The sequence below is a fragment of the Canis aureus genome, chromosome 29, assembly GCF_053574225.1.
Source record: "Canis aureus isolate CA01 chromosome 29, VMU_Caureus_v.1.0, whole genome shotgun sequence".
Taxonomy (NCBI): Eukaryota; Metazoa; Chordata; class Mammalia; order Carnivora; family Canidae; genus Canis; species Canis aureus.
The window spans coordinates 12,668,484-12,740,572 of NC_135639.1; the positions used below are offsets into that span (position 1 = coordinate 12,668,484).

A 72,089-nucleotide genomic window follows, 5' to 3' on the forward strand; every position below is an offset into this window, starting at 1 on the left:
GGATTTCATGTCCTCTGTCTAACAAGGTAAGCTCATCAGTGTTGCAGGCCAGAGTCTGAAAGCCGCAAGTTACCATAAATGTCACAAGTTACCATTAATGTCACACCGACCTCCCCACTTTATAGATGGAGACACTGAGGACCAGAGAAGGGTAGCAGTCTAGGGACTATGCATGGGCCCCAGATCCAGGACTGGAATGGGCTTTGGATCCACTAAGTCCAGGGCTCTTCCTAGACCCTAAATGTCACATGCTTAATGTCCCAGCTAAGTCAGGAGGGACTGAGGATGCCAGCATTATTTTTTAACACGTTGACATTTGCATCTCCTCCATTCATTTGTTTTCTTATTTAGAATGCTAGTGAAAATCCTTAGTCAAACACGGAGGGCAACCTGAAAAAGCATTAAGCACTCAACACATTCAGAATTGAAATACAGGTTGGATATTACTTTTTCCAGAACTCATATTCTCACCTGCTCTTTAATTTCATAATTCCTTTATACTCCTAGTTTAGTTCTGAAGTTACTTTCCATGTGTATGTTACCTCCTCTTGGGTATAAAATACACTTTCACAAAGATGTCTCTCAATCTTAGCCAAGGGGTTGGTGCTTCTCCTCCATTTATTGGAATATTTGAATATCTGGTATTGAAAATTGAAAATTCAGCACACAGAAGCATTTGTCTATAAGGAAGACAATAATATAATTGTGGATACTTCTTATTATACTTGGAGCTGTGAATCTGAAAACACTATGCTTTTTACTGTTGGTATGCATTGTTTGGTGAGACATATTTTCTGGTGGCCAGTCAAATAAATGGCCGGGAATTGGATCCTATTTTAGCTGTCAGGATTCTATGGACATTTTGGCTTCCAGAGACCAAGCTCCAGACATGTGGAGAGAAACCTTCCCTGCAGTGATCCGTTTCAGAACACTCCAGCATTTTATGTACACTCCCACCATTGTGCCCTCCGGAACCGGATGTCTAGTCTAGAGGCTCACTTATTTTACAGTTTCTATTTTTATTACATTTTAAAGCTTGAAATAATCTTACATATATGGACAAGTTACAAAAATAGGACAAAGAGTTCCCTATATCCTTCATCCAGATTGCCAAAATGTCCACATTTACCACAGTTGCTTTATTGTTCGATGGATGGATGGATAGATAGATGATAGAGATATATTTATTTTTTTCCTGAACCATTTGAGAATAAAATGTAGGCACGATGTCCCTTTACTCCTAAATACTTCAGTGTTTATTTCCCCTGTGTAAAAATATTCTTTGACTTGGCCACCGTACCATAATCAAAATCAGGAACTTACCATTGATACAGTACAGTATTATTATCTAATCTACAGACCCTATTCAAATTTCTTCAACTGTTCCATGAATTTGGTCTATAATACTGTCAATATTTCACATCGTTTTCTGCATGCTTTGCTCTGCTCTACATATGGTCAGTTCTATAAACCAGAGGCTCCTGAAAGAATTAGTTTATCATCTATTTAAAATCAATTAGTTGTAATAAATTGTTTAAAGGAATACTCATTTAAGTGTGTACTCTAGGCCTGCTGAGCACATTCTAGCAATTTGATGAGAATCATATGATCTGGTCTCGAAAGTGTGTTTCGTGCTGCAATTGTGAACTTGACTGAGCACTTGTGCTTTGCAGGAACAGGTTCCTGAAACAGAGAAAGTTAACCACACATCCGCCACTAAGTGCCTAGAAATACTGCCGGCTGCACTCTTGAAGGCAGCTTCTCCACTATGTGACGCTATGTGTACTTGGGCAGGTTACTCTTAGAGCTTTGATTTTTCTCTTCTGGTCAATGGGACACATGAGATCTTCTTTCCATCTTCATTATGTGAGTTACATGAGATAAATAATGCATTAGGACCATGCTGGACCATTAGGAGACCAGTCACTGATACACATAATTGATTTGAGTATTAAATTAAAATTAACAGGGGAAAAATTAACAGGGAAATCCACTTTGTTTTGCATGAAATAGGAAATAACTAATATCCAATTCAATTTGAAAATTCAAAGTAATTGGCACATTCAATTCCCACAACTTTTCTCATCAGGCTGAAGGAATTTGGGGTCTCCTCTTGTCTTAGAACTTTTTAAGTTAAGTGAATATATTAAACTAAGAGCACAGAGCAGGGGTAGGGGCTATTTCTTTACTGCAGTGGATACTTGACCAATAACATGTTAAACAATACACCTCTATGCTTTCTAAGTGATGGCCAAATCATATTTCCATTCTTTGTCTACAAGGTCTTAAAATAAAACCATTTGTTGGAGAAACTAAAGAAAATTAGGAGTCTTTCTTTCCTTCCTTCCTTCTTTCTTTCCTGAAGGAACAAAGAAGGGATACATCTAGCTTGGGAATGTGATCCCAAGCTGATTAGCCAGGCAAATAAATAAATACAGTAGAATACACAAATAAAGGTCGCCACACCTGCAGGCATGCGAGTGGGGTGAGACAGCCTTGGTCCTGGGAGGACCACACTGGCCCCCTTTCCACCACGATTGACCATCCCTTAAGTGCAGCTGTGACACCACTTGGCCTCCAGCAAGGTCAGAGCACAGGGAACAGGAACAGAGGCGGCATTGTCTCCACGTTCACACGGAACACCATCAAATGTGCTCTGATCTGCAGCTGCAACATGGCCTCCCTCACGGCGTCTGCGCCAGGGTCTCCCTGGAAAGTCATCTGCCATCACCCATTAGCCACCTTTCCTCCACGAACTTGCCTTCCATACACCGCCTTATCTTGGCTTTTAAAACACATTTCAATCTTTGGGTGAATGTGAGAATTCTAACCTTTCCTGTTTGTACCAATTGCCTTTAAATGAGAAGTTATTTGGCTTGTGGTGGGCAATGTCACCTGAAGCCAAAAGCTCAATGAAAGCTATGATTAATGAATTATAAAGCCAATTCATTGAGCCATGACATTAGTACAGCTCTGTCGTAAACAGGAACTAATTATATATGGAAATAATCATTCAACCTGAGAAAGGCATTTCCTATCTATTAGAAAATACTATGAAGAGATAATACTTCAAAAAAAAAAAAAAAAAAGCTTCCTATACTACTGGCCAAAGGAAAGGATTATTCCATTCTTTACAATGAATTTGTTGAGAAACCTTAATTCTGAATATTGGCTTAGTTATAGGTTTTGCTTTTTTCGGTAAGAGAAGTGCTACTTGATTACTTGATTATCAGCAATTTAGTACATGACTGATTCTTAAAAAAATAAATATATGTCTTTAAATTAAAAATTCTCAATTTGTATTTCATTACTGAACGGCTCCATGGAGGGGGAGGGGAAATGTTTTAAAGACTATAATACAAGTTTAGGGAAAAATTTTGGTCATTACTGTTTATTTATTTTCCTTATTGAGCTAATTTAATTATCATAGAGACACAAACATTAGCTCCAGTACTGGGCTTCTCACATCTGTTAGTAAAGATTTGATTAGGGCTACACAAATGTGCTAGATTAAACTATCTAGTTGGTGAAATTCAAGCCACCTGGATATTTTAGCAACATCAATAAGAATAATTCTCTTTTTCAAAATCAGTAAATCCAAGCTATATTAAAAAGAATTAATTAATGAGTGCCAGATAGGCAAAACAAACATTTGACAATGAATCATATTATCAAAGGTTTTGAGGGAGATCCCTCTCAGCTTATGTTTAGATGTCAAATTATATTACCAAAACTAAACAATCTGTTAAAATGATGTCTTAATGCAGTAAGTCTCCTGTGCCATACGGGTTTTTTTTTTTTTTTTTTAACTTCTTCAACATTTTTAGCAGAAAAAGAGATATGCTCTATTTACCAATGATAATCAAATCATAAGACATTTGCCCCAAAATATTGCCTTGGTTATTTCCAAGAGTTGTTAATATAATTTAAATCCTATTATAAAAAGAAACTATAACAAAGTTTGGTTAATGTATTATACATATCTTTTGAAGCATCACAGGGCATACTTCATAGGAGAAACTCAGTAAATATATGGGGATTGAAAGGATTAATATATAAGAATTAGATGTTTTAGAGAAATACATAAAGAATTCCAGGCTTGGAAAAGATCCAAAAAATGTCTAGTCCAGAGCTGGCAAACTTATTCTGTTAATGGGCAGATAGTAAATATTTTAGGTTTTGTCCACCAGCTAGTCTCTATCGCCACTGCTCAACTCTGTCCTTTCAGCCACGGATCATAGTAAACTAATGAGCATGGCTGTGTTTCAATAAAACTTTATTTATAAAAGCAGGCAGCAGACTAGATTTGGCCCAGGGGTAGTATTCTGGTGAACTCCTACTGAGCTCCGCTTCATATTTTAAAGATCAGACATCTTGGACCTTCTGTGAGAAAGTAACTTACCCAAAGTTAAACAACAGGTTGCACCAGTGGCAGAGCTAGAGCTGAAATAGGCCTCTCCAGCTTCTAGGCAAGTGCTCACACTGGGCTGAATTAATTGTAATGACATGTGGATGGGTGGCCATGTCTAAATAGAAGGTCTGCCTCCCTGTTAAAGCGCATCCAAATGCTTCATGCATTTGAAGTCTATAGAATTGTGATGTGTGGATGATTCCTGAAGTCTCCAGAGAATAAGTTGCTTTTCAGAGACCTAAGCAGAGTCACAAAGAATATTTTTTGGGAAAGGAACATGAACGTACTGACAGTTAGCCAAGCATGAAAATGCTTGACTGAAAAGCCACACATGGCTTGCTTCATTAAAGACCATTTCAGTCCTGGAAAACTGCATTTCTATTGAATATTTATAACAAATATGATTGAATAAGAAGAATTTAAAGTGGAAAAAACCCTGTGTGTTGTGATTCCAAATTAAATCTTATTTTCATGGTTGACAGTGTTTTGTATTCCTGACATTTGCATTGTATAAAAAAAACCATCTTATTACAATGCCCTTGTCCAGCACCAAATAAGAAGAATTTCTAGATTAACACTTGAGTCCCCAACATCCATTTCCCAGTGGGGTTTCCACCATTCACAAAATTCGCTCTTTCTTTTTGGAGGGAAGTGGGTCCCTAGGAAATCTTAAATGGAGAAGTGGAACTGGGTCACTCTCCGAGAATGTCTGTGGGTGTCTGCGTAGAAAGAGTTGGTAGTCATCGCTCTGAAACTGACAGTCTAGAAAGACATGATTGATGAAAGGGAGTAGGATGTTTGAGACAAAATGGACCGTCATTAACTAACTGAACCAAGTAAATGAAATGGAGTTTCCAAGGGGCAGTGGGGCACATTCTTCTGGAAAACATGGGCCCAGTGTTCAGAATGTGTTTCACCGAAGGGGGTGGGGGAGTGGAGGGAGCCATTACTTAATGGCTCCCAGCTTGCAAAGGTGAAATAACCCACACTATATTTTTTTTTTTCCTTCAGCAGTTCTGTATTGATACTGATTTGCACATTTCTCACCGAACAGATGAAGGTGCATCTTCTCATGTGTCATGCATGTTCTGGGCCTGAAATCACAAACTAATAAACGCAAACAAAATTCTGCTACTGTAATTGTTTTCTAGCTCAGGCAGTTTAAGCCAGGTTAGAAGTAAATTAAGCTGTATGATTTGCAACTTTAGCTTATGGAGGCAAATGAAATTATATACATGCATAAAATACAATCATGCATTTGTGTGTAATCCTATTTATTTATTTATTTATTTATGTTTTTTTTGTAATCCTACTTTTAATATAAATCCCTTTTGATCAAAATGACAGATTTTTATAAATTTTATTTATGTTTACCATACTTCATGTTAGAACTTAGAAGTAATATGCAGTTGTCTAATATAATAAAATCTATATAGTTATCGAGATATTGAAGCATATGTGTTTTTTTTTGTTTTTTTTTTTTACATTTTCAAATATGAAGTTGACTCCCCTCCCCCGCCCACTGAAAAAAAATTTACCAGATTTCTTTAGGTCAAGGATAACAAAAGCATGAATGATTCAGATGAACACCTTTTGAACTTTCCTCAGGAAGACTTGAGTGGTGGGATAACTTAAAGTCTTAACCAGAATGTGTGCAGGTGGCCGTTTCTTGGCTTGAAACATCTTGAAACAGTTTCCGTGCCTAGCAAGGAGGCTTCTTGTGTCAGAGTGTGGCTTGTTCAAGAGAGAGGGAATGAGAGTATGCAAATGAGTGCATGTGTATTAGTTCAAGAGCAAGACTGGGCACCTGAAAGGTTAGGAGCTCAGAATCTCATTAGCCTCCTCTCAGAAGCTGGCTGGAGTACATAAAATGACCAAAAACGAATTTTCCATTATGTTTCATTAACCGAAGGAATTTCTGTTTTGGTTTCTACAATAGACTATTAAGGAACACAGAATACCCTGCAATATATTATTTTGCAAGAATAAACAAACAATTAGCAAACTACTGAATTGGAGTGGATTTACTATGGTGGCTGTTTAAACATGAGTCTGTGCATTAATTTTCATTGGCTGATCTAGATGAGCTCTTCCTGCAAATAAAATGGAACCTGAGGCAAGTGTATAAGGCTTCGTTGCACATGTTTTTGTATAAGCTTTGTTCCTTGCTCCATGTTATGTTCTTATTTTGTTTCTCTCTGAATTTATGCTATTTTGAAGTATTTCATGTACCTTTAGAAATACGTTAGGTCTTTTTTTAGAAATAGAAAGTTATACATGTAGTGTGAGTTTTAGACAATAATAGAAATTTGTGGATATAATAATTCATTGATAGGCTCAAATTATTATAAGAAAAGCTGAAGTCATTAGTCCAAATAAAGGATTAGAGTTAACAATGGAATTGAACCTAGAGTATAATTAATGAATTCTCTAATTGTTCTTCCTGTGTTAGTTCATTAAGCCTGACTACTGAGTGGATATTTGGGCATCTGTTTCCAACATCTGTCATCTCACTGATTCCCTGGGTTGACTCCATCAATGCCTGAGAAGAAGGGTATGCTTTCCTTCCTTTACTCTTTCCTGTGTTTTCTCCAAAACCTGAGACTGCTGTAAAAACAATAACCATTCTTTAATATGAAAGTATGACAACCATCTTGAGGGAGGTTCAACTAATGTAAGACTTACATGAAAAGATTGGAGATGATGTGAAATAGTATCTTACAGTATAGTTCACTAAACGAAAAGTATATGATTTTCCCAAGAAACCTGTTTTGTATTCGCATTAGCTGAATTCAGTGACAATCAAAAGCACATATTAAGCACCTGCTTTGCACAAAATGTCCTTGGTTAATGACAGCTCTCATTAGTTAGGGACTTATCTTGTGCCAGACGTGGTGCCATGTACCTTACATACTTTATCAAGTTTAATTTACTCCTGCTCTGAGGACAAGAATCGTTATTTCCATATAGAGATTAAGTAGACTGAGGTTCAGAGAAATTACATGGCTTGCCCAGTTTTAACCGGTAAATGATAAAGTGAATCTCCCAACTTATATAGGCATGTTTCCTGTACTGAACTTTTTATCCAATACTCTGGGCATGAAATCTTCCCCTCTGGAAAGCTGTTTGCAGAATGTCTTAGTCTGTTCAGGCTGCTATAACAAAAACACCACAGGCCAGGTGGCTTAAACAATAAAGGTTCTCTTATCACAGTTCCAGTGGATGGGAAGTTCAAGATCAAGGTGCCAGCACATTCAGAGTCTGATGGGGGCTGCTTTCTTGTTCATAAATGTCTTTTTATTCCATCTTCTCACTCTGTCCTCACCTAGTGGAAGGGGTGAGAAAGATCTCTGCTTTTTTTTTTTTTTAAGATTTTATTTATTTATTCATAAGAAACACAGAAAGAGATTGAGAGAGGCAGAGACACAGGCGGAGGGAGAAGCAGGCTCCATGCAGGGAGCCTGACATGGGACTCAATCCCGGGACTCCAGGATCACTCCCTGAGACGAAGGCAGGCGCTTTATCCGCTGAGCCACCAAGGGTCCCTGGAGTTTCTTCTATAAGGGCACTAATCCCCTTCATGAAGGCTCTGCCTTCATGACCTAATCACGCCTTAAAGGTTATGCCTTCTAATACCATCACCTTGCGGGTTAGAATTTCAACATATGAGTTGGGAGGAATCACAAACATTTAGTCCACAGAAGAACTGCAGAATTATCTTCTCTCTTTAATGGTCCAGGAATAAAAATATGAATAAGGAGTTGGGATATCAAAGCTAAGAAACAAAAATCTATCACTTGCTACTGATGGTCTGGGAGGGAAAAAGACAATTCTAGAGATGTGTCCAATTTATTAGGCTCATTTCAACCTTTGCTTATGCAGGTTGTACATTGTTCACAAAGTGGCAGCCCCTGGCTATGCCTCATCTTTAGGCTCAGAGCTTTACTCATGATGAGATAGTAGATGGGAACATGTCTGCTCAGACAATGACTGTTCCCACTGCCGTGGACTCATTTTTCAGGAACAAGAAGTTCATGGCCAGTGTGTGGGCTGGGCCACATGACCTCTCCCAGCAGGAAGCCTCAAAATTGTCTAGCCATACTCGGAGACCAACAGTGTAGAGAAGAAGTAAGCCTATCTTGTTCTTGTTTTGTGATGACCTCTATTGGACTGGTGCTCTAGATAACATACTCATTAAGAATTGGAGGAGCAGAAAGACCTAGAAGAAAGCAGAGGCAGAGAAAGAAGCAAAAGCTGTCTCTATCATTTAATCGGCTTGTTAAGTTCCAGGACTTTACATTAAAAAAAGAATAGTTGCTTAGGCTATTATTAAAAAGGAACAATAAAACTTTAGCTGAAGAATGGTTGGTTAGCAAAAGCAATTCCAGGATAAAAGTTGGGGACAGCATGCTGGGTTAAAATACTTTCCCTGCAAATAAAGTTCACTGACACTTTTCAAAGAGTTTGGCTTCAGCTTGCACCTGCAGCTGGTTATATGTATAAATTTTTGCTCATGGTCATTACTATTATTAATGTATAGCATTTTGGATGTTTCAGAGTTCCAGTTGCATGGATTTATTAGGGTATGCTCTCCTGTACGGAAGGTGTGCGTTGCTACAGATCTTCCCTTTTGCAGAAAAGAAAGTCCAGCAAACCAGTGGCACTGATACAACCAGAAATTGTTTATGGTGCTTCTTTTCCCCAGGATACATTTCAAATTGGTCTAGGAGTAGGGGCAGCATGGAAGTTGGGGGATGGAAAGAGCACAAGATATAAAGTCAGGAGGTTTTGTTTCTAGTCTAAGTTCTGTTACCAAATAGCATGGTGACCTCAACAAGTCTTATCCCTGCTTCATCTCTGTAGAAAAAAAGGGATGAACTCATTGATTTCTGAAGTTCCCTTCCAATTCTGACTTAGGACATTTTGTCCTTTTCCCCTCTGGAGAAAAGAAACTTATTTCACATGGTGGTGGACCCAGGAAATCACTCTCAGTGAGTAAATTACCCTCTACTCCCTGCTGTGGGAATCACAACCTCACAACAATTAAAGCTGATAGTGTTTTTGCATGATAAAACTACCAACATAAACAGAACACTTACCAAGAGCTAATGGCATGATCAATCAACACAGAAGATCTCATTTTATCATCCTATTTGTGAAAGATTCATTCTTTCATTCATTCACTCATTGATTCATTCATGTAACAAATAATGATTAAGTACCCACCGTGGTCCTGCCACAACGAAGGGAATAAAACAAAGACAGGGCAGAGTAGTCCCTGCCATCCTAGAGCATACAACTGAATGGAGGACATAGATTTTTTTATTTTTTATTTTATTTTTTTTTTTTCAAAATTTGAATTAACTTTATTTCCCCTACAGTCAATAACTTCTCTGCAATTTTTTAAAAAGAAATCAGTACAATTAAGCAGAAGAAACAAATATGGTAAGGAGCTTTAGGAAGCTGTGGGAATATTTGTCAAGGGAAGTCCAATCAAATCTAAGGGTTAGGAAAGGTGCTCCTGTGGAAGCAGGTATTTAAGCAGAGCCCTGAAGGATGGAGCATAGCTAGTGAGCTGAAGGGATGTGTGGTGGGAGCACAGAGGGTGAAAGTCATTTATCCAAGTGTGTAAATCACCCGAGAGGTAGAGGCATCTGCCACAAGTAACAGGATCTTAACGGGCAGTTCAAAGGGAAGAAGGAGAACATTTGAAACAGGAAAAGATGGAAAGTCTGATTCTGCCCTTTGGAGAGACTGATGGATTCAAACAGGATGTATCAGACAAGTTCTTAGTTGCTAAGCAATGGATCTTGACTCCAGAGGATATATAGAACAAAGCATACTTATTTAAAAAGATATTGGGCAGGGATCCTCTTTTGTAGTCAAAATGGAATGAGGGAGACTGAATTCATTCTCCTGAAGCAACTAAAAAACTAACAAAATATATTAAACAACAGTTTTTAAAACACTGAATATCAGGCAATGAAGGACAGTGATCCCTGGGAGACAAAGGAGCCCTATGATTGCCCCAACTTACTGCCTGGAGAGAGTTTCCAGGCTGTGGCACAGGGAAAGACAAACTGTTAGAGACCTGTGGATTCCTGAGTTGAAGAGATGGATTTGAAAATCTGTGGAGACTGAAGAAACTAGCATTCATTGGATAGAATGCCAGAGAACAGAGAGCCTTCCAGAAGAATTCCAGAAACCAACACTGGGTCCCTTGCAAATATTGAGCTGATTAGTGATCATTGTATGTGTATGAATTTACTATTCAAATCCTCCCCTCCCCCTGCTAAACAAAATCCGACTGAAAAAATTAAAGATGACATACCCAGTATACATTTAGGGTTGGGAAAAGTGTCCATTAGACTGGAAAACATTTTGCTTTACAGGGCCTTGGATGGAATGCACTAAAGTGTCTTACATCAGTTCTGGAAAATAAATATCTCTGGATTATGTACATCTCTGGCCCCACATGACAAATGTTAACAGCAAGATCCAAGAGGATCAAACTATTTTGAGGTAACTTAACTGTATCACAAAACAAAGCTCAAGAATATTTACAGAAATATAAAAATATCAAATAGCCATGAAGGTGAAATGTGTAGTGTCTGGCATTCAAGCAGAAATAACCAGGCATGCAAAGAAACAGGAAAATATAACCTGAAATGAATCAGCAATCGATCAAAACCAACTCAGGGTTGACACAGATGTTAGAATTAGGAGATAAGAATATCAAAAGAGTTATTATATGCATTCCATATTTAAAAAATTAAGTAAGGATGTACATGGGAGTTTAAAAATGACTCAAATTGAACTCCAAAAAGGAAAACTAGTGTGAGATGAAAAAATACTTTGGATGAGATTAGATGTTGGAGAAGAAAGGATTAGTGAACTTGAAGATATCAATAGAAATTTTCAAAGTGAAGCACTGAAGGAAAAATTATTTTTTTCTTAAATGAAGAAAATATTTGTGAGCAGTGGGAAAACTTTAGAGACTGAATATAACAGAAATAAGAATCCCCAAAAGAGAGGAAAAGTGGGGAAAAGAGAAACATATTAAAGAAATGATGTCTGCAAATTTTCCTAATTTCATGATAAGTGATAAATCCAGAGAGCCAAGAAGCTCAACAAAAACCAAGCACACAGAGACTAAAGAAAACCACACCAAAGCATATCATAATCAGATTGCTCAAAAGTTAAAAAAGGGTTTTTTATTGAGTAAAAAAAATCTTAAAAGTGGCTAGAGAAAAGCGTCACATTTTCTATAGAGCACGAAAGGTATGAATCATCACAGATTTTTTGTCAGAAGCCATGTAAGTGACAAGGGAGTAGAACAACATCTTTATAGAGCTGAAAGAAAAAAGAAATCTGTCAACCTAGAGTTCTATGCCATAAAGAATGTCTTTCCCGAACAAAGGTGAAATCTGAAAATGTCAGATATACAAATGCAAAAAGAATTCATCATCAGCAGACATTCACTACAAAAAAGATTTAAAATAAGTTCTTTGGGCAGAAAGAAAGATACCAGATGAAAATGTGGATCTTGACAAAGGAATGAAGATCTTGGAAAATTATAAGTAGGTGGGGCTTTCCCCCGCCATGGAATTTAAATGTTTTTAAACAGTAATTTGACTATTTAAACCAAACAATAACAATTTAGTATGAGGCTTGTGGCATGTGTGAAAGTAAAATGTATGACAGCCAACGTCTGGGAAGGAAGAAGTAAAAGCATACTATTGAAAAAAATCTTGTAACATAAATGGAATAGTATAATATCACTTGAAGGAAAATTGCAGTGAATTAAAGATGAATGCTATGAACTCTAAGCCACTAAAATAATAGCAAGGAGTTAGGACTAATAAACCAAGAAAAGAGGGTCACCTTGATGACTCAGTTGGTTAAGCATCTTGCCTTCGGCACAGGTCATGGTCTCCCTCTCCCTGTGCTGCTCCCCCTGCTAACGTGCTCTCACTCTGTCAAATAAATATATAAAATCTTAATAAATTTTTTTAAGAAAAGAGATAAAGTGAAATAACAAAAACAGTTCGTCTAAAAATGAGGACAGAAAAGTAGAGGAAACGGGGGAGCAAGGAATAGAAAACACATAATAAGAAAGATGATGGACTCAAATCTAACCACATCGTTAAGTACATTAAATGTAAATGATATAAACACCCCAATTAAAAGCAAGCATTGACAGATTGGATATCCTGCCTACAAGAAACATATTTTATATATAAATACACAAAGGGGTTGAAGGTGAAAGGGTGGAAGAGATGTACTATGCCGACACCAATGGGAAGAAAGTTGGAATGGCTACATCACTATTGGACAAAGCAGATTTCAGAGCAAAGAGTACTATAAGAAATAAAGGTTGACAAACATTATATGTTCTCATTCATTTGGGGAATATAAATTATAGTGAAAGGGAATAGAAGAGAAGGGAGAAGAAATGGGTAGGAAATATCAGAAAGGGAGATAGAACATGAAGACTCCTAACTCTAGGAAATGAACTAGGGGTGGTGGAAGGGGAGGAGGGCGAGGGGTGGGGTTGAATGGGTGACGGGCACTGAGGGGGGCACTTGACAGGATGAGCACTGGGTGTTATTCTGTATGTTGGCAAATTGAACACCAATAAAAAATAAATTTATTATTAAAAAAGAAATAAAGGTCATTTCCTAATGAAAAAAATGGCCATTTCATTAAAGGACATAATGATCCTAGCTGTCCAGGTATCTAATAATAGAACTTTGAATTGTATGAGCAGAACTGATGGAACTGCAAGGAGAGCTGAGAAATCCACACTGAGAGAGATTTGAGTACCCTTCTGTCAACAACTGATTGAAGCAGTAAACAGAAAATCACGAAGGATAGGGAAGATCTAAATAATACTGTTCACTAACTGGATCTTATTGACGTTTAGGGGAGACACTGCCCAACAACAGAATGCGTATTATTTTTTAAGGACCCATAGTACATTTTCTAGGAACCATATTCTGGGCCATAGGAAATTCTCAATAAATTTAAATGGATTCAAGTCACACAAAGTATGTTCTTTGACCAAAAGGGAATTAAATTAGAAAAAAAAAAAAGACAGGATGGTATCTGGAGAATCACCAAATATTTAGAAACTAAATAACAGACTTCTCTATGAAGTAATGATTAAAAAGAAATCAAAAGGAAAATGTTCCAAGTGAACAAAAATACAAATGCAGCCCATCAAATTTAATAATATGCCATTAAACAGCACTTAGAGATGAATGTATGGCACTGAACACCTATATTGGAGAAGAAGGAAGGTCTCCAGCAAAAGACCTCATCTTTTGAAAACCAACAAAAAAGAGTAAATAAAACCCATTATAAGAAAAAGAAAGGAAGTGTATGGAATGATGTCAGCAAGATAGCAGAATAAGAGATTCTGGTCCTCACTCCCTCGCCCTAATCACCCCCACCTCCAGCCCAGGAAAAACACTAATTTTGGCAACCACCACGCGGTGAGAATGCTTTTGTGGGGGATTCTGGAGTTTAGCTGAGATTCCAGCACCCTGTTGGTGCTAAAAATCTCAGTGGACCCAATGAAGAGTTTAAGAACAAAGAACAACTTCACCCATGTCAACCCTCCCCAAAGTACACATCTTGGTGCCAAAAGAGGCCTCCTCAGCCTGTGATTTCTCCCATAGGGGAAGATGAGAGCAAAGTGAGCACCTGGTCTCCCCAGCCTTGCAGGATGATGCCCAGGAGGCCCATTTCAGCCCTGCCCCATGCAGAACACGGAGGGGGTGAGCACGGCTGCATCAGCTGGGGGCAGTCAGGAACAGTCAGGAGCAGAGAGAAAGGGTTGCGAATCACAGCAGCCAGCCTGTGGATCTCAGCAGCTGGCCCAAATCCTCCCAACTGACTTTGCAGACTTTAAGAGGCTTGCCCCTGAATCCCTCAGGATAACTTGCCTCTGGACCTCCCAGCCAGCCAGGGCGTACCCCCAGCACCCTGCAAGCCCCAGTACACGGCACTCTGATGTCTCTGCAGATGTTGCTAGTGAGCCCCCAAAGCCTGTAGATCTCACTCTGATAGGTTCTTAGCAGCTAAATGCACTCAGCTGGCCTGGCCTGGGACAAGGTGCAACTTTGAATATCTCAGGGCTCTGCCCTAGGACAAGTAACCAGTGGGTCCTCAGCACCCACCTGGCTTTGTGGGAACAGGAGAAGGGACACAATCCTGAGATGTTTTCCTATAAGGGGAGACAAGGGGAGTAGAGCTGGCTCGTCCATGGAGGAGATCTGAGAACTGGTGGCTTTCCATGAGGGCAAGGGGCTGGTGTCTGAACGAACAAGCAGACAGTGGTCTCACTGCAAGGTGAGAAAAGCCCTCAAATCGACAGATAAAGATGCACATTTCTCCCAGGGGCATATCCATCTCTAAGCCAGAAGGACAAATAAGGTCAGAGAAAAAAATAGAAAGATCAGACCCAGATAAAAATGTAACCTTTCTTTGAGCCCAGGTGATGCTTACCATCAGCTCAGAGGCCTTCAAGGGGTGCGCTCTGGGTGCTGTGAACTTATGATGTGTTTATAACCAAGTTTAATTGAACGGAAGCCTGAGGGTTTTAGGAGAACTCCGAAGAAGGCCGTCCCGAACGGGTCCCAGGTTTCCTCTCATGGGAAGATTACGTTGCTCCAACAAACATTTTGACCCCAGAGCACATTCCCCCTACCTCTTGATATCCAGCCTGTCTTTTCTCCATCCAGACTTTTTTAGGTTGATGACTCCAGAGAGAGCCCACTGCTTCAGACATTCCTCGGGAAAAACATGCCAGCTGCCTTTAGCTCAGATCAACATTACGCTTCTGATTTAAGCCTGAAAAAGAGAGTCTATTTTGACTTTTTTTTCCCCCCTGTAAGTAAAAAGCGATCATTTGATGATGGTTCCTCGTGCAATTCAAAAAGAAAATTATTAGACGTATGTAGGCAAGTCCCAGCTTGTAATGCCAGTTTCTGCGAAGATGTAGAATGTATCAAAGAAATATATTGCTAGGAATTTTCTGTTTGTTTTTAGTATCTAATGTGTACTGGGTTTGCGGGAGGTGAGGGTGTCTATACGTGTGTTTCCATGTAGAGGAGAAAGTGCAAAGTTATTAACATTTTCATCTGCAGCAACTGATTGAAATTGCGTTCATTGACTCACTTCCAGGGCGCTGGTTGGCAACGTCTTTGGAAAAGCACATCGTGAATACGAAGTTGTCTTGCTGGGGTGGCGGGGCAGTGGTGGGCCCACTTCTGGGACAAGGGTTTCGAGGGGTGCTTTTAAAGGGGGCTTGGCTTGGATTGGAGGGCCCTCCAGGCTCTGGCGAAGGGTTTGACAACAGTTAATAGGTCACACTCTGGCTTGTCACATCCTCAGGAAAAGCTGCTCTGTTTTCTAAGTCCACGAGTGACAGGATTATTGTGTAAGTGCTTCTGAAATGCTTTCATCTTGACTGTTTTTGTCTGAAGCTGTTGGAAGGGGCTTTGCCAAGAAAAGCAAAGAATAAAATCGAAACATGCCCTGTGCTAATGTCGCTAATGTCCTCGTTTTCATGAACGCAGCGCCGGGGACTTCAGCTCTAACCCGGGTGACCTGGAGGGGCTGGGGGGCTGGGGCCGAAGCGCCCACAGCTGAAGGGGACAGAGGACACTAACCACTCACCACCCGCGCAGAGCCGCCCCGCCTGGAGGTTTTCCACTCCAGCCAGGAGGGTCCTAACCTCTGCGGTGCCAGACTCGTCCCCAGGGCTCATGCTGGGCCAGCGCAGCCACCCAGTTTTTAGTATGCCCCGTGGGATGCGTGCATTTTGTCCACCATCCCTCCTCTTCAGAGGCTCGATGCTCTCTGGGTGTTCCTCTCTCCATCCCAACACGGACCCCGAGGGTTTCCTACGTGTGGCCCTGGACCCCTTGCACCAACATCAACAGGCACAGGCATAGAAAGGGAAGATTCTGGGTGCAGGGGATCCAGTTTTCTTAAGCACACTGAGGTTTGAGGACCCCCAAGAAGACTGAGAGGTCTGCTTTGGTTTCTTTTTCCAATCCTGCCATGTGTGCTTCTCCCCCGGTCCCCAAACTGGAAACTGGGACACCGGGGGCCCAGAACATAGGCCCCTTCACATCTAACCATCTCCTGGGGCTCGGAGGAAGCATTTTGATGAACATCTTTGGTAATCAGGACTGGCCTCCTCATCGTCTGTCCTGTCCTTTGTCTGTCCCCAACACTGACCTGGGATGGGCTTATATAATCCTGTTCCACTTCCGCCTGCCTGCCTTCCACAGTGGGACCAGGGGTACCCCTCTTTGGTTGTGAACTTTTGTCTTTGATGTTTTTTTTATTTCTCTTTTTTTTCCTTTTTTTTTTAAGCTCTATTTACTCATTTTAGAGAGTGAGCATGAGTAGGGGGAGGGCCAGAGGGAGAGGGAGAGAAGCTGACTCTCTGCTGAGTGAGGACCCTGATGTGGGGCCCAATTCCATGACCATGGAATCTCAACCCAAGCTGAAATCGAAAGTCGGAAGCCCAATAGACTGAGCCACCCAGTGGCCCCTGGACATTTCTCCTTCTTTCCTTGTTATAGCTTCTATTCCAGCCAGGAATGTCAGAGTCTCTGTAGTGACAAATCCATCCAGAAAGTACATTCTGGCCGGGGCCCACTGATGGTGAGATACGTGAAGTGGGATGTGTCTTCGGCATCTCTCTACCTCCTCTCTGACGCTTGTCCTGCATCCTCACAATCATTGCTGTGACAGACCAGTGCACTTGGAACACTCGCCTCTCTCCTTCCCCTTCCCCTCTTAAAGCTTACACATCCCGGGTGCCAGTCCCTCCGGGCTCTCTCAGGAGCGAAGCTTAAAGTAGAACAGCTTAGAAACCATTTGTGTCCTACCTTCTCCCCAGACACTTGAGAATGTCAACGGGGGCTCTCAGTGCTTTGAGTTAAAGGCTGGGAGCAATGTTGGCCTTTTAGGTTCCTAGGAGACCAGGAGGAGAAAGAATTTGGAACCCTGGAAGGAATATAAGGGCTGCTGTCCAGTGTCTTTTACATCACGCTTTGAGGTGGCTGTCCAGGAAACTACTGCCTTGAGAAAACTGCAGTAAGTCCAGTACACTTGGCACGATTTCTAAGAAAACCGTGCAGCTTTTAGAATGCTCAAGAATTAGCCTCAGCCCCAAAGTGTGTGTGCGTGTGTGTGTGTGTGTGTGGTGTCACTGTGCACAGTTGTGCAAGTTGCAAACTGCAGAAGGGCTCTGTGTAAGGAGGCACATTCACGGGGCAAGCATTGATGCATATATTTATTGTCACAATCTGCCAGCAGATGTGTCTGATTCTTCCAGAGTCAGTAGATTCCGATAATGCGTTAAAGATGGAAGTGAAGTGTCTTTGAGGCAGAGGCTGATGTTTAATATGGAGATGAGAGAGGCCAGTGCAGGTTTCAATGAGAGACAGAGACAGCTTCCAACTTGTTCCTTTGGACTCTTTCCAACTTTGTGTCGGTCATTCGTTCCTGATCTCCTGCCCTGGACCCTCAGACTTGGCTGATGTGGAAACAGCCATCTCCAGTCTGTTTCACCAGCTCATGGGCTGCCTGGCTCTCCCCCACCCCTCCTGAGGTCCTGCTTGTCTGCTGGAAGCCCCCCACCTGGGCTGGCCCCGCGGCCCCCGGTCTCCCCATGCCAGACCCTCCAGCCCTGTTTCAATTCCTGGGAAATGCCCTCTGCTCCCTCTGCATCCTGCCACCAACATCGGTGATGGTCCTTGCTAACCACCTGGGAATGCCCCCCTGGTATCCCCATCCTGCTCTTCTTTCTTTCTTACTTTAAATGTATGTATGTATGTATGTATGTATGTATGTATGTATGTATGTATTTATTTATTTGAAAGTGGGATAGGGAGGGGCAGAGGGAGAGAGAATCTCAAGCAGACTCCCCGCCGAGCACAGAGCCCAGCATAGGGCTCCATTCAATGACCCCGAGATCACGACCTGATCTGAAATCAAGAGTTAGTCTCTTAACCAACTGAGACGTCCAGGTGCCCCTGTCCTGCCTTTTCTTTTCTTTGCTCTTCTTTCTTTTTTCTTTTTTCCTTTTCTTTTTAAAGATGAGTCTATTTACTCATGAGAGACACAGAAAGAAAGACAGAGACATAGGCAGAGGGAGAAGCAGGCTCCTCGCAGGGATTCCAGTCGATTCCAGGACCCCGGGATCATGACCTGAGCCAAAGGCAGATGCTCACCCCTGAGCCACTCAGTCACCCCTGTCCTGCTTTTCCTCTATTTCTAAATTCCACCCAACTTTTCAAGACCCTGTATACATAACCCATCTTCCATCAAGTCTTCCTAGAAGACTTGATGTCCTCTTTCCCTCATCCCATCCATAAAGAATAATCTTCCTGTATCTGCTGTTCCATAGCCCTTTGTCTATTTTTTTCTTACATCATGGATCAGTGGGTACCTTGGGTTGGTTCTGAACCTGAACCAACTCTCCAGTTCCTCAGAACAGGGATAAGGGCCATGTTATATTTGTGGCTCCCAAGGGGCCGTGCACAGTGTCTTATACCCAGCAGGTTCTTAGCAAGGACTTGGCAGGTGAATACTGGATTAGCTGGGGTAGTTGGGAATAGATTATGTTCTCTCTGACTCCTTGACTAACTGTGATCATGTGGTTATATTTTCTTTTTTCCTTTGCCATGAAGAAACTGAGGCATTCTCTACAGGTTAGAAACCCAAGAGAACTCTGCCCAGTAATATCACACAGGCCTACTTATATCTTGTAGCCAGATAAAAGCATGATGGTTGTATTAGTGTGGGTTCTCCAGAGAAACAGAGCCCATGGGATAGATACAGATAGAAAGACTTTATTTATTTATTTATTTATTTATTTATTTATTTATTTATTTATGTATTTAATTTTAAAGATTTATTTATTTATTTAATTTTTAAAGATTTTATTCACTTGTTTGAGAGAGAGAGAGAGAATGAACACGATCAAAGAGGGGGAGAAGCAGACTCCCCATTGAGCCGGGAGCATGACTCGGGATTCCATCTCAGGACCCTGAGATCATAACCTGAGCCAAAGGCAGATGCTTAACTGACCGAGCCACCCAGGCACCCCAAAAGACATTTATTATGAGGGATTGGCTCACACAATTCTAGAGGCTGGGAAATCTCACTGCCTGCTGTCTGCTAGCTGGAGGCCTGGGAAAGTTTGTGGCGTAGATCCCCAAGGCCAGAGAACCAAGTGACCTAATGGTGTCAAGTCCTGGTCTGACTTCGAAGGCCCGAGAATGAGGTGTGCTGATGTTTGTGGACAGAAGATTGATGTCCCAGCTCAAGCAGAGAACAAATTGCCCTTCCTCTGCCTTTTTCGCTTGATCCAGGCCCTCAACAGAAGTGAAGATGCCCAGCGACATGGAGGAGGGCCATCCTCTTTACTCTGTGTATCGATCCAAATCCTAATCTCTTCCAGAAATACCATCACAGGCACACCCAGAAATAATCTTTTACCACCTATCTGGGCATGTCTTAGACCAGGCGAGCTGACACTTAAAGGCAACCATAACAGTGACTTTAAGGGATAAAAATAAGCCGAAGGCACAGAAATGTTATGTGGCTCAATTACATTCTTTAGCATGATGAAATTTGGATACATCTGAGTTCTAGTTAGTGATGCCAATCCACTCGAGGCGTCTGTTTTCAGGATGACACACTGGTGAAGGCTCAGAGCCCCACAGCTCCACTTGCTGTGTCTCTGCAACACCGAGCAGGATAAAGCAGCATAAACATAGTGATGCTCCTGGGTGGCCACCCAGCTTTGTGGAGCTGGAGAAAGAAGAGGGCAATCGAGAAAGTACATTGGGAAGAATCCTGCATGAGAGAAGCCTTTCAGGTTTCAGATCGAGATGAGTTGTTAAGGGAAAGTGAGCAAGCATCAGGGTGGATTTTGGTCCGGATCCTTAAAATTCTTACAGGAATATTACAAGAGACATGAAAAATTCAAAGCATGCCACGCCTCAATGAATGGAACCATGTCAGCTGATTTAAGAGCTGCAGAGTTATTGATCATTTTCTTTCTAGCTCATGAAATTAGTTGGCTTTGGATTATGTCTTTGTTAAGGTGAAGTGGAATGTTTTAGTTATCTGGGGAGAGGCCAGAAAAATCACCCTGCTTAGGCCACGTCCTCTCACCTTGCATCGTGCCTCAATTGTCACAGAATGTTCTATCTGGAAAGAAACCTAAAAATTCTCTTCTGTGTTGGTAACTATTTTAGTAGGCAAATGGCTTTTTTTTTTTTTTTTTTTTTTCAAATTGTAAACCTCATTTCCTTTCAAGGGCATTCCAGCTTGGAGTTAACATTGCTCACTCATGTGTGTAGTGCTAGGAGAACACCTTGGAATTGGTAGCAAATCAGTGGGATGTACAATTGCCCAACTTTTCACAACACATTAGAGAAGTTGTTGCAGCACAGAGAAGCTTAGGTCCTCGATAATTTCTGGGAAGAATATCCCAGGGTCTTTACAAAAGCTTTAAGAATAGCGTGTCTTCAAGATTACCTATGTTACATCATCTGTTTGGGGTGCTAAACTGAGCCTTTAATGAGAGCTCATATCATTGATGGGTCTGATTAGAAAGTTCTCCTGTAGAACTTTAGGACCAGGAGGGACCCTCCAGATCACCTTTTCTCCCTTCTGTCACTTTCAAATCTGCTCATCTTCCAGCATCTCTAGCTCAGGAAATAACTTGCTTTCACCCTGTTGCACTCAACTCTCCCTCAACAAGTATCCGATCAAACACCAAGTCCCATTACATCCTGCATCTACTTCTCCCTCTACACATTCATCCTCATAGTCTGAGCACCACCATCACCACCATCTGCATCCTCAGCTCTAGCCACAGCCTCCCAGGTGCTCTCTCTGTTTCTGCTTATCTTCTCCTTGCTCCCCATCCATTCTCCATGTGGCAGCAAGGATAACAATGCAAGACACCAACTTAAATGTATTTTACCCCGGCTTAAAGCCCTTCAGTGGGTTCTTCTGTGACACTTTAGCATGGCCTCCAAGACCCAATACTGTGTGGCCCCACACCTACTCTGACTGTATCACTTATCAAGCACCCCACCCTCACTATATCTAAGCCACGGAGACTTTCATTCTGTTCCCCAAATGGCTCAAGACCTCCATTCATACTGTCCTTTCTACCCAGGACTACATAGAGCCTCTAACTTTGTCTCAGCCCTTACACTCTTCTCTACGACTTGCCAGATCAGCCCATTTTCAATCTTTAGTTTCATTTTAAATGTTGGTTCCTCAGAAAGACCTCTCTGATCCCCGAGATTAGAGTCCTTCTGTTAGATGTACTGAGAGCTAGAGCAACACATTTTTTTCTCTAGAGGTTCAGAGAATATATTTTTGGCTTTGCTGACCATATGATCTCTCTAGGAATTACTCAACCCTGCAATTGTAGAAGAAATCAGCCATAGACATGTGAAAAATAAGCATGATTGTATTTCAATAAAATTTTATTTACAAAACAGACAGAGGGCCTAGATTGGGTTCACAGGCCATAACTGGCCATCCCATGCCTTAGAGCATCCTATCCTTTTGTTTCATAGGATTTGTGATAACATGTAATAAAGGCCTTATATCTGAGTGATAATGGGTTCATGTCTATCATTGTTTTTTGGAATTCTTTTCAATAAGGTCAGAGATCAAACCTGCTCTTTAGCATGCAGAGGGGACAGCAGGCACTCAAATAAAATGTGTGACTCAAGCCAAGCTCATTTGTCCAATCAGACTGTATCCCAAATCTTTAGTTTGAGCAATAAGAAAGAGACCTGTGGAGGACTACAACCTGAGTGTAGATACAAACTGGAACTTTGGCAACTTTGTTGGTATCATGCAGAGCCTGAGAATGGAGTCAGCACTAGGGGAGTAGGTCTGAAAAATGGAGAGAAAAAATTATATTGTGACTACATCATTTAGCCCTGGATCAAGCCTTACCTGACTTCGTCTGTTTAGCTTTGACTATGAAGTTACATGAACCAATGTATTCCCATTTTTTACTAAACACAACTAAATTAAACTTTTTATCATATGCAATGGAAAATAATTACATAAGGCCTGATATTTTCGCACCTGTAAAATGAGGAAAATAAAACATACCATGAAGGGCTATCACAAGCATTAAATATATATATTAAAATATCTGAGTATTGCACATGACATTCAGTCATGTTTGTTAAATAAATGAGTACAGGTTTCCCCTGCTATCCGAAAATAGTGTTTCTATGAAAACTTTTTAAATAACTTTTTAAAAAGATTTTATTATTTATTTATTCATGAGAAAGAGAGAGAGAGAGAGAGAGAGAGAGAGAGAGAGGCAAGGACATAGGCAGAGACATAGAGGGAGAAGTAGGCTTCCCGCAAGGAGCCTGACGTGGGACTCGATACCAGGACCCCGGAATCATGACCTGAGCCAAAGGCAGACACTCAACCACTGAGCCACCCAGGTGCCCCTCTATGAAACCTTTTATAAAGCTTAAATTCAGGCTTAAAGCAAAGAAGTAATTGCCATTAATTTATATGAAAGATTTTTTGAGCATTCCTAGACCTGATACCTTAGCACACATTTTATTAATAAATTACTAATAAATACACAAAACAAATCTAGATAAAGCACAGTTCAATGCTCTGGCAGCTTTATGCTGAGATGCTGAGTGTCATTCCCAGGGGAAGGATCTTGGGGGTGCCACTCTTGCTTCTTAGGGGTACACAGCCTCTTTAATGGTGGTTGGCTGCAAAACAAATGCTGAACGCTATTTTCACGGTTTGCCTTATCTCATAAAAGCAAAAATCCTGTTTGGCTTTCTTCTGGTTAGTAGAAGCAGATACTAATGTAGGCCTTCCATAAAAGGGAAGTAGCATAATGTGAACATTTGAAAAGTGGAGGATACCTCTGATTATTCTTGCTAACAAACACATATAATTCTATAAAGGGTTATGTATAATAATATATCTTTACTATACCCCTCCTCCCATTTAAAATTTTGATTATAAAAAATCTTGTCATTATCGCCAGTTGATAAGCAATCAAAATGGAGCTCTCACTTTTTAAAAGACTTTATATATTTGAGAGAAAAAGAGCACAAGGGGCGGAGGTGGGGGGGCAGAGGGAGAGGAAGAAGCAGGCTTCTGGCTGATCAGGGAGCCTGATAGGAAGCTCCATCCCAGGACCCTCCAAGGACCCAGAGATCACAATCTGAGCCGAAGGCAGACACTTAAATGACAGAGCCACCCAGGCACCCGGGAGCTATCATCTTAATATATAATACAAGTCACCACAAGAAGGGGATGCAAATTACAACTTGTTTTACCCACAATTTCAGGAATAGATCTCTCATGTAAAAAAGAGGGCTTGCCAACATGTCACCAAAGAAGATATGCAGATGGAAAATAAGCATATGAAAAGATGTTCAACATCCTATGTCATCAGGAAAACGCAAATTAAAACAACATAACACATATCCATTAGAATAGCCCAAATCCAAAACACTGACAACACCGGATGCTGACAAGGATGTTGAGCAATAGGAACTCTCATTTACTGCTGGTGGGAATGCAAATGGTGTGGCCACTTTGGACAACACTTCAGCAGGTTTTTTTGTTTGTTTGTTTGTTTGTTTTACAAAACTCTTGCCATGTGATCCAGCAGTCGTGATCCTTGGCATTTACACAAAATATCTGAAAACATATCCACAGGGACGCCTGGGTGGCTGAACGGTTGAGCATCTGCTTTTGGCTCAGGTCGTGATCCTGGGATCCGGGATCGAGTTCCACATCAGGCTCCCCACAGGGAGCCTGCTTCTCCCTTTGCCTACGTCTCTGCCTCTTTCTCTGAGTCTCTCATGAATAAATAAAATCTTTTAAAAAAATAAAGAAAAAAGAAAACATATCCACACAAAAACTGACACTGGGATGTTGACAGTAGCTTCACCCATAGTTACTAAAACTTGAAAGCAACCTAGATACCCTTCCTTAGGTGAATGCATAAATAAGCTGTGCTTCGTCCAGACAATGAAATAGTAGTCAGCACTAAAAAGCAATGGGCTATCAGGGCATGAAAAGACATAGAGGAAACTTAAATGCATATAACCAAGTGAAGGAAGCCAATCTGACATGACTATGTACTATATGATTCCAACTCTATGACATTCTGGAAAAGGCAAAACTGTGGAGATAGTGAAAAGATTAGTGGCTGCCAAGGGCTGGGGGAGGGAGAGATGAGTGGGCAGAGCACAGAGGATTTTTAGGGCAATGAAAGGGATCCATATGATACTACAGTGGTGGATGCTTGTCATACATTTATCCAAACCCATAGAATGTGTAGGACCAAGAGTAAGAGTGAACCCCAATGTGAACTGCTGACTTTGGGTGATGATGTGTCAGTATAAGTTAATCAGTTGTAACAAATGCACCATTGTGGTTCAGGATGCCCATAGAGGGGGAGGTTGTGTGTATGGGGGGTAGGGGGTCTGTACAGGGGTTATATGGGAAATCTCTGTATTTTCCACTCAGTTTTGCTGTGGTTCTAAAATTCCTCTAAAATAAGTTTATTAATTAAAAAATAAGTCTATTTTTAAAAAGGAGCTTACTCATATAATGGTTGAAATAAAATTCATTCAAAAATCAGAATTCTCCTTAACATCCCCCCCAAATTCTTCCTCCAAGGCAGTATTTCTGAAAAAAAAAAGGGGGGGGGGCGGGAGAAAAAAGAAAACAACTGACCAAATCTCCAAACATACCTGAGGTTGAGTGCATTATGTCTGGCACCAGCTTTTCAATCTTCATCATGAGTATGAAGAGAACAGAATTTGTTTCCTTTGTCTCGTGACCCAGGAACGTGAATAGCTGTTGACAGATGCTTGCCAAGACATGAAAATAGTGGGAATGCATCTGACTCAAGGAGCAAATGATACAAAACTGAGAATAGAAGATGACAATACCTAAAATCTCTACTGGAGCCAATTTCTTCCTATGCTGCACCATCCACTGGCTCTTCACGCTTAGAATCAAACCCCCAGTCCTTCCCAGTAGTGAGAAGGCCCTGCATGAAGCTTTCTCCAAGCTACCTCTTCAACCTCATTTCCCACCACTCCCTCCCTTCCAGCCTGGCTTCCTTGCTTCTGCCTGAGGGCCTTTGCACATGCTGCCTTTGGTGCCTGGAAAACCCTTTTGCACTTGTATAACTTCCTGTCACTTTGTTCTATTGTCTGATCAAAATGTATTTCTGCAGAGAGGCCACTCTTGCCCACAAGACTTAAAATATCAACCTCCCTGCAACCTCTCTATTTCTCTTCCCTACTTGGTGTCTCTGCATAGCATGACCCATATATGCTACATATTGCTTTGTTTATTGGTTCCACGTCTGTCTTCCCCACCTGAATGTGAGCTCCTGGGGACAGAGTTCTCTGTCGTCTGGTTCCTTTATCCTCACTTCAATATCTTTAACAGTATCTGACACACAGCGACAACTCAATAAATATTTATTGATTAAATTTGTCACGACCAATTTCTATATGTCAACTTGACAATCACATTAAATTCACTGTTTGGTTTTCTGACAATAAAAAGAAGTTTCAGTAACTACAAAGCTCTTTGGAACAGCTCACCTGTCTCCAATGACTCGGGCACAGGTGACCAAGAGTGCAATCTGTTTCATTTATTCCAGATCAAACTCAAACACTCATAATGTAAGGAATATCACATGCTTCCTCATGGAACTGCAGACATACTTTTCAAGAGGATTAGCTTATAAGAGTCAGATAATCCTCCTGGGTTGAATAAATAGATCTCATAGAAATTCCTGGGGCACCCTCTACATAAGGCCTTTCACTAAAATTAAATTAGCAACAAAATGAGCTTTTCTTGGGGTAAATTAAAGTGGGTTTTCTTTCACAAGCTGTTTTAAACGATCATGATCCAGGAGGCAGGGTCCTCCCTAAAATACACATAGTGTTTTAAATGTCTCATTTGGAACCATGTGTCCCCAAGCCCAGGGGAAGTGGGAAGGAAAAGAAGGCTGGAACTCCAAAGGGGCAGTAGTTTACAAAGAGAGGCAGATTGAGGACATATAAAAAAAGAACCTGAGAATTCCAGAGATTTAGGAAAACTGTGTGCCTCAATTGGCGTCTGTGACAACGTGAAACACACCAACCAGACGTGATGAATAAAATATGGGTATCTGTTGGCTGTCTCCTGAGCCCCCAACAAACAAACTGAGATTTTGATTATGTCACAGTCTAGCCGTGTTTGTCAATAGCTGTCACTTGGGCAGTGCCCTACCCCAGGGCACGTCCACAGAGCACACACGACGCTGAGGTTTGCTTCTTTCCTACAAAAATGTTGGTCCTGGTGAGGCCAGCTGAGCAGCCTCCTCTTGGGTGCAACGCTGTCTGCTCCCGACTGAATCACACACTGTGCAAATATTTTACTTTCATACATCATCTGTAGCAAGTGTAATACTGAGATTTAAAGGTAAATAGCTGGAGAAATTGCAGTTGAATTATCAGACTGACATTCCTACCGTGGCAAATCAAATCCCGCCGTGTGCAGCCCAAAGCAAATAGTGGTTTTAGTCAAAACCCTTCTTGCGGACTCCTTCAGACCGTATATACAAGGCTGAGATGTGGGTCAACAAACAATTAAATAAAAACATATTTTGTAGGGGTTACTCCCAGTTAAGAAACGGCACTCTATTTTAGCATGATCCATATTCTTCTCACCACAAGGAATCAGAACTAAATTGGGGAGAATTAATGTACTTGGTAGGATTTAGAACAAGAAGGATAAACATGAATTGTAATGTCAGAGCACGTGTGGCTCAGACCTCAAGTTGCCTCTTTGCTATGACAATGAGCAATAGATGAAACGTGGGTGCCCAGACATGAAGGCGAAAATCAAGACGGAAAGCCATTCATTCGTTCATTCGATCCATCAGTCATGAGGTCATCCTGGTGCCAAGTTCTGTGCTGGGATTGGGAGATGTGAAGCAGCCCCTCTGCCCAGTTACTTACCTAAGTATTGGGACAAATGACACAAAGGAATCTAAGACTATGATGTGAAGCTGATTACTTATGCAGTAAACAGCAGAAGGATTCCCCAAGGAGAAAGGCTCCCAAGTGAATAAAAGCAAAGTCAGTTGGAGGCTTTGAGGGCGTAGCTGGGCTGGGGGTCCCCCAGCATGGGTTAGCGGTTGCTCTACTGGAAACGTCCATAAGCACAGAGGTGAGCATCTCTTACTCCCATGGGGCCACAGAGATGAAAGGTGTGTTGGTGTGTGGGGGTGGCTAGGTAGGGAGGGCACCCCATGAGGGCTGTCAGTGGCCAAACTCCACAATGAAGTCAGCAGATTTATCACACAGGCCCAACCCGGAGCAGTCTGTGACATGGTGTCTGACTGGCATAGGCCTGGGTCACAGGTTTTATACTGATCCTCTGATCGAGACACCGGAAATCCACGAGCCGAGAGTGAGGGCAGGCTGGCTACCCAGAGAGGTCAGGCTGTGGTCCCCAGGAGAAAGCTGAATAGGAACTGGGCATAGAAACGTCAGATCTGTGCTGGGTCTGGGACAGCTGATTCAAGGTCACGTAGATGATCAGGACAGAGTAGGATTTGACACTTGGTCATCTGTCTGTGCTATCCTTCTTTTCTCTGTGTATTTGCTCTGCCTAATTCAGCTTATCATCCTAATAATAAACGTCTATTTGTCCAAGAAGAGCTGGAAGTGTTATGTGTTGAGTATCTTATGCTCTGGCAACGAAGAAGTACATAAGGACGAAAACTTCCAGTGTTCTTTCAATCTCTTTTTATATCCCAGTACAGATAAATAAGACTTGGTCGTTACCCAATTCAAGTGTAGATCCAGGAAATAGCCAGATCTCCCAGCCTGGAAAAGGATTTAGAAGGCCCCCAGCACTTCTAAAGGAGCGAGGAGAGGGAGGGACACAGATACCTATAATGTCATCCAGTTCAGTTCTGTTCATTCCATAAGGAGTGACTGAGTACCTGCCTGGTTCCTAGCAGAATGGAGGCTGCAAAGAGTAAGGCATAGCCTCTGCCTCCTGGCAGAGTGAAGAAGACACATCAATAAGAAATCAGGGAAACAGCATAAGAGTGTTGGTGCAAGACTCCTCCCAGGGCGGAAAGGGAAAAGACCAGACACTCAGTTTCCCAGCCTCTCTTGAAACTGGGCTGAGGCATGTTGACCTAGACCCCAACAATTTTCTCTATAAGCCTTTGTAATCTGCCCACCCTCAAAATTTCTCTATAACCCTTTGTAATCTGCCCACCCCAAAATCTCCTATCCCAAATGATCTGCTTTCTGACACTAAGGGTTAGGTTGCACTTACTAAAGTTTTATATAAATTTAATCACAGTATTTCTCTTTGTCTTCTACTCACCATATTTTGAGGTTCAGCCTCTAAATTTCTTTTACTCACCATATTTTGAGGTTTATCCATAGAGTTGAGTGTAACAGTAGTTCATTCTCTTTTATTCTTGAGTAGGATTCCTTTATATGGCTTATATACCACAGTTCGTTCACCCACTCATCTGTTGATAGACATTTGGGTTATTTCCAGTTTGGGGCTATTATAAATAATGCTTCTGTGAATATTCATGTGTTCTTCTTTCTAGGGATATGTTTTCATTTCTCTCCGGGAAACATCTAGGAATGGAGTGGCTGGATCATACACTGCGGTGTATGCTTCATGTTTTCAGGGATTGGCAACATTTTCCACATTAGTTATATCATTTTACCTTCCTGCCAGCCATGTATGATTACCCTGAGTTCATGTTTCCTTGAGGGCTATTAATGTTGAGAACTTTTTCATGTGCTTATTTGTCATTTATATGTCTTCTTGTGTAAAATGCCTGTCCACATTTCTTGCCCTTTTTATTGGGTTGTTTACTTCTCATTACAGAGTTTTGAGAAATCTTCATATATCCATTGATTTTCTCTATCGTGTTCTTTTTTTTTAAGATATATTTATTTATTTTAGAGAGTGACAGAAACAGAAGGGGCAGAGGGAGAGGGAGAGAGAGAATCTTCATGCAGATTCCCCACTGAGCAGGGAACCTGACACGGGGCTCAATCCCAGGGCCCTGGGATCACGACCTGAAATGAGATCAACAGTTGGCTGCCTAACCACCTAAGCCACCCAGACACCCCTATCATGTTCTGTTTTTTACTCCTTTGATTTCCATTCTGATCTTTATTTCTTTTTTTCTTACTGTGGGTTTAATTTACTCTTCTTTTTCCAGTTTCTGAAGATAGAAAGTGAGGTCATTGATTTGAGACTTTTCTTCTTTCATAATGTAAGTATTTCCACTATGAATTTCCCACTAAATACTGCTTTAGTGCATCCCTCAACTCCCAGAGTCCCTTGGGCTCTGCCTTAGTTTGTCCTTTATGCACTGCAGCCTAGAAACTCTCAAGGCAGCAACCCAGGGCAACATAGGGCTCATCTCATTTGCCTCACTTCTCTCAAGGATCACTGTCTAGTTTTGCTTAATGTACAGGATCTCACAAATTGTTTTTACTGGTATTTTTTGTCTCCTTATTTTTAGTTCTTTCAAGTGAGAAGATAAATCTGCTCTATGGTTCTTCTACTTATTCAGAAGTAGAAGTCCTTCTGTTTGATTTTTAATTTGTATGTTCTAACAATTTTTATTTAGTTAAATATATTGATCTGGTTATTTATATTTTCTCCATCTCTTCAGTCATTAAGAGCTCTACCCTTCTCTACAAGTCTGAATCACATACTTTTCTTCTGATTTTTCTTCATTAACAAATTCATCCAGATTTTAGTGTACAGTGTGAGATGATGTTCAACATTATTTCCGATGTTCCTTCCTCCTCTATGCAAATAGCTGTTAATTGTCCCAATATCATTTGTTAAAATGCTTCCCTCTTTCAGTAGTTTGGAATATATTCTTTGTCATTATATTATACTTTTATAGAGAATATATCCATTTGGGGGATATCCATCATGTTACACTGATCTCTCCTTTTTTCTTTCCTTTTCTATCTTTTTCTTTCTATCTCTCTCTTTTTCGTAATAGTATGCTTTTAAAATTATTGTTTTACAATATTTTTGGTATTCTTTTACAATATTGTTTTAATGTGCTTCAGTCAGTGATGTGCTAGAGCTGTCTTTTACCAGCTCACAAAAGTCAATTTTGCACATCTTTTTCCAGCACCATATCCGATGATGTCATGTCGGTAGTTTGAAATTGACCCATCATGGGAGTACTTACACCACAGAAATTGACAACACTATATTTCATAGCACTCACGCACTCTCTCTTTTCCTCTGAAAGTCCATTTACCAGCACACAATTAGGGTTAGTTCTTCCTCATACATCTTTTCTTAAATAATTATTTGCAATTCACAACTGTTATAGCACAACTTTTGAGCACTTTTATTTATGATTTTTATTGCTATCATATTTAAATTCATTTTACTTTGGAAATAATTGACATCTTCCAACTTATGACATTCAGTCTTATCATTCTGATAAAAGACCCAATACTCCATTTTTTTCTTAAACAAATATCTTCCAAAATGATCAGTAGTTTTCTTGGTGGGGGTCATATAATTTTTATGGGATGCACAGCTGACAGTATTCTAGGCTAAGATTATGATAACGCTGTGGGATTCTTGGTCAAAAGAATTAAGAATGAGAAGAAACATACATAGATGTTGCTGAGAAAGTTGAGTTTCAGACTCACCTAGTGCTAACCACATTCTGTCCCTTCTCTGACTCCAGAGAAGAAAAAGAGATACAATGCCTGGGGTGGTCACTCCCAAAAAGCAGACCAAGGAACAGAAAATGGGTCCTATCAGGCAAAGCCAAAGAGTGGAAGTTTTATTCTAGAGAAAGAAAGGTTAATGTATAATTTGATAAAGAATACAAAGATTTCTTCTGAAAAATACACTCAGGAGGTTAACCAAGAATGAGCACTCCCTAGAAACAGTGAAGAGGAAGTTCATGCAGTCATTAGAGTTTGTTGAATGGAACTCTTAGGTACCTTCACCTCCATAGGCTAAGATTTAAATTCTCCCTGACTATAGTGAACAAACAAGAACGCTGACTTATATCAAAGCAGACGTTTCCATTCAATGTTGGGAGAATTCCAACTCTAGTAATGCAAACAAGTAGACAAATAACAAGAACAACAGAATAAACAACAGAAGGGGTTTGAAAAAGGCTAGGTGTTCACTAACTCTGAATATTTAGCAGCACTCCTGGGTGGCTTAGACCTGTGGCTGCACACTGTGGGAGTGATGATCTCAGTATGGCAACAAGGACATTTTTAAAGCATTTTCTAAAAAAAATATACTTAGGAGCACCTGGGTGGCTTGGTGGTTGAGCGTCTGCCTTCAGCTCAGGTCATGATCCCAGAGTCCTGGGATTGAGTCCTGCATGGGGTTCCCCTTGGGTAGCCTGCTTCTCCCTCTGCCTATGTCTTTGCCTCTCTCTTTGTGTCTCTCATGAATAACTAAATACAATCTTAAAAATGAATAAATAAAATAGAAATGTACTTATTTGACAGAGAGCACAAGCAGGAGGGGCAGAGGGAGAGAGAGAGAGAGAATATCAAGCAGACTCTGCACTGAGTACAGAGCCCAACATGGGACTCACTCTCAGAACCTTGAAATCACGATCTGAGCAAAATGAAGAGTCAGATACTTACTGACTACACTACCCAGGTACCCCAGGGACATTTTATTTATTCAGCAAGGTAGCATTAAAAAGCAAAATCTCACCTGTAATTCTCAGGTGGAAGATACATTCCCCCATTTGTCACAGTTCATTTACTCTCTCCTACCTTATATCTTTCTACTGGTTGTCTGCTCTAATCATTTCTATTACCTGTCTGGCTCTGAAGGCAGATACAACTGAAACTGCTGGCCTAAGCATTTAGTGCTTTGAAGATGAGGTATTAAAGCCCAATTCCAATCTTATAATTATAAAAATCTGAACACAGGACTTTAAGTTGGAAATTATTATCTGCACCTTGGACTTTTAATATTTTTATTTTGTCTGATGCTTGCTAACATAATTCAGGTTCATTAGCCATGATTTAAAACTAGAATTTAGGATTAGGTGGCATTATCTACTCCCAATTGAAAGTGGCAACCTTTCTTTCTTCTTCTTTCTTTCTTTCTTTCTTTCTTTCTTTCTTTCTTTCTTTCTTTCTTTCTTTCTTTCTTTCTTTTTCTTTCTTTCTTTCTTTCTTTCTTCTTTCTCTTTCTTCCTTTCTTTTTCTTATTTTTAAGATTTTATTTATTCACGAAAGACACACGCACACAGAGACAGAGACACAGGCAGAGAGAGAAGCAGGCTCCATGCAGGGAGCCCCATGCCGGACTCGATACCTGGGATCACGCCCAGAGCCAAAGGCAGATACTCAACCACTGAGCCACCCAGGCGATCCATTTCCACTTTTAAAGATGAGTTTGCTGAATTATTTTCCTGGTTGATCATGCTGTTAAATATTGAATAATGAGGGCCAAAGATCAATAATTAATAAAGAAATATTAAATATTCTTAAAGTACATTTATAGAGAACAAAAGAGTCTTTGTTGTCAGCATTTGGAGCTGTCCTGGAGTCATTTTGACTATCACACAGAGAAACGAGTAAGTAACAGTTCTAAAAGTTCAACTGCTCGGAAGCAAAAAGTGGTCTTATAGAAATCTTAATCATTTAGGCAAATCACAGCCATTAAACTTCTCCTCGTGGTTCATGACCTTTTGAATCAAAGAGTAATGCAAATATAAAAAAATAACAGAACCGAGAACATGGAAGCCCAAGAGGTCTGTGTCAATGACTCAACCCATTTGGTAGGTTTGTTCTTGTTCTTGCCTTTACTTCGTAGCTTCAACTTGGCAGGAGAAAATAAGGAGAGAAAAGGCCTAATGGAGAGCAAATGTCGCACCATCAACATGGCTTTAATATTTAATGTATTAGAAACAATATATATTTAGGTTAAAGAAACTTTTTCTTTCTTTATATGGAGCAGCAGAATTCCAACATACAGTGTTTTGAAAACCAGAGCCTCCTGAATAAGAGTTTAAAGTTATTTCTTAGGACGCATTTAAGGAGTTTCTGGATAGGGTCATATTTTGAACATATGTATAAAACAGCATTCCATAATTGATTTATTAACATATGAGGTCATGTTTATGATTTCTTTCTGAAATATTTAAAAGCCAACTATAACTGCATAATCCTATAAAATCTATTCATCACAAACCTGCTTCAAAAGTTCATAAAAAAGCACAAAAAGAGCCAGCATATTGTATTTAGTTACGGTTGAAGTTTGTACTCCAAAGGATAAATGAATACGATTTGTATTTGCTATGGATCAGGCTGTGTTTTATTCACATTGTATTACATCTCAGGAGACAGTTTACTTAAATAAGTCCAAATGGCAGAGATTCAGAAATGCAGAAAAATGCAAACATCACATTTTTTTTCCCATGATGGACAAGACAGGAATGATTAAGAAATCCTTTAGAAAATATTACATTTTCAAATGTTTTCAAAAGGCCACAAAATTCCTAAAAGCAAAATCCCTTCCCATCCCATTCATCTTTAACTGCCCTGTCATTGCATGTGATCTTTAAAAATATAATGTGCATACTTCGCTTTGCTAAAGCCCTTTTAATTTAGGTTTCATGGGTCCTTTATATTCAGATACATTACTTGTCATCGTCCCCCGCTGATCTCAATGCTTACCAGAGAAAAACCAAGGCCCTATGTGGGCTCAAAATAGGGTGGGCAATTCCTTTGTGGCACAGTATCTGTATTATCAGAGAGCCCCTTCTTTCTACAAAACTGCTTCCCCCACAAAGTGTGTATTAATACCTTATTTCTTTTATTGGGGGCGCCTGGAAGAGGTGACCTATTGAACTAAATTGACTTTAAGTTGTAAATGACTGTTAGTAGGTCTCTTTCTGAAAATGATTTTTATTAGAGGGGAGGGAAGAGATCTGGCATGTACAGGAGTTTTTAGAAGGGGGAAGAAAAACTTTGTGGGGAATAGAGAAAAGGAAAGAAAAGAGAGTCCCAGAGTATCAAGACAAATAACCTGCTTCATAGTCCACCAGAGAAAAGAAGTAGAGTGGCATTGCCTTGACACTACTAAATGCAAGGATGATGGTTTTTCATGCTGGACTGTTAACCCAATTGTAATCTGGAGAAGATTTTTTTTCTTTTTTTGGATAGTAGAGCTAAAGTCTAATTTTTTTTTTATGAATAGAATCACAGCTTGTGTGCAAAATACCCATGTCAAATCTTTTAACTCAACAATTAATGAGAAAACTAGTAAGATGCAATAGGTATAAAGAAAGGCCTTTGAATAGATGCATATAGAAGTAATCAAGAATGCTGAAATGAATTTGCTAAAGATGCACAACTAGTCAGTATCTCCCTGGTATTAACCACTTGCCTCTCTTCTGGGATAAAATGCACTTATATCTGTATGGACGAGAATCACTTGCATCCCTGTAAGTTTCCTGCAACTTGTAGAGTTGTAAAGTAGTTAAAAAACAATGAAAGGTGTAGATCCCTAAAGAATCAGATCAGCCCCCAGGAAGGATGTGTTTAGACCTGGTTTTCTTAATCTCATTCTGGGACAGATGATTTTTCATAGTGGACGGCTGATTTGTGCATTATAGAATGTTTTACGGCATCCCAGCTCTCTATCTAGTAGATTCCAGTAGCAATGCTCATGTTGTGACAACCAGAAATATCCTCTGAAATGCCCAAATAATGCTTGGGACAAAAATCACCCCAGTTGAGACACTGGTTTCAACAATGCCCCACATTCCATTGAAAGGACACTGGTAAACTCGGACTGTTCCCAAGTTGTCTATGTTTTTTCCAGATAGAACAAGATTTGGAAAAGTTGAGTACCTTGGCCAAGATTGTGTAACTACTAGGTGGTGGGATGGATTACAAAACCATTTTGGATTCCAGAGTGTATTTATTTTTCATTCCACCACTCTGACGATAGGAATTGGTGATATTTAGCTCCTTACACGAAATGCTCCCTTAATGATTATAATCCAATATAATTCCAGGCCTTCTTGAATTTGCCTTAAGAACCATTTCTGCTTGGTGTCCCCATTGAAAGAAACATGAGACCAATCCAAAGGTCTAGAGAAATAATGTCTTCATTGAAGTCTCTTGATGAGGTAGAAAATGCAAATTTTATCACATAAGAGACAGCAAAACTTCTTAAAACTCTGTCCTGAGTAGGCATCTCCCTTCTGAAAACACCTCTGCTTCTCTTTGTGGCTGCTTCCCTAACATCTCCTCTGTGTCTCTGAAATTCCAACTCGCTTCTCTTACATCCCGGAATCCCAGAGAGAGGCACTGGCCCTTGTGTAAATCCATTTGGCCTCTTTATTTATTGTCCAACTCATCTCTCCACCCCTTATCCCAATGAATACAACAAGGAGACCTAAAGGGGAGAAAAAGGGAGTAAATGCTATAAACCTTTAGGTTTAGTATTTTTTATCTTGTACGGAAATGAAAAACCCTTTTTAAATGAGACTTCAGATAGTAACACATTTGAGTGTGTATTGGAAGATTCTAGAAGCAGTGACACTCTAGGGGCAACGAGCCCTGCTAGTGTCCAGATCTTGTTTTCTAAATACCAAAGTTTCCATTAACAGAAACTGGGGTTCTTCAGAGAAACTGCCAGGGGAGAGAGAAGTGCAGAGTGAGCCCAGAGTATCTTGAGCCAGAAAGCAAGGAAGTCCTCAAAGATGGATGGGGAGATGTCAAAAAGATACAGGAGCCAGCTAAAGGAGTTCCCATTGCCAAATTCGGGACAATTTGAGCAGCAGAAAGTTATGGATCATAGCACAAAGAATCCAGAACTCCATAGTGATACTCAAAACAAAAAGAAAAACAAAAGCCTTTGGGTGCTGGGGGAGAGGGAGAAGGGAAAGATTTTCTTCACCGACAAACACCAACTAATGAACGTAGAAGGAATGACAGAGATAGTATCTTCAGTTCGTCTGCATGATTTTAATGTAATTTCCCCTAATTACCAAAGTAATTACATATTTTTAAATGAAAAATAAATCTATCTGTATATTTACTCATTTAGCTATGCATATATATTTGCATTTTATCTTTAGATTCCCCTGCTAAAATAAACTTTAAAAACTATCATTTATTTTATTTTTTTATTTATTTATGATAGAGAGAGAGAGAGAGAGAGGCAGAGACACAGGCAGAGGGAGAAGCAGGCTCCATGCAAGGAACCCGACGTGGGATTCGATCCCGGGTCTCCAGGATCGCGCCCTGGGCCAAAGGCAGGCGCCAAACCGCTGCGCCACCCAGGGATCCCTAAAAACTATCATTTTAAAACTATTTTTATATATTTAATTTATATGTCTGCCTAGATTTCATTATCTAGGTTTAGGAAATTTAATTTAATCATATTTTAATTGTTACCCACTTTTAAAGTATTTCTTTATTATGCTATAAATGGACATCATCCTCCATAACTCTGTGTATAATTCGATCATTTCTTCCAGACAAACTTAGAAAAACTAAGTACCAATACCTCCTTCCTGCAGTGGGCTTGCAGGACTTTGTGAGTTATGAATAGCAACAGTCAGGCTAATTTCCATTTGCTGGGCATCTGTGCTCTGGCCTGCAATTTATAGACATCTCTCATAGGGTCCCACCAACAACCTTATGAGTTTGGCCATCCTTCCCCATATAAATGAGGGTGTGAAGCTCAAAGAGACCCAGTTGTGCAGAGTTACAAAGCAAGGAACAAGACGTGCTGGCACTGCAAGTCCTTTCTCTGGGTCTCTCTAGAGCCTAAGCTTTTCCCACTTGGCTAAGCTACCTCAAACAATGTGCTAAAAATAGGATCCAGTTTCCTGTGACTTTGTGTCTCCTTTTTTTGCAAACTATAACATGCTTTTTAATCATCCCATTTTCTTCAATACCTAGGATGGACCCATTCCCCAGAAGGCTAGCTGAGCCTAACATGTCCCATCTCCCACACCTCATACAGGGGTGTGTGAACAGGACACACACACACACACACACACACACACACCTGATACCTTCAGGTCTAACCCAAAATCATGATTCTCCTTTTTTTCCTATTATTTATCTCCCTTTATCCACAGACGGGGTGGGGGTGGGGTGGGGGGGTAGCCTGGTTCCCAGCAACATCAGTATATTTACATATTTTTTCAATCTCACCATACAATATTTCAGAAACACTCTACCAGTACTGTTGTCAATAACTAACCTACTGAGTCAAGTTGAGGTCCTTTATGTCTTCAGCCTATATCCCGCTGACAGTGTATAGGTAGGAATATGCTCGAAACTTATTTAGATTATTTTCTTCCTTCTATGTGATTATGCTATCAATTTCATGTATAGTTAGGTCAGCTTATTTCCATTTGTATACAAATTTAGGGTCTTCTCCATCATTTCTGATTTAACTCCATGTGTGAATATAAACATGATTCAACAGTCAAAACTATACACTCATGAAAATCTTATTTTTTTCTTTATTCCTTCAACTATGTTCCCACCTACCTCTTGTAAATAGCCAGTTTAACTCATTTCTTGGCTTATGCTTCCTGTATTTCTTTTGCAGGAATATCTTATTTTTCCTTCTGTCTTACGCACAAGTAGTACATTATATATATATATATATATATATATATATATATATATATATATATATTTCCATCTTGATTTTCTTTCTCACTTAACAATATATCATGAGAATTATCATCTACCAGTTCATATAAGTCTTCTTCATCCCCTTTTTTAAACATCTGCATGTTACTTCCCTGTGAGTCTGTTTCATTGTTTATTCAGCCATTCTCCTAAGTATTGGCATTTAGACTCCTTCTAGTAATTTGCTATTATAAATCACAATTTCAAGGAATAATTTTCTGCATAATTATTTATATTCCTAGAGGTATATCTTCAGAGGAAGTTCCTAGAAGTTGGATTTCTAGGCCAATAGGTAAATGCATGCATAATTAGATGCTGCCTGCTAGCAATGTATGAGTACCCATTTCCTCGAAGTTTCATCAAGAAGATGTTATCAAATTTTTGACATTTTGCCTATCAGATTCAGGGGAAATTGTATCTCTGTACAGTTTTAATTTGCATTTTTCTTATCTAAGTGACGTTAAACGTCTCTTAGTGTGTAAGGGTCATGCAGTTGACCCTTGAACAACGTGGGTTTGAACTGTGTGGGTCTACTTACACATGGAATTTTTCCCCATATATACAGCACAGAACTGTAAATGTATTTTCTCCTTACAATATTTTTAAAAGCATTTTCTTTTCTGTAGCTTACTTTATTATGGGACTACAGTACAGAGTACATACACAAAATGTGTGTAAATGGACTGTTATTGGTAAGGCTTTTGGTCAACAGTAGGCTGTTCATAGTTAAGTTTTTGGAGAGTGCAAAGTTATATATGAATTTTTTACTGTGCACAGGGTTGGTGCCCCTAACCCCCACATTACTCAAAGGTCAATTGTATATTCATTTGTGCATACTGTGTATGTCTACACAATTATACAATTTTTGTGAATTTTCTGTATATGTCTTTTCCCATTTTTCTGTTAAGTTTATTCTTTTTTCCCCCATAATTCTTAAGAGTTCTTTATGCATAAAAGGTAATAAACCTTTGTCTGTGATGTTTGTGGCAACTACAGTATTTTATTCCAGTTTAACATTTGTGTTTTGACTTATGATCTTTTTCACACACAAAACAAAGTTTTAACTCAATGTTTTCTTTGTTACATCTGGATTTGGAGTCATAGTTGGAAAACCTTCCCACGTCCCAGTTACATAATGAAACTCACCTGTGTTTTATCCTAGTCCATGTATGGTTTTGTGTTTTACATGTCAATTTCTCACCCATTTGAGGTTTATTTTTATGTATGGTGTGAGGGAAAGGAAGATTTTTAAATTAATTTGAAGGTTGACATTTGCCTTATCGTTTGTGTGTGTGTGTTTTAAGAACTTGTTAGAATGTTCGACTTCTAAAATTTAAGTGCCATGAGGACAGGGGTCATTGAAGTGACAACATTAGACTGAGGACTCTCATGTGTGGGAGACGTTCTCTCTCTGAAGGGGCTTGTTGGTGCCAGAGTGTCACCATTCAGAAGTCTCAGTGTTAATCAGCACTGGCATGGAAGGGGTGAGTCACGGCTGGGTTGAATCTCGTTGAACAGACAGGTAAGCTTCCCTCTGGCCAGGAGGTAAGAAGATAATGACAGAGCAGACAGGGAAACAAGAGAGTCTGGGTGAGTCAGTGATGAGTTCAAAGGCAGAGGAGTTACCCCCAGCTGAAGTGTGGAGGCTGATATAGAGGGGTGTCAGTGGTGGCATGGCTGATTCCTCAAAGGGCCAGAATGGTAAAGATCAGAATCAGCAGAAGATGAGAGTCCTGGGTTGACCATGAAGCCAGCTGGGAAGATGGTGGAGCCGGCAGCCATGATGCGCCTCTGCCCAGACAGGTCTTGTTAGTCTGTGTTCTTTGCTCCGGATCTTATGGGTTGGATTTAACACAGCATTTAAAGTGATCTGTGTTCTCCAAACTTGGGGGTGGGAAGAAAGAGAAACGTCAGCCAGCTGAGGGAGTTTTATGGATAAGTCCCATGGGCATTCAAAAATGCATTTTATAGGATGAACCACAACTTACAAGGATTTAGAGAGAGATTTCTGACACAGACCATGAAATCTGGCTCACAGAGACACCCATGAGTCAGGCATATTGCCCTTAAGTAAAAAAGAACTAATTCCACTGAGTGAATTATTGCTGAATATGAGACCAAAAGAAAGTGAGTATTTTATTTTAATTAATATAATTGCTGCTGCTTCCCCCATCCTCTCCTGCCTTCTCTGTGGTGGGGTCCTCTAAGCCGGATACAGAGAGAACTCAGGACCTGTGCTGGCTTCTGGCCCAGACGGGATCGAGGAGCCCTGATCTTATATTCACAATCTAGGAAGGCCCAACATAATACTTTTCACTCTAAAATGATATTGCCTGTCAATCAAAGCCAGGAGGACCTTGTAGTAGGGAAGGTGAGAGGCTCATTCTAAACTAAGGGAGTGGGACAGGGAGCCCCGTTAGGCTCAGATAGCACTCCGGAAATGGAAACCCAATGAGGTATCGATGGAAATGGAATGAGAGAACAGGTGATTCTCTTTCCTGAGTCAGGAGCCAACTGCTGTTTGAATGTGGGAGGCAGACAGGCCGGACAGATCCTGTGAAATGGCTTCCAATTCCAGCACGTCTTGTTCCTTGCTTTGTAACTCTGCACAACTTCGAGCCTCACACCCTCATTTGTATGGGGCAGGATGGCCAACCTTGCAAGGTTGTTGGCAAGACGTCTATAAACTGCAGGGTGGAGCACAGGTGCCCAGCAAATGGAGACCAGCTTGACTGTTGCTGTTCATAAGTCACAAAGTCATGCAAGCCCACTGCTGGAGGAAAGTATTGGTACATAGTTTTTCTGGAAAATCTATACCAAAAGTTCTAAAACTTCCCATCCTTTGAATCAGCCATTCCACTTCTCTGCATTTATCTGGAAGAAACAGTCAAGATGTACACAGAGAATTATGGATGAGAATGTCCATTTTAGCATAATAAATAAATACTTTTAATTTGGCATAATAATAAATTGTTTTGGCAACAATTAAAGTATGGTTAAATTAAATCCCTCAAAATTAGATGACAAAAGTCTGGGGAAAAATAAAAATAATTTATGAACCAGTAGTTTTCAAACTTCTTTAGCAGGGAAACTCAAAGAATCTTCTATGGAATCAAAATACATACACACAGTTATAAATATACGCACATACATATATATTAAGATGGATATTTAGAGCTATAGATATAAACATAGATTTATTATTAAATATATATACATGCTTTGGTGAGTAGAAAAGTTATTTAAAATTATATAGAAAGAGTGCCTGGGTGGCTCAGTCAGTCAGGTGGCTGTCTTGGCTCAGGTCTTGATCCCAGGGTCCTAGGATTGAGCTCTGTGTCCTGCTTTCTGTTCAGTGGGGATCCTGCTTCTCCCTCCCCCTCTGCCTGTTGCTCTGCCTGCTTGTGCTCTTTCTCTCTCTGTCAAATAAATAAATAAATAAAATGAAAAAATAAGATTATATAGAAAAACTGTAGAGAAATCATTCCAATGTGTTCATAGCTATATGAGGTATGAATATACTCTTTTACTGTGTCTTTGTTCCACAGATACTTGTTATAAATATAAGTAAAATTGTTGGGATAAAAATGCATGTTGGGCTTCTTAATAAACATAACAAAATCAATCTTCTTATCCAATCTCCAGTTGGCATTCACAAGGCTAGACCTCTTCCTAATCAACTCTGACCAGCCAGCTCATTGTTGAATGCTCTGTATTGCCCACCAAAGGCATGCCTGAGACTCAAGACGCTTGACTGACATGTCCAAGGCATATTCTTCTCAGTCTCTTAGGCTCTAACCTGATGGCAAGTCATAGTACCAAAGTCTGATGTAGACAGAAACTCCACTAAACAGTGCTCCAACTCAATACTGTGTCTACCTTTCTATCATTGGTTGGAATTAGAAGCATCACTATAAATATGTCTGGATCTTTCATAAAACTACTTTTTAATGAGATGCATTATCCTATTGTTATTTGATGACAATAAACTCTAAGCTTCAGTACCAGTAAGTTTGCCCCTCCTAAAGAAGTGATAAACTACTTTTTACCAATTAAAGGTAACTGTCTTGCTGGGTTTTCTTTTTCTACTTGGCCATCAGGAAGCTCTGAACTAGATTCATTGTCCAACTAAAATATGTATCTTATTACTGTTATAATTCAGTATAATTATATAATCATCTTGATTTTTAAAATATTTTATTTATTTATTCATAGAGACATAGAGAGAGAAAGAGAGAGGCAGAAACACAGGCAGAGGGAGAAGCAGGCCCCACACAGGGAGCCTGACGTGGGACTCGATCCCAGGACTCCAGGATCACACCCCGGGCTGCAGGCGGCGCTAAACTGCTGCATCACCAGGGCTGCCCTTCATCTTAATTTTTATGTAATTTCTAATCTTATTCTATTTTCTTTTAGCTAGCTTGATTACGAATTGTCTTATTCAAAAACACTGAGATGATAAGTGTCACAGACATGCTCAGGCAGAGACTTCCCAGGATAACTCTGCAGTAGACACTCAGACAAAGTCTGGTCCTCAGCCTGGTTGTCCTAGAAACCAAATACTGTCTAAACAACAAGCCAGAGTATTCTCTTATAGACTATCTCAAGCTAACTCAACTCATAAGAAAGCAAGAATGCTAATAATGCTATGACCACGTTAGCTAATCATTGCTAATGTTTATTGAATGCCTATTTCATGAAATATAGTTGTAGGCAACCAAACTGGTATTTTCTAGAACAAAAAACTAGAGCTCAGTAGTCTCTTGAAGACTGTCTCAAGTGAACCAACTTCACAAGAGGCCAACACCAATTGCTAATAATGATAGGAACAGATGTTCACTACATGACATATTCCTACAAACAACCAGGATGGCCAGTATTGAAGAGTGGCTGAGAGCATAGTATTTGAACTTGAGTCTGGGTTCAAGACCCGGCCCTGCTCCTTAGTCAGTGTGTGACTTTGGGCAATTATTTCACTTTTCTGTGCCTGCTTTCTCATCTGTAAGATGGAGATTAGAGTAGTACCTATCTCTAAGGACCCTGGAGAGATGTTGCCTAGGGATTCCGCCCAGGGAAGAGAGGACAGAGCATAGTGGAAGCAATGAGGGTCACGGAGAGTGAGTGTAGAGGTGGTGATAAGAACTCCCATGGGAAGTAAAGTCCTGATCATAAAGATAATCCATGGGCTGGGATGGATTCATGACCAAGGGACGTAAACTATTTTAACGAAGCGTCCCCCAACCCACGTGGTTTGACCAATGGTGCCCTTCCTGGGCCTAAATCTTCAGGTTAGTGCATGAAGCCCATGGAGTACTCAGCAGCCCAAGACTTACATCTGTTTTGGTCCCGTTTGCATCTCTTTTTGGCTGAAAGTTAAGCACAGCCACAGCCATCGAAGCCTCCAAAGGACTGCTCACTTCTCCAGCATTTAGCTTCCTTTCACTGCTCAGACTTCTGCTTTTTTGGGAAAGCGGCTCAGGCATGCTGCCTTCATAATTTTTCCCTGGTCACATCCACAGAAGAGATTGCTGTCACATCTCAAATGTGCATGCCATTTTTTAAAGAGAGCTCATTTTGAAAATTGTGTTGATTTTATCCTTTTTATACTAAAGGATAAACTTTCTCGTCCAGTTCCTACGACCACTTTAGCCCTGTATGTCTATGCACCCAGACGTCTATGTGCTTTTGGGCTCTTTTTTTTTTTCCTTTCTCTTTCTCTTTCTCTCTTTCTCTTTCTCTTTTTCTTTATTTCTCTCTCTCTTTCTCTTTCTGTATGTTGCTTCATATTCTTTCCTTTTACCTTTGAAAATAGGCACAGTGTCATTATATTTTAAATCTCCATCAATGATATGAGCAAACACGTATTTCAAAAACTTTTAAATCACTAATGCATTGGCCAAGGGAAAAAATAATTTTATGATTTTTAAAATCTACACGCCTGCCCTGCTGGTGGGGAGAAGCCGGGGAACCAGGAGCTGTTTTAAAAGCAGTCATGGCAGTGACACCGTCAACAGCAACAGCGTCTGCTTTTCTCTTGCAGCTCCAAGGGGAAGAGCCAAACTCGAAGAAACCAGAGCTGTGTGCCTTGGTACGGAAATAAGTCATAGATTATATTCTTCCTCGAGTGAAATACTATTCCAACTGAATATTTATATTCTTCCCTCCACTAAAATGCTATTGAAAATGAATGTGATTCTTGTGGGAATTTGAACATTGCATATTGTCCAGTTGACAGAGTCATTTATAAAAGTTGGGATATCTTATACCCCATCCGGGCTTAATTAGAGTTTATAAAGATCACTGGCAGTTGCAATAGAAATATTGTATGTTTCCTCCCCCCGGTGACTTTCCCTAGTTCTTTTATGAGGGCCTTTAAAACTCATTTAAGTCTCGCTGAAGTTATTCATAAAGATAGATACCAGCCATTCTCCGGGAGAGTCTGATCCTCTGCACCTTCCTCTTCCCCCAACATTTCTTGGATAAGTGCACACAGGTCAGTTCCAAATTCTGTCGCTTCTCCTAATAGGCTTTTCAAAGGAAATTCCCTCAAGCAAGGAGGTCACTGGAAACACATACAAAACTCAAGACGTCCACACTCGGGGAATTTTGGCCGACTTGGGCCAAAGAGTAAAAAATGAACTGTTTGGTAACTCCAAACCCACAGAAAATGCTGACACATGGTGTCTTCGCACAGAAGATATTAACACTCTGCGAGGGTGAAAAATTGAACAGATGGCACCTCTAAATGCAAGGCTCATCGAATCTATTTCCACTCAGGTTTCTCGTAAACTTTTATTTTAAATTTGGTGCTAAGAACAACAACAAAAAAAGGTGTGTTAATGGCACCATCCAGGGACAAACTTGCAAGGAGCTTCTCTTTCAGAACTTGATTAACGTGCTTTCTGATTCAGCCTGCGGTTCTCATCCTTTTCCTGTTCTTAGGTTTTTCTGGGAACCCATTAGGGAGAGATTCAAAGGCTAACAAGTCCCTATTGAGATAACAAGTATACTGAGGCTCATGGTGAGACAAGACCTCTGGAGCACTTCCCATTGAAATGAAAACCCAAAAGCATCCTCTCTCTGGCCCCCTGTCTTGCCTCTTCTTGGATGTCAGCAATAACAATTTTATTGAGCTGTGGCGACGGGTAATGGGCCGAACAAAAATCTTGTTCTGTGACTATTGTTGACAATGACCTACAACTTCATTGTTGAAGCAAACTGTCCAAACCTATCCATCTTAAATGTAGCTGTTAAGTCTTGAGCTGACTCCAACATGAGGATATTTCGGAATGTTTAAAATCTACGATCCCATCCCTCTGCCTATGTGACATAATGACTTGGTTTATTTTTTTTATTTATTTTTATTTATTTATTTTTATTTTTTAGGACTTGGTTTATTGTGTTGTTCCCAGGACAGGTATCCGGGGAACCGGGTTTTTTATCTTGACACATGTTCATGTCTTATCTTCACAACCAAATCCTAAGGACCCTCAAGGCAGAGACTGTATCTTATACTTCTGTAGAGTATCTTCACTGCCCCTGCTGTGCGAATCACGTGAAGCACTCACTAAATGGGTGTCAACTGAGCTCTCTAGTCCAGTCTAAAATGAGAGTAGACTGATTCCAAGTAGAAAATTTATAAATATAAAACCTTAGAGACCAAATGTTCAGGAAAGTGAGTGCTAAACAAAATAGCTGTTAAAAAAAGAACAAATAATGTTGTAAGGAAGCTCTAGTTTGAGTCCTATTGACATCCTTTGGGTGTTAGCTACCAGAATTTCTATGGAATAAGCAGGTAATCCCATGGAAGTCCAAGTGCATGCCCAGCTTTATCACTCTGCTCTGTCCTGGTCACAGAAAATCGCTGCGTCTGTTGAGTGTACGAGTACAAGGCACAGAAACTGACACTGGATCATTTAAATTTCAGTGGGTTTTGGGTAAATCACAGTATCTCTAGGAGCCCAGAAAATGTGCCTGGGGATAGGCAGCCAAGAACAAGGCCCAGGTGATGCTGCAGAGCCAGGCTGGTGACCACCACTGTGCCAGTCACAGGGGACACATCCCAAGGTTGTACCACAGTGCTCCCCTCACCACTGCTGAGGGTTAGTTGCTGCCCCTTGAATCACCAGGACAGCTACCTCTGGAGCTTGGATACACCTGTTGCTGCTGCCGATCCCAGTCCCTGGGTCGAACCTACTTCTTTGCTGCACCAGCTTCTAATTCAAGACTGAGGGCTTCCCTTCCTGTGATAAGCACAGATGAAGCTGTGGGTTGGGCCCTAAGGGTAAGGGAAGCTGGCAAACAAGAATCTGGCACTTTGGGCTTTAATAGGGTGAAGAAGTCGTGTATCATTCTGGACCTGCCTGTTTTAGGAGGTGGTCTTCTCTCTGAATAGGATGGGGTTCAAATGCTGGGCACACATAAACAGTGACAAATGCCTGCTACCTTCACTGTCCCAACAATCGGGAGTTCTCTGCAGGATTGGCTATCCCTTTGCTCCTCTCAATCCATCTGGCTCAGTTACCAAGTAGCCTCCACCGTGCTGATTCTCTGCCTGCTTGCCTCGTGCCCTGGGAGCAACGGTGGCATCCCCTCACTCTTATGTCCTCAGTGCCCAGCAGTCCCTGGCAGACTCAATAAATACTTGACTGATGAATAAAAGTTTGTCTCCTTGGAAGCTGGCCTCTAGGAAGCTTACAAAGAAGGGAAGTTGGGGCAGTGGGAAAAGTTCTTGCCTTTTACATTCTTTTTGTTTTAATAATTTATTTTTTTATTCATGAGAGACACACAAAGAGAGGCAGAAACATAGGCATAGGGAGAAGCAGGCTCCCCAGGGGGAGCCTGATGTGGGACTCGATCCCAGGACTCCAGGATCATTACCTGCCCCAAAGACAGATGCTCAGCCATTGAGCTACCCAGGTGTCCGCCCTTTGCATTTCTTAATTGCAGATTCCAGGGCATCCGTGAGCTGGAAACTCTGTGCAAGTTTTGCATGCATGCGTACATGTGCATTTCTCTGGGGAGAGAATCCATTGTTTACACCATTTTCTCAGAAGAATTGAAGACCCCCGAAAGAACCCCTAATATAGTCAGCATCTATTTATGTTTGAGGCCTGTTTAAAGGAAGACATGCTCGCTCTGAATACTTCGAAAACACATCAAAATCCTGTAATGGGGTGATTCTGTGGAACAGAGCACAGTGTTCCTTTCTGTTATTTATTTTTTTTTGAAAGATAAAATATCAGCACACATGCATTTATCAAACTAGAAGAAATGTGGAATCAGTAGCAGGAAAACAGAGCTTGAAACACAAGTTGGAATTCAGGCCCTACCATTAGTTACACATCTTGGACAATTAGTCAACCTCTCTGGAACTGGCCTTCTTTATGAAGCAATTTCATGTGAGTCCTACTTCAGAAGCTCACTGGAAAGATAAAATGAGATGGTCTGAGCAAGCATTCGGCAAACAATTAGAGCTTGATGGACGACATTTCCTTCCTCCCTATTCAAAATATCTGGCAATCATACAGATGAGATTTCTAAGTTGAATTTGTTCTAGTCTTAGAAAGAAGTCCAGTCCTAGAACATGACACCATTCTTTGTCTCTGATTTCAGTGTTTGAGTATTTGATGTTGGGATTCCTCTCCACTTTCAATGAGTCCTGAGGACCACAGTGGCATGCCGGTTATGGTGTCAGTGGGATGTTGGCAAGTGAAGTTCTTTAGAAAGTGAGCGGCCTTCTTTTACAAAACGAATAACCTAGGTAGATAGAAAACATCAACTGGGAGGGTGGGGTGGATATGTCAAGGCCCCTCCCCACTCAGAGCAAAGGTCCCTCTGAACCTGTCTTCCAGAGATTCCTTCCATTCCCAGACCCCCCTCACCTGCCTGCAATTTTCTTTCCTTTGGGCCACATGGCCAATGGGTTGGAGAACCAGTCAGGGATTCATGGGGGGGAAAAAGATACAAAAATTCATATTTTTGCCACCTCTAAGTCCTGACACAGACAATACTTTTGAAAAGCACTTTCACCAGACTAGAGAAATCATAACAAAATAGCTAAAGCAAAATTCACATGAATCATTCCTGTCCTGGCATGATGCAGTGGATGTCCCTCTGCCTGGAAAATTGGTCCTGCTAAGCCAAGGTGAAAGAGAAATAGAACTGACCATGGCTTCATGGCTTCATGGGGGCCTACAGGATGGACAACTGCTGCCTTAGAAAATGTGAATAATTTATTTACAGTTACACAGCTTAGAAGGAATGAAACCAGGCGTTTGACCCAGAGGTTCAGATCTTAACCAGATCCCTGCTTTAACCATCATGTTGCCTTTGAGGTTCTGGAGTGAGTTTAATATTGCCCAGAGAGACGCCTCCATTTGCTACATGGCACCCACTCTTGTCTATTGGGTCCTACCTCATAGAGCCTGAAGCTTAAGAAAAGGGCATTTATGACAACCAGGGAGACTGCATCCTCCTCCTCTTGGCTGGGGCAGATCTCTCAAGTATAGAAGGGTTCCAAAGACACTTACCCATCAGAGGGAAACACCCATATCTAGACCCTATGTTGAAGACTGATACCCCTGACAGACAAAAAGCTCTGAAAGCAAAGTAGCAATGAGAATTTGCTGCCATCAGAACAAATCTATGATAACAACTCTTCTCATTTATTTAAAAATAATGAAGGCAGGATCATCTACATCAACTGAGTGGGTTTTGAACAGTTTCATTTGTTCATATAAGAGTCTCAGCAGTGATCCAAAACATAGCATAGACATCGTGATGTAAATGAGATGGATTTTAGATTTCTTTTTCATTATCAAAGAAAAAGTTACATTTCAAAACATCTTTGAAGGAGATTTATTTTGTAGTTTTAAACACTGCCCCCCTGAGAATCCTTGAAGTTGGGGAGGCCATCCTACTTCCCAAATTCACCTCCCCTTTGCCTACTGTATTCATGTTCTCCCCACCTCTTCTGATGCCCGAGTCTCTACTACTAAACTGGTCCTGAGAACAGTAGCAGCTTCTGAGATATTTTTAGAAATGTGGAATCTCAGAGCTACTGATTAAGACTACGTTCAGTAAGATCCCTGGTGGTTCATACATGCAGTAGAATTCTAGAAGCATCTCCTATGGCACATGTTGTCAGCCCTCATCTCACATTTGAATCACCCGAGGAGCTTTAAAAGCTATTGAAGTCTGAGCTCACCTTCAGCAAGTCTAGTTTAATTGTTCTAGAATGTTCCCTGAGCACAGGGAGTTTGCAGTGTCCCTCAGATGATTCTAATACGCACAACAATTTGAGAACCCCAGCTTTTTTTTGCATATTCAGCATATGGTTGTTCTGCCTTGTCTTGAGGATATTCTTCCTCAGACCAAATATAAATGTTTTCTTAATTGTGTTCATTAGTCCTTACATTTCCAGGGAAACATCTAAATCTGTTGTCCTGTAATAACAGACCTATCCACACAAACTTAGAAGAGCTGTGAACCCTTAGGCTGAAGCTCAAAAAAGAAATTGTGATCAATGCAAAATAAACGGGCTCTGGAAGAACTTCCCTTAAAAAAAAAAAAAAAAAAGCTGCTTTGAAAATAAACAATTATCAAATTTCCTTCCAAAAGCATCTCTTCTGTTATTGTCATAAATTTTAGGTGCAGAATGTAACACATATTTATTATTTTATTTGTTTCTCTGTCACCTTCCAATGCAATCACTGTTCATAATTTAAGTACTGTGAAAACACTATAAATTATAGAACTAATTTTTGAAAGCAAAAATAATCAACCACAGGTAATTATTTTGGTTTAAATTAATTTTTAAAAATAACCCTAAGAAAATGAAATGCTACATGAATAAATGTGTTTATTACAGAGTTACTTATAACTGTGAAGAAAATTGGAAATAATGGTAACATGTAATGATAAGAGGTAAGCAAATTTTGGATTGGTCATCTGGTAAAATATTAGTCTCCAATTTTATTCTTTATTTTATTTTATTTAGAGAGGGAAAGAAAGAAAAGAGGGGCAGAAGGAGAGAGAATCTTAAGTAAGCTCCATGCCCAACATGGAACCTGACTCAGGGCTCGATCTCAGGACCCTGAGATCATGACCTGAGCCAAAATCAAGAATCAGATGCTTAACCAACTGAGCCACACAAGCACCAATTATAAAACATGGCTGTGTTGACTATGTAGCAGCATAGAAATGCTTATGGTGTAATATTAATTGAATAAACCAAAATACAAAATTAAAGGCATGCTGTAATTACATATATTCAAATTACAATTTCCTATGAACAGAGGAAACATTTTAAGTCATGACAGAGAGGGTGGTATAAGTGCCCATGACCTTAGCTTTTTTTAAAATTAGGCTTCTGTTAACGATATTAATGTAAAAACTGATAAGACATACATTCTCTCACACCTTAAGGATTATTTTTAATTTACTTGAACTTATTTAAAGCAACATCTCTATCTATGAGGGGTGGCAGAGGAAAGTGGGTTAATGCATGTGCTTATAGCTGACACTCAACACGTCTGCACCTCAATACCTCAGCTTCCTCCTCTGGGAACTGGTGATGATAAGAACTACCTCATAGCATTGTTGTGAAGATTAAGTGAATTAATACAAATAATACTTTTAGAACAAAGTCTGGCACACAATAAACATATGTATGTTATATATGTGTGTGTATAAATTTAATGAAATATGAATATATTTGTGTATATATGTATTATATATATATATATTTTCAGAAGGCTAGGAGGAAAAACAATCCAAAAGTATAGCTTGCTAGGGTTGGCTCTCCTCAAGGAATATGTGTGTGTGTGTGTGTGTGTGTGTGTGTGTGTGTATACTTGAGTTTTCAGTGTGTCTATGAGTATGACAGATGTGGACACACACCTGACTGTAAAGTCACTATGTACCTGTGGATGGGACTTTAGGATCATCTATCCGAATCCTTTCATTTTACCAAGGAGAATGCTGTGGTACAGAACTGGGGTGTGATCCTCATCTGATCACAGCACTGGAGCAGAGCAGGTGGGAATCTGGGCAGCCCCGCTGGTGGTCCTGAGCACCAAGTAGGACCTTTCACTGGGTAGTGTGGCCTGACAGTGAAGAGGGTGGGCTGCACAGTGAGATGGCTCAAACTTGAGTCTTGGCTCTTGCAACCCAGCAGATGGTTAAACCTCACTACACATCAGTTTTCTCACTTGAAGACCAATGATAAGAATGACCATCTCCTGCTTTCTGTGAATACCAAAAGAAGATGCAGAGTGTCTAACCTATAGTGAGAATCAGTGAGAACCAATAAATACCTGTTACAATTAGATTGAATTTCGAAGGGGCTACAATTCAACACTGTTTATTAACTAGAGAAAAAGCAAAAAAGTTAGCACATCCTTATGTTTAATCGCAAGGAAATAAAGAACAGTGACTCATATTAAGTGCCTATTATGTGTGTAGAACTTTATGTAAGCAATCTTATTTAATTCCCAAGACTAACCTACGAGGCAGGTGCAGCATTATTATACCCATTTTAGAGATGAAGAAAATGAATCTAAGAAAGATAAAGTAACTTATTTAAGAAATAATTTATACTAGAAGAAATTAAAGTAGCTATTGAATGTAAGAACAAAATCAAATCATAGCGAGAGTTCAAATGATAGTAAGGGAAATGTATACAAAATAACGATGAGACATCTCTCTTAATACATCAACTTGATTCCCTTATGAGCAAGATTACTCAAGCTTATGCAGTTGAAGTAAAATGAAAACTCTTATATATACTGCTAGTAGGAATGTAGTTTGCAACCCTTCTGGAGAGGATTTGGCAATATGATTCATGAACTTTAAAATATTATTCATACCTCTTGGCACTGAATTTGCAACTCTTGTAATCTAGTCTAAGGAAATAATGCAAAATGTTATTAGAGACTGACACACAAAGATGTTCATCAAAGTATTATTTATAAAAGCAAAAGAGAGATAGAAAGAAAGAAAAAGAAAGAAAGAAACAAATAAACAAAGAAAAAAAGAAAGAAACCAATGGTTAAGTGTATTGCACACAATGTAATGCTATATAGCTTTTATTTATTTATTTTTTATTATTTATTTTTTTTATTGGTGTTCAATTTACTAACATACAGAATAACCCCCAGTGCCCGTCACCCATTCACTCCCACCCCCCACCCTCCTCCCCTTCCAACACCCCTAGTTCGTTTCCCAGAGTTAGCAGTCTTTACGTTCTGTCTCCCTTTCTGATATTTCCCACATATTTCTTTTAAATATGATGTTTACCAAAGCATAGGAAAATATAGGTATAAGACATTAAGTGAAAAACAAGGCACAAAATAATACATAATTATCTCAATCATATTAAGAAATCACAGGAAAAAATGAAGGGCGATAGAGCTACATATTATAGTTATTAAACTGGAAGATTCTTTTTCTCTTGCTTTATACTTTGCTTTACCTTCAGTCACCTTAAAACTAACACGTATTCATTTAGAATTAGAAAGAGTAAAATAAATCTTGTCTGAGGCAACACGTAATCCAGGGCAGAGGCAAGATTTATATCAGGCCCATCAAACCCTGGACCTATATTTATCCTACCTCATCAAGGGTCACAAACTCAGAAGCTCCAGGAAGTGTCAGGTAAAGGTGAGCCAAGAGGATAGGGTGTCAGTACAAGGAAATGGTGAGGACTCTGGCACCCTGGAGGCCACTCGCTCTGTCTAAATGGGGCAGCCATTCCTCTCTTCCAGCTCATCTCTACCATGGGAGAAGGCAGGCTCCCTGGTGCCAGATCTTTGGATTTTGTTTTTTCAAGAGAAGCCAGAGATCTAGCTTTTGAATATTAAATCCCTCCATGTTTAAATGTCAATAGTTAATTCAAGATATTTAAAAGTACCTGAAGGCCACAAGAAGCTCATCTTCAGTATTTGCTCTGCCTCATGCCCTGCTCCCTACAGCCAGGCTTCTGGTCCCCTGGGTGAATCCATTTCCTATCCTAGTCCTTCCTCTTTCCTTAGGCTCCAGTCACACCAAGTAGCATCCAACATCACATCTCTGGAAAGATACCGTGAGCTTTGATTAAATTGCTTGTATGTGACATCCCATAAAAATAAAACCAAATTTAAATAATTTTTCATAGCAATATTTTCCTGTGTGTCCCTGAGACATGGTTTAATCAGACATGTACATTTACTCCAAAGTACAAAGTGAGGACATGGCTGAAGCAGTAACGTACTTCATCATTACTCCAGAAGCGGATATTTTTTCTGAGTAGAAAGTTGTGGTTACCAATCTCTTTCCTCCGAATGACACTTCACAGGTTATACCACTCGGCCTATGAGCAGAGCTAGAATGAGGTGGAATCTTGTATATGTAAAAAGATGATGGTGAAATTCCAGGGGAAAAAAAATAAGCATTCTTGCAAAACTGTTTAGAAGGCTGCAATTCAAATGCCTAACCAAGCATAAAAATGTTATTCATCTGGGAAAATCTCACCCTGCACTTATGCACCTGCTTTCTCAATTTTTGTTTTGAGTTTTAATTAAGGAGTTAGAATTGGTCCCTTTCTCCCAATCTATGACAACAAGGACCTAATGGAGCGGCCTGCATTCTATACCATAGGAAAGGGTCTTTGTCTACTTTTATATGGGAAATCTCAATTCACTGGCAGAGCGCTCTGCAAACATTTCGTACACTGCAATGTTTAGGTGTTTTCCAAGATTAATTGTTTGCTAATATCCCAAATTACCCTCTGTAGGTACAGGCGGTTGTTTATCCCCCCCCTTTGGCATAGTGCTTTTATTTTGACAAGAATGTGACAAAGAATTAATTGGACCCATTTATTCTTCAAATGTTGGACTCAGATGTGGATAATTCACTAGTTCCACTTCTAATCAAGAGCTAAACTGGCAAATGGGTAGTTAGCAAAGTTGGCTGCACATCTGCAAATATCAAATGTCTGCGAACGAGACTAAGAAAGCCCTCTCTCCTTTCTGGTCAGATGGTTTCATTTAAGATCCAAGGGGTCAAGGGTCACAGCATGACCTCATCAAATTAGACCCAACTGAGAGAGGTGTTTAGCACAACAGAAAGGAAATAATCTGAAGGACATTAAATGCAAATGAAATTGCCATCTGCAAACTTCAAAAAACACCTGACCTAAAAAAATAAATCTCCCACTTAGAGCCGAAACCTTGCCTCCTTCCCTCCTCAAGAGTGGACACAGAAGTGTGTGCTTGGAGCAGCCTGACAATCCCTCACCCTGCCAAAGTCCATTTGCATTTAATATTCCCCTCTCGACTTTTTCTAGTTGAAAAATTTGACAATGATCTCTGAGGAACAAGAAAAGTTCAAGCATGAGAGTTATTTCTTTGCCTCTTGTGTCTCACTGACCAAATTGGTCACAGGAAACTTGTGTTTCTAAAACTAGAAGTCTGTCACTCTGGGGCCAGTTTGTGTGGCCTTCCATGGCAGACTGAGCAAATTCATGGTCTAAGGATAGGAGGCAGAGGTCCCGAGGGTGATGGGAGTTGCAGTTCATTTTTTATTTATTGAGAATACAAGTGTTTACATGCTATGAGTGGTGCTGGTCCTGGGGATATACTGCTAAGCCAGTCAGACACGATCCTTGTCCTCATGGAACTCAAAGAGAATTCAGCAAATACTATAAAGTGTGACAAGTGTGGAGAAAATGTAGGTCACCGCAGTGTCCCTCAGAAATACCCCAGCACCCCCCAGGTGCTCTTGCCCTACCCAGATCAAATCTGGACAGTAGAGAACAAGGCAGACGATGGCCAGCAAGCATCTGAACGCTTGCTCTTTTCTAGGGGACAAGAATTAGAAAGGCCCAGATGTGATACTATTGCTGGCTCTGTCAGCTCTGCTAGGGGGCATGATCTAGGCACGACACCTCACCCGTCTGGCCCAAAGTTCATCAGGCTACAAATGAAAGCTGATAGGTAGAAGCAGAGCTACTCCATAGGTATAAATACTTCTTAATAACATAGACTTCTGGCAAAACCCAACAAGCTGCTTTGTGAGAAAATGAGTTCTCCCTACTGGCTCTGTTCCAGAAACGGATGGAAAACCAGTAGCTAGGAATGTTAGGGGGCAAATGGGTGGGCGTGGGTGGATAATAGCTAAAGCCAGTTCCAGTTCCAGCATCCTGAAGACTGAGAGAGGTTTTACAATTGTAAATCTATCATTCTATTCATTTAAGAGAAATCACTATAAACATTTCACCCAAATTACATTAGAAAAAAAAACCTCTCATGTTCCCAACAACATCAGGTGGATGGTGGTTCCTGGAATCATTGAAGCCTATGACCCAAGTAACTTAAAACAAACACCCCCTTTGCCAAAATTTAAAGTTTCATGGACAGACTTCATCCAGTAACTTCTTCAAATATCCTCCAATGCCTCTTATAGAACCAACACAATCAATAAATACTTGTGATTTTGACCATGGTCTGTGAGATTTCTTCTGATGACATGCAGGGTTTGTCCTGTGGCTTTGGTGTTCCAGTCAAGGGCTCTCCCACTTGCTAGCTGTTTGATCGTAGGCAAATTCCCTAAGGTTTTGAAACTCAGTTGGATTGTTAAAAAATGGAATTGTAAAAAAAAATAAAAATAAAAAAAAAATAAAAAAAATAAAAAAGGCCTGTGAGGATTTTATTTATAGAAATAAGAGAGACTGCCATTGTTCTTTATCAAAGTTGGACAAGAAGTTTCTCTAGAACCTGTTCCTGGGGGATCCTGGGAACCAGAAGGGGGATGTTCTAGCATTGAGACTCAGGTGTCATTTCATTGTCCAAGTGATTCGAGGGATGAACAACGAACAAATCCTGCTTCAGAAACAATAATAAGCTCAGAATTATGCCTTGCCTCTATTTTTCCCAGAACTATATAGAAGGCAAATACAGATCCTGGCTCATGAGAAAAATGGAAAAAAATAAGTTTACTGTCCTGAGTAGTGTTTTGTCTGTCCACATCCATCGTGTCTCAGTAGGCTCATTGCTTGCAACTTGCTAATTTATTCTACAAAATCATCTGAGAGTCGGAAGAAGAGAAGCCTGTAAGACCACAGAGATGAATATGAGAGGTGAGAGAGAGTGATTTGATGATTCAGTGCCACCACGTTTTGGAAACATAGGCTCCTGGGCTCAGCACAGCAGCTTGCTCTAAGACTCACGTCCAGGACACAGACAACCATGCGTGCTCTTTGGGTGCATGGGACAGCTGAGTGAAGGGAGGGCAGGGACAGGAGCAGAGGGGAGTAGAAGGAGATATGGATGAAAAGGAAGGAAATCCTGACCCCCTCCCAGCTCTACCATTATTTGGTGGAAGTCCTGGGGCTTGGATCACTCATCAAAACAAGAAAAAGACTGAACTAGGTGCCCTCCAGAGACTTGGTAATGATGCCATGGAAAGTCATGGGATTAGGCAGTGGAAGGTCTGGGTGTGGAGAGCAGCCCCACCATGGGTGGTTTGTGTGATATTATCCAAGTCACTTACCCCTATCTGAGCCTTGTCGTCCTCATCTGTAACACATACCGGGACTACCTATGTCTCAGGGCTGTAGAGAGGATTAAATGGGAGAATCAAGATAGAAATCTTTAGTTAAGTGCTACACAAATGTCAACTCATTCATGACCCCACAGGTAAAAGGAGAAGAAAGAAAGAGCAGAACATGTGCTCTGAAGTAGATAGATGGTTTCTGTCCAATCACGATGGATATGAAATATTCACAACCCAAACTGGCTTTCCTGCCGCTAATATACTATAGTCCAGTGTTTTTTCATCACTGAGTATTTTTATTAATGCATTGATAGATAAGAAAAGCCAGACAGAAAAAAAAATACAGATCCTGGCTGATAAGTAAGGGCACTGGATAGGCATGATGAGGTATTGGGCCTATGTGGACGGGATTCAAAAATACATCCCGTGTTGTGGGGATCGAGAAATTTCCTGGACCCCGTGGTGATATAGGATGACTTCAACCGCCTGGTGCCTGCTAAGAAAGGAGAAGGAGGATTTGGGCATGAGGCCTAACTGTCATCCTCTTGGGTTTGGGCATGAGGACACCTCATCGATCTTGTGTCATTTCAGAAATTGGCCAATCGCCTCCCTGCCTTGGAAGTGGGTCAAGGAGCAGCGGTCCAAAGAGGCATTTGTTAGCGGCGAGAAAGCAGTCAGTGTGGGTAGCAGGGGATTTATGAATTTGAGCCCAGGAACGCTGGGTGTGGGGGCGCACATCTGGCCACAAGATGCTCTCTGGCTGCCTTGTGGATGAAGAGGCTTGGTCAAAGGAGGTCACGGCAGGTTCAGTGGGATTGCGAAGGGGTGGGGGCTGCAGTGAAAGTAAACAAGCCGCCCTCTTGGCTTCGGGCCTCCCCGGAACAAGGATGAGAAAAGGGGTGTGCTCCCATTTATTTTCATGATCATTGAACTATTTCTAAGCTCTTGGAAACTCAAAGCTGACAAATCCCTCTCATCAATCAATATTGAAAGTTTTATATGAAGACAATGACAACTGGAAAGCTACCTAATTAGAAGAATATTCCTCTAAAGTGATCACCAAAAAGGTTAAAGAAAAACAAAAATATATCCGGTGGGCTCTTGGTCCTACAAAGCAACTCTACAAGCAATGTTACACAATTTCAACTTACTATTCTTTGCTATATTCCTAAATTAATTTTACAAGTTATGTTGGTAATGATTTAAGTAAATTTAACTTGCTTTCTTCGATTTGGCCATATATTTTTTTTTAATTCAAAATTTAAATCGGCAGTAGAGAGAATTAATAATGAGGACAGGAACTAAATTGACCAATGTGTCCAGGGGAAGACCCCTTCCGCCCTCTCCAAAAAGGGTTAGTGACTTAGCTTGGGATTGGGCTCCCAAGGCAATCATTTATTTAGTGAAATTCTGTAACGACCACCAGTTCTAATGCCATAGGGAAAGAAAAAAAAATACGTTCAGCAATAAGGCTATTTCCCTTGCATCCTAGGTTTTGAAAATACTGCTACAGAACCATCTTGGTTTTACATTTGCTGAGCTTTGCAGGATGGGGACTGGTTTTTAATATTCATTTCCTGCTTTGGAATGTCCACACCACACAAGCAGTGAAATTCAGCTCCTGCATCTACGTATGAGTTCATTTGAATTTCTCATGGGGGACTCCTTCCAACCCCCATGCAGATCCCTAAGCAGAGAGACACCTCCTGTTGCTTCCTTTGTAAGATCTGGATCTTACCCTCCTAAAACTCTTTCTGAGGGTTTCAAGTACTAGCTTTTGACCCTGCTCAGGCTTAAAACCTATGACCCGACAGCGGCTCCTCACTAGCTGGCAAGATTTTGACACTGGCTTTGCTTTTGCTTTTCTATCTGAGGACTTGCCTTTCTTTCAAGCTCAGCAATGTATTTTTAAAATTTTTTTGTATATTAGCTGTTTTTTTTTTTTCTCCTGAATTTCTAGGTGATTGGAGCAGAAGGAGAGTATCATATTGGTTCAGGGCACTGCTTTGCCAGGACTGGAGCCCCACAAGTAGATTGACCAAATTCATTCCTCCAAATGGTTCTCAAACAAGTTTCTCATGGAATCAGTTTTATAATAACACCAAAATGTCATCTTTTTCTATCACGTGAATAAGAACGGATTCTCAAAATTGGCCAGGGCTGGTAGTGTCAGAGGCAAAACGTTTAAGACCAAAAGAAGTTCAAGTCTTATCCCTGTCACTTCCTATGCATGTGACCTTGGATAAGCCACTTAACTCCGTCTGTTAGATGAAGTCATAATGCCAGCTCTTTACAAACAAAGTGTGACTGTTATAAAATTTGAGAACTAAGTGTAATTTCTCATTTGTTTTTCACCAGTGGAAGAGCCAGGGATCTTGGCTAGGAAGGCAGTTGGGCCCAGAAGACAGCTCCTCACTATCTTTAGAAGATAGATCTCCTGAATATAAAAGATCAACTAGTTTTTGAGAACTATAAAAGTAAGAGTCGCTCAGTGAGATAGAAAGGAATTTTTATTAAGGCAGGGAAAAAAGTAATCTCCTGGTATTTCTTGCAGAGGACTATTGAGTGCGGTTTCCTATGCTCACCATGGACTTGCACCGTGATGTCTTATACGGATTTTTGTGGATTATGTCATCGAATGGAACTCCGGCTCTAGTTCCACCTAGACAGATACGCCTAGCTACATATGCAATTTCAGCCTGATGCATTTTCCCATCAAATATTCCCCTAGGAGCATCCTCTTTCATTAAGCTACATAAGTGTTTTTACTGGAATATTGTTCTCCCTATCTTTGAGGTAACAACATTCAAAGTCAAAGTCTTCTTAATAAAGACACAGTACATTATTAATAAAGACAAATTGTAATTCATCTAAAGTCTGGGACCTGGAGTCAGCCAGAGAGAGATGCTTTCTTTTGCCTTCCCACACATCGAAGAGAAAATGGGATGTGTCTTCCTATGTTCACTGCATTTTTGTTTCAGTAAGTGATACCTAAAAGAAAATGCCTTGGTTATCAAAGATTTTGGTACAGGTGTAAACATGTCTTCAGATATCTTCTTAGGAATCCTTTCTTTTGGAAGAAGGGATGAGCATGAGGAGGATTGGCTTTCTAAGAAATGACCTGCTGGCTTGGCCATTCCAGGCAGAACAGCAGGCACTGGGAAAAGAAAGGGTTCAGGTTGCTGCAAATGCTTTGTGTACACTCAAGCTCTTAGGAAAATATGTTCAGGAGCAGTAAACACATAGGCAAAAGTGCAAATATTCAGCAGGATTTCTGAATCACGTAGAACAACCCCAATCTTGATCTCTCCAAATTAGAATATTCCTCGTTGAAGTTTCAAGCTGGGGGCATTCAAGAACTTTCTCAATTCCTATCACATAATTTGCTTATTCACTTTTCACACCTGAAAAAAGACATTATTCTTTCAAAATGAAACTGGTCAAAGTTTTGAGGATCTACTTCATAGCAACTATTACATGTAAAACAGAAATTGATATTTCCCAGAAGAGTTATACTAACGCTCTATAGGGCAGCTTAAAAAGTTACCTGAAATTTATACCCAGAAGAGTCAATTGATCCTTGCTAAGACCAATATATAAATTTGTGAAGTAATTGACACTTTAAGGAAAAAATTCTTTTATTTTATCTTTGTACATTTCTAAAGTTTGTGAATTCTTTATCATAAGCATGTATCACTTTTATAAAATGTATTAAGTTTTCTTTTTCTAAAAATATTTTATTTATTTATTCACTATAGACAGAGAGAGAGAGAGAGAGAGAGAGAGGCAGAGACACAGGCAGAGGGAGAAGCAGACTCCATGTAGGGAGCCCGACGTGGGACTCGATCCTGGGACTCCAGGATCACACCCTGGGCCAAAGGCAGGTACCAAACCGCTGAGTCACCCAGGGATCCCTAATTTTTTTTAACAAGTGAGGAGTGAGTAAATTAATAATGTTTAACTATAAGTGCTAGAAATACAGTTGATTACTATTTTCTTCCGTGCACTATTTTCTATCTCCTGTGTTTCCCAAAGTTAAACAAGATTTGATAGTAATGCAAAAGTAGAAATAATGTAATAACAACATAATCATTGTTGTCTATAATTTTAAGCAGCTTTTTAAAGAGACATTTTATTGAATGTCATCAATTAACTAAACATACAAATATGTAAGCTTTCAAAATCTATCTTATTAAGTCTTGAGTGATAGATTTTCATCACGAAGATATATGAAATTTTTAAGCTCAAATAATTTATGTGTTTTAATTTAAGACATCTGGTTTTCATTTGACTAGTTAAAATACCTTCTGTCCAATGTTTAGATTTTTTTTTCTCAGCATCATTTTAGTTTGACCATCCTTTGAGTTTGAGAAATTTTAAAAGTCCCAATACATTGAATATATAAATCATTTAAAAAATACAAATTGACAACTCTGTCCTATCACACCACATCATTCCCCAAGCTGTAAGGCCAAGTTCTCAGGAGAGATCATTCCTCATGTCCATAAAACTGCTCTTTTTCTCAACAACAGAAGGAGAAAAGGAGGCCAGTTCAGAATTTCATGAAGTTACTTCTCCTTCCTTTGTGCCTCTTTGAGCATTTGTTTTATCTCTCTAGATTTAAACTCTTCTAGCAAAGGCAAGGACATGTAACCAAAGTGCATAAGCACTATGTACAAGGCACCATTCTAGGTACTACGGTCGAGTGTGAATTAGACATAGCTAAGTCATCATGAAGCTTATAATTTCCTAAGAGAAACAGAGATGTAAATAATTTAACTAATAATGGGAATATGTAGTAAGTGCTTTGATAGGGCCAAAGGAAGGAAGATGGAAGTGGGGCTCAAGAAGAGGTTAATTCTGGGGCACCTGGGTGGCTCAGTCAGTTAAGTGTCTGACTCTTGGTTTCTGCTCAGGTCGTGATCTCCCACTTGTGGGGTTGAGCCCTGCATTGGACTGGCTCAGCTCAGACTCTGCTTGAGATTCTTGTTCTCCCTGCCTTGCGCCTCCTCCCACTCTCTCTAAATAAATAAAACCATTTTAAAAAGTAGAAATTAATTCTAAGTGTGGGAGGGGAAGTTAAGGAAAAGAAGTTCTCTGAGCCAAGGTTTTTAGATGGTGGTTAGTAGGATATTCATATTTCCAAATGAAAGACTGTGATGAGCAAGAAGAGGACTACAGAAAGGGAGACAGGAAACCTTACATAGTGTACAAAGAATCAAGAAGGCTTTTGTGGTTAATCCTTTGGAAGTAGATTTAGGAGAGTTGTTGTGAAGTTGTTTGGGTCAGATGATAAAGAGGCCCAAATAGCATGTTGAGGACTTGAAGTTTTTTTCAGATAATGGAGGAGAATGGGCATGGAATGTTTTTTAGGCATAAAAATTACATGATCAGATCTGCCCTTTAGTATGATAACTAGCCAACAGTCTGGTAGATGGGTGAGAAGGATACACTGGAGACATGGACCAGTTAAGAGGATACTGCAATAGTCCAAGTAGAACATTGTTTAATGGCCTGAATTAAGACAGTGGTAGGAGACATGGAAAGAAATGGATAGATATTTCAGACCTTGAAGAAGAGTGATATACAATTCAGAGATCATTAGGTGAGAAATATGTTTTTAACTTCTTGATAATTATACACTGATAGGGCCTAAAATCTGTAATATGGAAATATGGAGACTTTCTTTGCATTAATAGCAAAACACTATATTAAAAATTGTCCCAAATAGATATTAACCAGCAGAAGAAACAAAAGTATGTTTTGGTTAGGAAGACAGCATATCCTAAATACTTTTTAAAATATTGGTCAGATCAAAAAAAATTGTAAGATAGAAAACGTCATTAACAAGGTTAAAAGACAAGCTTTCAAATGGAAGATTTTTTTTCCATATATATGACAATAACATTTTTAGCATTCAGAATATATATGTGTATATATATATATATATATATATATATATATATATATATTCCTACCGATCAGCGAGATAAAGAATAACACCCAAAAAGAAAAATGTTTTAACGATATGAGTAGGCAATTCATAGAAGAATATTTAAATGGCCGATAAGCACATAAAATTTTCCTTAAACCCATTAGCAATTATTGAAATATAAATGGAAATAATAGGTTCCATTTCAGGTTGACAAAACCTTTAGAGGTTGACAAAACTAAGTACTGGTAAGGATTTTGAAATATACTGCTGATGGAAAGAGAAACTGATAAAAATCACTATAGAGGCTGATTTGTTAAGTATTAGGTAGAATCTAAGAGGTAAACTCTGACACAGAAGCCCAATTTCTAGAGAAACTTGCATGTGTGTTCAATATTTTACTAGAATTTTAATTTATATATTTCTGTTAACTTTTCTATTGTGGTAAAACACTCATAGCATAAAATTTACCATCTTAACCATTTTTACATGTATCATTCAGTGTATTAAATACATTCATAATGTTGTGGAACCATCACCACCATCAATCCCCAGAACTCCTTCCACCTCATAAAACTGAAACTTTGTACCTGTTAAACAATATCTCCTCATTTGTCCCTTCTCCCAGCCCCTGGAAACCACCACTCTACCTTCTGTCTATAATTTTGACTACTCGAAGTATCTCATATAAATGGAATGATATAGTATTTGTCTTTTGATGGCTGGCTTGTTTCACTTAGCATAATGTCCTCAGCTGAATATTATCGCATTGTGTGTGGTGTATATATACACCATATTTTGGGTTTCCATTCATTGGTGATGCACACTTGTGTTGCTTCCATATCTTAGATACTGTCTCATTTACAAATTTTAGGTTCACTCAGCAACTCTGAGAAAGAAGCCAGGTTTTATTTATGTCTCAAACATCGAAATATCAAAAAACAAACAAACACCCCACCATGTCTAAGTAAGAAGTTTGAATCCCAAAACTCATTCAGAAGAACCTAACGACATCCTCTATCCTACTCACAGATATCAAAAGAATTGGTAACCTGAGTGTTCAATGTACATAGGATCCTGAGGTATGCGTGGCCTTTTTTTTTCTGAATGAACTTGAAATTAATTTCTATAAAAAGATTACCAACACAAATTTAATTAAATCCCTATATTTTAAGTCTGTGAATAATATTGTTTCAGAAATAATTATTTTTTGTTGTTGTTTTGGATTAGCTGTTTAAAGACAAAAGACTTGAGGCTCCATTTAGCTGCTGCCAAAAATTAATTTAAGTAACCTAATTGACTACTTGCTGTAAGCTACATACAGTTTTGGTGTTTAAATAATTTAATTCTTTGCAAGAGCGGTGTGAGCTTTACACCCTCTTATAAAACAATGCTAGATCAGACTATTACCAAACACTCATTGAGCATCCATCCAGCTAAGCTCAGTCCTGGCACTTGGTGTACCCATAGCCCATACAGCCATATTTCGTACACGATAGGTGCTCAAGGAATATTTGCTTGTGATCTGTGGAGGCCACAAAGCCAAGCCTCAGGTTCGCCTTCAAGGAGTGGATGTTGGGAGACAAAGCTTGGGAAATATAAAGGCCAGCTGTGATTCATAACCAAATGAGTGACTCCACCTTGAGTCCAGAGGGAGAGAGGAAGAGCACCAGGGATGCAAAGTCCTGGGGAAGCCTGCAGAAAAGTAGCAAGCTGGTCAAGCTGAGGAGTCCTTGGCTCTGAAGGAAGAAGAGAGGAGAAGGGAATGGGAAGGGAAGAAAGGAAGGAAAATGCTGGGAGAGGAAATATCATGACATTGGTTGCTTAGTACACACTCTTTTGTGTGTTAGCTACTGCTCATGTGCCTATGACTTGGATCTCCAACTGAAGGGAGGAACGGTGCATAATGATGATGATGATGATGATGATGATGATGACATTTATGACAAAGATGTCAATGACGAGGATGATGATGATGATAACAATAACAATGATGACAATGACAATAATGATGACAGCGATGATGATGACAACAATCACAATGGGAATGATGATGACAATGATGACAGTGATACCCTGAGCTCTAACTATGATCCAGGGACCTAGCTGAGCACTTTACAGATATCGCATCTAATCTTCACAACAGTTCTATAAGAAAACACAAATAAAGTAGGCTCAAAGACATTAGGTAACTTGCTCTGATCATACAATTAGAAAACCCCAAAGCAGTGGCCTGAATCTAGACCACAAGATTCCAGGGCCATGGTCCCACTTGTTAAGTGGTGGTCCTTCTTCACGTTCCTAAAACTGTTAACACAGAATCTTGTTAAAAAGAAAGAGGCAGGGCAGCCTGGGTGGCTCAGCGGAGGAGAAGCAAGAGCAAGGCAAGCTAAAGAGGTGACTGTGTGTGTGTGTGTGTGTGTGTGTGTGTGTGTGTGTGTGTGACAGAGACAGAGAGATAGAGAGAGCTGTTTGGAGGCAGAGGCATAGGCAGATGTAGGAAGAGAGAAGGATAAGGATGCTTCCAGCTAGGGGAAAAGTCTATGTGAAGGGCTGGGCATGAGGTAGAGCCTGCTGTTTTCAAGGAGGGAAGTCAAACATGGTGGCCATGTAGAGAGCAAAGGTGAGAGTGATCTGCAAGTCACTGAACAGACCAGTGAGTCAAACACCACTAGGCCTTATAAACCACAAGAAAGGGTTTGGATTTGATTCTCAGATTATGGGAAGGCACTGAGGGGCTTTAGGCTGCGAGGACATGATCAAAATTGCAGTTTTGAGTATCTCCTGGTATTAAATGGAGAGTGTGTTGGAGAAACATGGATAAAGATTGGAGACAGGCATGAGGCTGTTGCAGTCATTCAGGGGAGAGATGTGGAGGCCAAGAGGCCGGGGAGGAATGGACAGAGGCCAGGCAAGGCTAGAATCAGTAGGAAGTGATGACAGATTACATAGGAAAAGGATCCCTGCTATGTCCCAGGTTTCTGGTTAAAGTAGTTGAATTTTCACACTTCACACACCTCGCTTCTTACATTATTATTTCCTCCACCTTCCTAGCATAGGGGGAAGATCTACTCAGAAGCATGGTGCAGGAAGATGGGCCATTTGCCTAAAAATTCAGACTTGCTGTAATAGTACCTATCTAAGTAGTTTCCTCTGATGATTCCTACATATTCTTATTCAATAATTGTCCAAGAACTGAGACTACTCTGTGCTTTTCTTTCAGAGGATCCTCCATGAGACTCCTAACTCTGGTAAATGAACAAGGGATGGTGGAAAGGGAGGTGGGCGGGGGGTGGAGGTGACTGGGTGACGGGCCCTGAGGGAGGCACTTGATGAGATGAGCACTGGGTGTTATGCTATATGTTGGCAAATTGAACTCCAATTAAAAAAATAATAGGTAATAAAAAAATAAAAATTAAATAAATAAATAAATAAAAAAACAAAAAAACCCAAAGGATCCTCCATAAGGCAAAGACTTACTGAAAACAAACTTTACACATTCCTAGTGTCTTTCCACTCATTGAGATCAAAGTCCTCAGAGTCATTGGCTCAGGTTATAATGACCATTCAGGGTTTAGGTAAAAATTAATGAAGCACACATTTTGGTTCCATGTAAGGAAGGATTTTTGAAAGAGGAAATGAGCTGCCTCAGGGGGGCAAGCGCTAGTCACTGCTAAGCCTCAGCTCAAATATCACCTCTTAAGATGCCAGCGCTGAGTCCTCCAGACAGAGATGGTCATTCCAGCCTTGGTGCTTCAGCATATTGTTTCCTCCTCCACTATGATGTTCGCTTCCTCTTATCACATCTTATTACAAAATACAGTCAACTTCTAGCCTTGCCCATTATTATGGCCCGGTGTGTAGAAGACACTCAAATGTTGGATGGATGAATGAATGAATGACATTAGAGGTTTTTAGAGGTTGGGTAGTAATGTGGTTGTGATATGAGAAAATTCAACCAATAGTTAAGGGCTCGGATTTTAAGACTTTAAAGATCCTTCTATAAAAGTCAACCCCCTTGCTAGCCAAGAACAAGCTCCACTCTTCCTGTAGCCCTCGATCATCATAATCACAGGCAATGCTGCAGGAATTTCTTCTGACACTTCAGAGCCTGAGTTAGAGCCTGAATCTACCTACCTTGCTGACCCTACCTGTACAGATTTCCCTCATAGCCTGTTTTCATTTCCAATCTGGATTTGACAAGCAGGGCAGACCTTTATGTTTCTTGCAAGAGGTGCCAAGAACACTATTTTCACTTCTCTTTGCTCTATAGTTTCCAATCAAGGACTAGTCCTCCCCAACACATAAGCTTAGTCTCAGTATAGCCAACCCAGGGGAGAACCCAGACATCCTCTAAAAGAAGGGTTTAAATATATTTCCTGTCTCAGTCTCTGAGTGCTGCATTAGGGTGGATATTGGGTTGAGGATGTTTAATTAATATTCAAATCTGGGCTTGTTCCCCTATGAGTTTTACAAAAAACTCCAGCAGAAGAAACATTTTGTGGCATAACCAGGTATATTGGTTTACTGTGGCTGCTGTATCAAATTACTACCAGCTGGGTGGCTTAAAATAAAATAAATGTATTCTCTTATCTTGCCGGAGGCCAGAAATCTGAAGTCAAGGTGTTGGCTGTGTCATGTGTCCTCTGAAGGCTGTAGGAGGAAATCTGTTCCTTGCCTGTTCTAGCTTCTGGTGTCTCTAGACATTCCTTGGCTTGTGGCCATATCACTCTAATCTCTGCCTCCATGATACATGGCCTCCTCCTCTCCTGTCTCAAAACTCCCTCTTTCTCACAAGAATACATTTGAGTGTGTTTAAGGCCCACCCTGATAATCCAGGGTATATTCCTCCTCTTAAGATTCTTAACTTCATCACTTAAAAAAAAATTTTTTTTTTTTTGCCATACAAGATAATATTCACTCTTTTGCCAAATAACGTAACCTCCACAGGTTCCAGGGATAAAGTTGTGGATATATCTTCTGGGGAACACCACCCAGCCCATTACACTAGGTAAAACTTACTTTGTCCTATGATTTTTAGAAGATATTCATGTTATTGAAAAAGTCATTATATGCTAGAGCTGACAAGCCACTGAGAAAGTAGATGGAGAAGCCTGAGCCCAGAGAGGTTAAGTGACTTTTCAGAGGTCACCCAGTGGTAGAGCTGGAACCAGAGGGAGGCATCTAGTCCAGCAAGCTTGAGTCCCATGTCATGCAATAATTCCAGGGGAAATATTACATATGTATGTATTTGGTTAAAGCAATTAACGGTGTTGAACTTGTGTGGGTGATAGAATGACTTTATGGAGGGGGCATCACTTGAGACAAAGCAAGACTATAGACATTTCATTTATTATCAACCCCTCATCACTGGTAAATGTCAATTGGCAAATAAAATACAAATGGCTAAGTTATCTCACCCTGTGGTTCTTACCAGAGATGTGAGCAAATTCCACATTTACGTGAAAAGTAGAGATTATTGCTTTCATAGAAAAGAGCCTTAGGGGGGCATTGGAGCCAGATCAACACAGGCTTGAGTTGTAATTCTTCCACTTGGGTGCTGAGAATCCAGTAAGGTGGTTAACTTCATGCGCAAATGGAGAAATGCCTAGCACAGTGGATTGCTAAGAAACTCAAATATAAAAAAATCCAAAAAGCACCAAGAAATAAAAGCCTGGCATGTGGCCAACTCCTCATCAACAATAGAGAGCAGCACTGTGATCATCTCTGTCTTGATACATGGTGGCGGGGAGAGAAGTACTTACTAAATTTATGTGTGTGTATCTGAAAGTGACAAACAAACAAACAAACAAACATTAAGGCCAGATCTGGAAAAGATATGAAAAACATAGCTTGGAAGTTCATTTTAACATACTATTATTTAAAAACCAAATCATATAAATTTGGCTATTTTGAGAACTGAAATTATTTTCAAACTTTACAGGTCTTAAGTACTCTTGGGTCATATTTTACTCTACAAAAAAATGTAATATGCTTATTTATGTCAACAGAACTTCATTGAACACTTAGCATGTACAAAGAATTATATTGGGATTTACAAGTGCCAATTTTAAAATTGTATTGAGAACAAAGAGCGATTTCATCAAATAAATGAGGGTTCTAAATGTACCTGGACAGTTGAGGATAGGACAACTTTAACAAAATCGTGGCACACATGACTTCTGTGGAAGCCATCACGTGTGCTTTCACCTGCAATGGGACCAGGCAAGAGCCACTGTATCGGCTAAGATTGTCAGGATCAGATCAGAAGATGTATAACTTAACATGGTAAAGAATAAATACCGCATGATTTTTGACATAAGGTATGAAGATCAAAATGGAACAAATTTGGAAATAATCAAATCCATTTCAAAAGAGGCAATAGGAAGTAGCAAAGAGTCCAATTGTGAAACGAGCTGGCTCAGTGTCTTCACTGACAGGACCAAGGACAAGTGGCTTTGCTCTTCTGAGCCTCAGTTTCCTCATCAGTAAAATGGGGGTAAAAATAACTGCTTCATGGAATTGCTGTGAAGAGCATTGCTGAGGGTTGGGGTTAGTGAGTATCTGGTTCAATAAAAATTGTCTATCTATGAAAAGATTCAGTTAACAAAGTTAACTTCACTTAAAGAAATATCAGACCAGTGTCAGTGTCTAAATTTTAAAAAATCTACCCTTATCATTTGTATTCCTTTTTTCTTTGTACATAGTTGCCAGCTATGTATGACTTGTTTCATAGTCTGTCTGGTTCACTCACATATTCACATACTTTTTACACACACAAAAGCAGGTATGTACCCACACCCTGACCACGCATATACCATCGTGGAGTTTCCTACAGCTCCTTGCACTGGAAAGCATACCTAAATATTAGGTCTAGGGGCTCCTGGGTCAGTACAGTGTCTGCCTTTGGCTCAGGTTGTGATTCCAGGGTCCTGGGATCAAGCCCCACGTTGGGCTCCCTGCTCAGCAGGGAGTTTGCTTCTCCCTCTTCTCCTACCCCCTTCTTATACTTTCTCTCACTATCTCTCTGTCTCTCAAATAAATAAAATTTTTAAAAACTTGAAATCCTTACAAAAAATAAATATTAGGTTTAAAATACCTACTAATAGCTTACCTCCTCTGACACCCTTCTGTTTTATACCCTAGAAGGAATCAACTTGCATTGTTGTGCACTGTAAACCCTGGCAAGGAGTCCAGAATTTTCCTAGAGGAAAATATATTCTCGTCTTTCCATAGTTTAAATTTTATGAGGATGGTCCAAATGTTCAATTCAGTAGCTTTAGCTATTTTTTTTTCTGATAGAATCTACATTCCAAGTGTGAGTTAATCTGTACTTTCCCATGGTTTTTGGGCAGAAATACAATAGATAAATCAACATGTTATTTTGATCCATCCCATATAACTACTCCTTTCATGAAAATTTATCCCAATGTTATTTAAAAGGAAAAATAGGGGTTGACCATCTGCCTTGGGCTTAGACCGTGATCCTGGGGTCCTGGGATCAAGTCCTTCATTGGGCTCCCCACGGGAGCCTGCTTCTCCCTCTGCCTATGTCTCTGCCTCTCTCTGTGTGTCTCTCATGAATAAATAAAATCTTTAAAAAAATAAAAGGAAACATCTAGTGCATCTGAGGTGCTGTTCCATCCATTCCTTTTTCATAATTGGCCACTAATAAGAATTTGTTACTTGTTTGCACTGAGGGAAGAGTGAAAGGGAGAAGTGAATGCACTTGGGTAATAAGGTAATGGGATTTAAAAAAATTTACCCCAGCGTCTTTGCTCTGGATAAAGGAAAAATAAATTGCTGACTGCCTCCATTTCATCACAAAAGATGATGTGCTGCTCAAGAACTCTGCCTAAGAATAGGAACTGGGGAAAATTAAAGGGGAAAATAAAATTGTAAAGATTCTATTAATGTTTTGCCTTGCTTGGGGTATAGAATCTTTTGCAAAGGAAAACACTTTGATAGGTTTTGTTTGGTGATGAAAAGTTTGGAAGGAGATGGTTGATACAAAAGACCCAATTTACATTAGTTAAAAGCAAGAAGAACCACAACTAGGAGAAGTTCCTGGGCCAGAAATGGGAAGGGGGTTTTGGAGAAGTGGGATTTCTCTGATCTGGGAAGAGAGGGAGTGGGCCCTGGCAACATGGTATCCTGTTAAGCAGATCCTGAGGGGGAAGATGGTCAGTGAGCCATCGCTATTGATGGGGATGGGAAAGGGTCTTTGAAGAAAAAATGATGACTACTATTTAATTTTCAGCAGTTTCTTGTTGTGTGAGACACTGTCATCTTCTCTAATATTATCAACATCTGTGACTATGTCGTGCAACAGGCTTGAGTGGTGCTACTTTGGAAAATAAAGAAGACGCAGTGGCCAGACATGAGGTAAAGTAGACAGAGAGAGGTCAGCAGCAGAAGGCAGGATGGGAACACAATGGATGGACTCCAGAGGAGAAATCTAATACATTGTAGTTACATGGTATAGACAGTCCCCAACTTACCATGGTTTGATGTACAATATTTTTACTTTATGATGGTGTGAAAGCGATATGCATTCATTAGAAACCATGCTTTGAGTCTTGAATTTTGATCTTTCCCTGGGCGAGCAATATGCAGAGATTTCCTCATCGTGATGTTGAGCACCGGTGAGTCACAGTTTCCAATAAGCCACACGACCACAAGGGTAAACAACACACACACTTACAACCATTCTGTTCTTCACGTTCAGTACCGTGATCAATAAAGTACATGAAAGAGCCAACATTCTATTATAAAATAGGTTTTGTGTTAGATGATTTTGCCTAACTGTAGCCTGGAAGTCTTTTTGAGCATATTCAAGGTAGGCTAGGCTAAGCTATGAAGTTTGGTAGGTTAGATGTATTCAATGCATTTTGAGATATAACCCCATCATGAGGTGAGGAAGATCTGTATGCTCAATAAATATTTGTTGAATGAGTGGATGCATGAATGGATAGACTTCTGGAAATATTGGGATAGGAATGCTTGACTTCCAAGAGCCTGCAGTGTTAGGGATGTGTTGAGTCATTTTACTTAGGTATTAATAAAAAGAAAGCTTCTACACTGCCCGTTATATGCGACTGATATCACTGAATTCTACCTCTGAAACTAATAATACAGTATATGTTAGTTAAATTGAATTTAAAATTTTAAAAAAGAAAAAAGAAAAAAGAAAGCTCCCAGAAGCTTGTAGGAGTTGGACAGATCCTGAGGGGGAAGATGGTCAGTGAGCCTATAAATTGTTAAGATTTAGATATTGGGAAATGACCAATATGAGGAGGATACTTTAAGGCTGAGGATCAGAAGAATGAGAAGTTGAGGATGCTGATTTTAGATAATTGTGTTTTTTATTTCTTCTTCTGGTTCATGTGTTCCT

General features: G+C 40.1%; 2 long non-coding RNA genes across 3 annotated transcripts; one reads left to right on the forward strand and one right to left on the reverse strand.

Annotated features, from left to right (window-relative positions):
• Positions 1–7,833: 7,833 nt before the first annotated feature.
• On the reverse strand, positions 7,834–17,432 carry LOC144301043 (uncharacterized). Of its 2 annotated transcripts, none has more exons than XR_013367773.1 (4): positions 17,323–17,432; positions 15,126–15,268; positions 12,296–12,387; positions 7,834–8,630 (listed from the first exon to the last, which is right to left on the reverse strand). It is a non-coding gene; the product is annotated as an uncharacterized LOC144301043 (long non-coding RNA). The 2 variants fall into 2 exon arrangements; XR_013367772.1 differs by having other exon boundaries at positions 14,924–15,268.
• LOC144301044 (uncharacterized) lies at positions 17,208–44,477 on the forward strand. Its single transcript, XR_013367774.1, has 4 exons — positions 17,208–17,530; positions 29,754–29,807; positions 42,445–42,613; positions 44,270–44,477. It is a non-coding gene; the product is annotated as an uncharacterized LOC144301044 (long non-coding RNA).
• The last annotated feature ends 27,612 nt before the right edge of the window (positions 44,478–72,089 follow it).